Below are 71596 nucleotides of genomic sequence, written 5' to 3'. Positions count from 1 at the left end.
AGTTAACATAGTTGATGCCATACCTTCAAGTTTTGTTTCCCTCATGTCAAGACTTCTGTTTTTGGTATATATTATATATGAGGCAGATGAGTACTCAGTAGCAAAGTACACTAAAATATTTAAAAAACTTAGAATTCTTGGGAGCTTGAGGGTTTTGTTTTATAATAAATGATTGATAGCACTCTAAATCTATCGTATCTATAAGAATTATTGGTGGTTTTTGTGATGTCTAAGTTAGGATCAGAAATGTCCAGGTTTATTAAATAACTTTCTCATTGTGCAGATGTAAACTGAATAAACATTCAAACTGAGATCAAAACAATCCTAAATATTATTTATGTATTCACTGTATATTATTGATAAATTGCTTTGCCTTGTTTCCTATACACTGAGTGGCCAGATTATTATGATCTCTGAATGCATAATAATCTGGCCACTCAGAGTGTGTGTGTGTGTGTGTGTGTGTGTGTGTGTGTGTGTGTGTGTGTATTTTAGAGGCCCGGTGCATGAATTCATGCATGGGTGGGGTCCGGCCAGCCTGGCCAGGGGGAGGGGACATGAGCGGTTGGCCGGCCTGCCTGCTGGTCGAACTCCTGTTTGAGGGGACAGTGTGCATATTAGCCTTTTATTACATAGGATCTACATAGGATCTACACTGAATGGCCAGATTATTAGGCATTCAGAGATCATAATAATCTGGCCACTCAGTGTATAATTCAAGTCTGTGCATGAAAGCTGTGACTCTACAGCTAACTAAAAAAAAAAAAAAAGACCTAGTTTATTTAAACAAGCTATTTTCCATAAATATTATTGAGTCTCTGCTGTGAAATGACTATAATGACAGGGGGCTGGGGAGGATAGGGAGAAAATCTGAACATACCAGAAATTTTATATTTATATCAAAGCTTTAGAAAATGACTATGGAAGGCTAGGCACTTATTCTAATGATAACTTAGAGAATCTGACTTGTCAAGTCATTCTGTGTGGAGTTCATGACTACTCCGCCTTACGATTTGGGAGAAAGTTTAAGGGCGTATTTCTCTAGGGTTCATTTCCTTTCACAACTAGGACTTTATACATTAAAGTAGATATCTTATCATGCACAAGCACCACATATTGTACACGGTGTTAAGCAACTAAAATGCTACCTATCAGCCGTGAATGAGTTATTTTTAAAGAAAGCTATTAAGCTGTTCTCTAAGCTATCCATTTTGGTGAACTTTAATTATCTGAACACAAAACTACAGTATTTCGTTTCACAGATAAAAATTAACTTGTCTTCAGAGGTAAGTAAGTTAGACTGATCTAAATTAATGTTCCAAAAATAAGTATGTAGATAATAATATATTTCTTACTTTAAGCTTGATTCTCTCATAATTTACTAACCAAGAAAGCCAGTGCAAAGTTTTCTTTAAGAGGGTGCAAATGATTAAAGTGAGCAAATCAAAGCTAGTCAAGTCATTTTAGCTATAAAATCATAATTTTACATTATTTTAAGAATCAATGCTCCAACATAGTATAGATATCACAGCTAAAAACTGATGTCATTAACATGTATGCAACCTGACTAAAAAAGATGCACAGCCCAGAGCTTGAACAAATTTGTCTACAAATGCATTTTATAATCTCGTCAAGTAATAAAACAGGGCCAAATAGTCAGATACTAGTAAACTGCAATTCTGGCCCTTATCCCTTACTAGCCGAGACATATCTTAGCAACCATTTGCTTGGCTCAAAAATTAGGAAAGCTAAAAAAAAAAAAAAAAAGAGGATAAGCTCAAGGACTGTGAAGAGTGTAGAATAGCAGATGCAAAGACTGAAAGATATTAGGCCTTCTCCCCCAAAGTGGTACAGTCATTTTCATTACTTTACTATTACTATTAATTTTATTTATCACATGAGACCCTAAAAAGAAAGAAACATAAGACCTCAAATCAGGAGGTCTGAGTTTTAGACCCAACTTGGCTCTACCCTATATGTCTGCTCTGACAGCACTGGTCAAGTTACAAAAAGGAGAAGGTTCCATTACTCTGTCAGACTTCTTCCAGACACTGGAAGTATAAAATAAAACAAATGATCAAAGCATAATATTTATACAAGAGAATGGAGAAAATACCCTCATACCCAGTTATGTGGTTAAATGTATATACATATGCATGCATAGATATAAACATAGAAAGATGAAGACTTGTAGTAACTCAGTTAAGGTCCCACAAATTTCAGGTGGACTGAAGTACACAAATTATTTTTTTTAAGTGTAAAAAACTTCACCTCTCCACACAAACAGGAAAAATTAGTCTATGTTAATAGATCTAAGATTGCTTATCAGGATTTAGCATTGTGACTATCAACATCCTAAAAACCCACAACCAAGAAATTTTGTTTTATTTGAAGCATGCTAGGGTAGCACAAAGTAAGTTATCATTCTTTGCAACATAAAAACTCTCATCAAAGCAGTGCTACTTAGAAGTGACCTTTGTAATTTGTGCTCTGAACTTGTCATGAGAGAGACCCTGATGAAGGAAATGGGTTACTCACTTTTTGATCATTCCCCTACATTTCTTTGCTCTTCAGTTATTCCCTCCCACGCTCACTGGGCAAGAATTTTGGAATGGTCCAGGTCAGGCTGGCTAGCAGTGAGCTATGATAACAGCTAGAAATAATCAACAAAGACTAAGAGCATCAAGTCTCCCCCAATGCCAAGCATTCAAGGGTAGCAGCACAAGCAGCTCCATGTGCCTCTGGACCTGAAGTAGATAAAAGAGTAAGAAATGAGAAGGGACTTCATTAATCATAATGACCATATTTTATTGAGCACTTAGCAGTGTTAAGAGCTTTAGAAAAATCCTCATATAGTGTCTTCTCCAGAACGCTTTGAAGCATAAAACTTCTATTTTATAGATGAACAAACTGAGGTAAAGGGGAGGAATCAATTAACCTGTCTGTGGTTGCATAACTAGTAGCTAACAGAACTAGGATTCAAGACTAAGTGTGCTGATCTCTAAAACCCTTGTTCTCAGCCACTACACCATACAAGGGCCCTGGCCATCCTCTCTTGGTGGTGATGAGCCAAGATTAGGCTCATAATTGAGCCAGATTCTGACAGGTCAACTAAAATGATGTTGAAGAAGGCAGAGAGTGATGACAAAAATAAAAATAATCATGATGATCAGGCTACAGAATATGTTCTGCTTCCCAAAGTAGCCTATACATTTCAAAGGCTTTGGCTATTTAGATCTTCTTTCTCAGGATGAGCCAAAAGCTGTCACCTCTGAAACAAGAGGCAAATATGTGCTATAAGTGAGTTGTCCAAGAGCAGATTTGAAGGCAGAATATGTAAAGGCAAACCAGACATAAGGGGCATGAGAAAGGGGCCTGAATGAGAACAAGTAAAAAGATCATGTTGAGCTTGGCCAGCATGGCTCAGCGGTTGAGCATCGACCTAAGAACCAAGAGGTCACAGTTCGATTCCCAGTCAGGGCACATGCCCGGGGTTGTGGGCTCGATCCCCAGTGTGGGGTGTGTGGGAATTCTCTCTCATCATTGATGTTTCTATCTCTCTCTCACCCTCCCTTCCTCTCTGAAATCAATTTTATATATATATATATATATATATATATATATATATATATATATATATATATATATAAAAGATCATGTTGAACACCAGTGGAAATCAATATCGAGATTTTTTTAGTGATGTCAATCATTTTTTTCCCCCTCCAGCATATATAATCAGGCTGTAAGCAAGATCAGACAAAATAAGATTGGTTTCTTGTAGAATGGGGGGAAAGAGATCAAGAGAGAGTGAGATTCTGGTCAGCCAGCAGACAGAATCCATGCCAGACAAGACCAGTAGACTAGGAAAACCATTAAGGTGAAGGTCTCAAGTCAGGGGGAACAGGGGAGAGAGGGCATGAGGGTAGGGAGTTACAGTCTGAAAAGAGAATGATCTACTTCATATAAGGCTGGACCCTTGCACACCTTTGTAAGCTGTACCCAAAGAGGTCAAGGGGAAGAAGCTCAGATGACTGTCCACATTACTAAAATGTAAAGGAGTCAAGAAATTCAAGTCTCTTATGAACTGCCTCATTGTCAGAAATATTAAACACCTGCCTCCAACATGTGGAAAATGACTCTCTAAAATGAGGAAAATGGTTAAACTTGCCTCCACAATTAAGCAGGCAGTGAGATATTATATAACAGACGATAAACTAGGTGAAGTAGAAAAATGTGACAATTATAATTCTAAATGCCAGAAAGAAAATCTCTAGGCAGCTCTGAAAAACTATTTTTTACTTCTTCTTTCCATTAAAAAAGTCTCTGCAGTTAAAAAAAAAAATTATTTTATTTTTTTTTTTGCAAACCATCATGATAGAAGAGGACGTAAACAAGGTAAGAAAGACCCTGAACAAAATCTTATAATCATTCACACGTATGTGAAGTTACAAAATATATGCAAGTAACTCTCATATATTGCTGGTGGGAATGCAAATTATACAATCCTTCTCGAGGATAATTTGGCAATACCTAACAAAATTATATATCTGTGCATCTATCTTTTGATCCAGCAATCCCAACTCTAGGAATTTACTTCAAAGAAAAACTCCAATAACATGAAAATACATATGCACAAGGCATTATCTATAATTGCAAAACACTGAAAACAACCTTAATGGCCATACATTAGAGGGAGGTTGAATAAGCTATGGTACACATCCATATGATGGAGTACTTACTATGCAGCTGTAAAAATGAATGAGAAAAATCTTGAAGAACTGCTATGGAGTGGTTTCCAAGATATACGTTAAGTGAGGGGAAAAAGGGAAAGGTATAAAAGATTTATGTTATTCTTTTTTAAAAAATTCTATATTTATTGATTTCAGAAAAGGGAGAGGGATAAAGGGACTGAAACATCAATGATGACAGAGAATCACTGATTGGCTGCCTCCTGCACACCTGCTACCAGGGATCGAGGCCGCAACCCGGGCAATGTGCCCTTGACTGAAATCAAACCCAGGACCCTTCGGTCTACAGGCCAATGCTCTATCCACTAAGCCAAACCAGCTATGACTATGTTATTCTTCATATCCTATCTAATAAAAGAGTAACATGCAAATTAACCATCACTCCGCTACACCCATAAGGCACGCCCACTAGCCAATCAGGAGTGAGTATGCAAATCAACCCCAACCAAGATGGCTGCGGCCACGGAGAGAGCAGGATGGTGGCTTGGGTTTCCCAGGCAATGGAGGAAGCCAGCTTTCAGCACACCCTGGCTGGCCCAGGCCTCCGCTTAAGGCTACAAAGTTTCAATTATAGAAGATAAATAAATACCAGATACCAGAGCCTCTGCTTGGGTTGCCAGAGGGCATGGCCGGCCTGCAAACCACCACAGGCCCCTCGCCCAGGCCGTCCCACGCCCCTAGAGAACCCCCACCCTGATCCAGGACACCCTTCAGGGCAAACCAGCTGGCCCCCACCCGTGCACCAGGCCTCTATCCTACCTAATAAAAGAGTAATATGCAGATTGACCATCACTCCAGCACACAAGATGGTTGCCCCCATGTGGTCAAAGATCCTGCCCCCATGTGGACACAAGATGGCCGCCACAAGATGGCAAGCAGGGGAGGGCAGTTGGGAGGGACCAGGCCTGCAAGGGAGGGCAGTTGAGAGGGACCAGGCCTGCAAGGGAGGGCAGTTGGGGGTGATCAAGCCTGCAGGGGAGGGCAGTTAGGGGTGACCAGGCTGGCAGAGAAGGGAAGTTGGGGGCAAACAGGCTGGCAGGGGAGCAGTTAGACATCCATCAGACTGGCAGGGGAGTGGTTAGGGGGTGATCAGGCTGGCAGGCAGAAGTGGTTAGGGGCAATCAGGAAGGCAGGCAGGCGAGCAGTTGGGAGCCAGCAGTCCTGGATTGTGAGAGGGCAGTCGGACATCCCTCGAGGGGTCCCAGATTGGAGAGGGTGCAGGCTGGGCTGAGGGACACCCCCCTTCCCGTGCACGAATTTCATGCACCGGGCCTCTAGTTCTATATAATAAAAGGCTAATATGCAAATAGACCAAATGGCGGAACAGCCGGAATAACCGAACAATTGGTTGCTATGATGTGTGCTGACCACCAGGGGGCGTGCGCAGAACATGGCGGGTGTTGGCTGCGGCGGGATGGTGGAGTAGGTGGGGTGCGGGGGGCACCCAACCAAGGTGGGGTGCCAGTCGCTGTCATCAGGGCAAGCTTCTGGTGGTTACTGAAAATTCTTTGCTCCTGCACGCCGCGGTCCCCACTTGCACCTGCTGCCAGTGCCGGAGCCGCTGCTCGCACCCACTGCCGGCGCTCGGCACTGGTCCCAATTGCCTCTCAGGGCTTCTCCACCTCCCCTTACTTCTGAGGGGCGATCAGGGCAGCAGCTGTCGGTCACACCCATTGATGGCGCCGGCCCTGCTCGCACCCACTGCTGGCGCCGGCCCCAATTACTCTGCGCCATCAGTGGGTGTGAGCAGGGCTGGCGCCTGCAGCACATGAGAGTGGCAGCAGCGGAAGTGGGGCTGCCGGCAGAGAGGGGACTGGGGGCCGCAACAGGAGGAGCCAGGCATGGGCGTGGAGGATGGGTCAAGACCCAACCCTGTGCCCACCGCAGCCTCACGGCCCACAGTTCCTTTCAAGGTACACGAATTCGTGCACTAGGCCCGTAGTAAGAAAATATACATGTATATGCTTACATGTACAACAGAAATATAGAAAGGATAAGCTGGAAATAAAGAGACTGGCTACCTACAAGGGAGTGGGTAGTGAAGGGTAGAATGGGAACAGCTGGCAGGGATGAACAGGGAGTGATATTTCTGAGTATAGCTTGTGTAGCTCTTACCCTTAGAATCATAGTAATGTATCACCATACTCAAAAAATTAAATGAAGAATTAAAACCAACCTAATGTGGAAAGAATACAAAATGCAACACAAACAGTAACAAATGAACCTAACTACAAGAATAACAGAATCACACACTGGAGGGCATGAGGAAGAAACCAGCCTAAGTAACTTTAGAAAACAGTATTTTAACTGGATACTATATGAAGCTAATATCACAAAGAACTATAGATAAATCCTGTAATGCGGATAGTAAATTTGTTTCTCACAAGGATATTGGTTAGCAATTTTGAAACCACTTTATGTATAGAATGGGATTGAACAAATATGTAAACAAATGGAAGATGAGAGCCAGGTTAGTGAAAGAATTACAAACAATAAGGAAGGGTAAAATAAACCACATGCTGCCGAAACCGGTTTGGCTCAGTGGATAGAGCGTCGGCCTACGGACTGAAGGGTCCCGGGTTCAATTCCGGTCAAGGGCATGTACCTTGGTTGCGGGCACATCCCCAGTAGGAGGTGTGCAGGAGGCAGCTGATCGATGTTTCTCTCTCATCGATGTTTCTAACTCTCTATCCCTCTCCCTTCCTCTCTGTAAAATATCAATAAAATATATTAAAATAAATAAATAAAAATAAACCACATGCTGTTGGAATAGAATGAGAGATTATCAGTATGAACTCATAGTTTTTAACATATATAGTACACAGATAGATACAGAAATAAATATAGATGTGTGGCCGTAACCAGTTTGGCTCAGTGGATAAAGCCTCAGCCTGCGGACTGAAGGGTCCCAGGTTCGATTCCGGTCATTGGCATGTACCTTGGTTGTGGGCACATCCCCCAGTAGGGGGGTGTGCAGGAGGCAGCTGATCCATGTTTCTCTCTCATCCATGTTTCTAACTCTCTATCCCTCTCCCTTCCTCTCTGTAAAAATCAATAAAATATATTTTTTAAAAATAAATAAAATAAATATACATGTGTGAATAAGCGTGGGTCGATACACAAACATCTATTTTCCTAGAGTTATTTGGTGAGAAGACCTAGAAGCAACAATCTCCCAGTAGCGATTAGCAAACTTTGCACCTCAGAAAATACTAAAAAAAAAAAAAGGGTGAGATCTGTTGAAAGGACCTAAGAGTCCATCTGAAGGAGCAAAGGTCAAAGCTGCAACACTTTGAACAAGATAAACAATGGCAACATTGGATTGTAAACTACAGAATAAAACAAATAGCCATGAGTTCATACTGATATAAATGAGTAAATAAATGGAGAAGAAACAGCTCTTTCTTTTTTTAATCCTCACCCGAGGATATGCTTTTATTGATTTTAGAGAGAAAAGGAAGAGGTGTTGGAGAGAGACAGAGAAACATCAATCGATTGTCTTCTGTACACACCCTGACCAGAAATCAAACTCGCAACCTTTTGGGGATGACGCTCCAACCTAGTTACCCAGCCAGGTGGGACAGCTCTTTCTTACAGAAGCACTCCAATTAATAATTATGGAAGGAATGAGGGAAATAAAAAAATCATCATTCAGCAAATACCACAATAATTTTTTCAGACAAGATCCATAGATGGCTGCTTATATTAGTAAGTGAAAATCTAAGAAGAAACAGGATATCTTAGTCTTAAAGTACATTCCCAAAGATAGTTATTAATTACCAGTATGAAGCAATAGGCAGACACCATCTTAACCAAGTGACTGAAGTTAACATCTCCAGAAATAAGACCTACTGACATCATGAACTCTGATATAAAACATTGAGAAGGGTACAATATCACTTTTTAAAATATATACTTTTGCCCTAGCCGGTTTGGCTCAGTAGATAGAGCGTCGGCCTTCGGACTGAAAGGTCCCAGGTTCGATTCCAGTAAAGGGCATGTACCTTGGTTGTGGGCACATCCTCAGTGGGAGGTGTGCAGGAGGCAGCTGATTGATGTTTCTCTCTCATCAATGTTTCTAACTCTCTATCCCTCTCCCTTCCTCTCTGTAAAAAATCAATAAAATATATTTAAAATATATACTTTTTTACTGATTTCAGAGAGCAAGGGAGAGGGAGAGATAGAAACATCAATGATGAGAGAGAATCATTGCTCGGCTGCCTCCTGCATGCCCCCAGCTAGGGGATGTGCCCACAACCAAACCAGCTAGGGCCAATATCACTTTAAAAAATATATTTTTTTATTGATTTAAGAGAGAAAGGGAGAGGGATAGATAGATAGAAACACTCAATGATGAGCCTTAGCCAGTTTGGCTCAGTGGATAGAGCGTCGGCCTGCGGACTGAAGGGTACCAGGTTCGATTCCGGTCAAGGGCATGTACCTTGGTTGTGGGCACATCCCCAGTGTGGGGTGTGCAGGAGGCAGCTGATTGATGTTTCTCTCTCATCAATGTTTCTAACTCTTCCTTCCTCTCTGTAAAAAAAATCAATAAAATATATTAAAAATAATAATAATAATGGTTTTGCTTTCTAATTGTTAGGCTGAAGATTTCTTTAAATGTTTAAATAAAATTTTTTGAAAGAGAGATATCTTGCTCCCATTCCCATCCTTGTCTTCCTCCATCCCTACCCCTTAAGCATTTTATTAGATTCTTATTTATCCTTCTATTAATTCCTTATGTGAATACATATTGATTTATGTGCATTGGAGTAAAGTGATTTCCAAATCTGAGCAGGTATCATTATCATTGTGGGAGCTTTTTAAAAGTGTTGGCACCCAGTCGAAGCTGGTTTGGCTCAGAGAATAGAGGGTTGGCCTGCGGACTGAAGGGTCCTGGGTTCAATTTCAGTCAAGGGCACATGCCTGGGTTGCAGGCTCAGTCCCCAGTGGGGGGCGTGCGGGGGCAGCCAATCAATGATTCTCTCTCATCATTGATGTTTCTATCTCCTCTCCCCCTCTCCCTTCCTTTCTGAAATTAATAAAAATATATTAAAGTGGGCACCCAGTTTCTATTCCATACCTATTGACTGAATAAAACCTCTGGGGAACAAAGCCTGGAACTCTTTTTACAAAGTTCCCCAGGTGACTTTCTGTGACAGACACTTCACCCTTACTCACAGAGATTTGCTCCATCACCTTGTCTGTGTTCCTTGAGAGTAATGCTTCTGACCATGGCTCATGAGTTATCACCCAGCACAGGGAGTATCCATACAAAGGCTGAGGTGGGCCAACTAGCTTCTCTTCTCAGAGAACACAGAGAATCTAAGACACCTGCGGGGCCAACCTGGTACAGGAATGTTTGGAGGACTGAGAATGCTGGAATGGGCCACATATCCAGTTAATTCTGCACAGGAATATGAAACAGAGAATGACAGAGGCACTACCTTCATTCTTGATGACTTCCCAACTCCTCCATACCTCAGGTTATAGCCTGAGTTCCTGTGTTTCAATAATCCAACAGTGTATACAAAGAGTACCCAAAGGACTTCAGAGACCTACAAGAATTCTGTAGAATACTGGTCAGCAGAATTATGATTTTTTTGTGAAGTTACTCAAAATTTTCTTGGCTTAAGTTACTGTGGGAATTTTAGCTCTGAAATCAATTCCTTTTCTTTTCCCCCTCACTTCCATCCTTGAGCAATAAATACATCTATTTCCAAATACAATCAAACACCTAGACTGAGAAGTACTGCCAGAAATGGTGGCTGCCCCAGATAACCCACAACACTGACTAGTGAATGGCACATTCAGAATAACTGATGATTCCCAGGGCAACTGCTGAAACTCATGCCTTTTACTCCAGAAAACATACTGAAGTGATAGAGTGTCATATACTGAAGAAATAACCTTAAAATGACTCAACCTTTATTTTGGGTCATGCTACAAAGTCCTAATCTTGGAAGTCCTGAAATCTGAATTCAAGTTTTTGCACTGTCACAACTCTGTGCTTATATAACCTTGGGCAATTCTCTTAACCTTGCTAAACCTCAATATCTTTCCCTGTAAAATGGAAAGATTATTTATCTCTCACATATAGGGTTATTTGGAAGAATAAGTATGTGCAAACTCTTATCATATATACAATACAAATGCAAACAATATTATTGCCACCTAAAAGAAAACAATTTTACCAGGGTCTCAACCCCAACAATGTCATTTTTTATTTTATCACTTAAAAGGAATCATAAAATCATTTAAAATAGTAATTATATAAATTTTCTATTGATCATTGTAAATGCTGCATTATTTTAATGTTCCTTATATTTTCATTACATATATAAATTATGCTAATTTTTAAGAACACCATAACTATCTAAAACTTTAAAAGAGTTAAAGTCCTGCCATAGAGTCTAAGTGCCTTGGCTAGCCAAAGCGGCCCAATGAGAGGGCTAGGATCAACTCTTCTGAAATCTGTGTTCTTTCCATTATACAAGAATGTGATCAGAAAGTCTTACACAAAGTAATTCTGGGAAGCTATAAGTGATAAATGACAAAGAATGCTTCTTCCTTCAAAACCAAACAAAATAAAGAAACATGTTATGAACAAAGAACAAAGATAAACTCAACTGAAGGAACACAGCAAGCAAATTTTAAAGGGCAACCCAGGAGCTGGGAGTGGTTAACTAGAGCCTACGAGGGGGGAAAAAAAAGGCAGGCTTGGCAAAAAGAGTCAAGTCTATTAACAATGGAGAAAAGAGAATGGAGCTCATTAACAACATTTACAGTGTTATATATAAAAAGAATGCTAAATAAGAACAGACCAGAATATATACTGCAGAACCATGACGTATTACAAAATAATTTAAAACAAAAAAGATGTCTGTGAACAGCAGAAACAGGATTTTTTTTAAAAAATGAGCCAAACAAAATGTAAATTGTAAGATGATAATTTATAATAAATTCAGGCAGTTAAATAGAAGACAATGCAGGTGAAACCATCAAAGCTGTAAAACAGATTTAAAAAGAAAGAATTAATCTACAATAATAGAGGCCCGCAGAAAGAGTTAAGATTAACTATTTAGAAATTCCTAAGAATCAAATAATATTTTGTGAATTTGAAATAAAACAGAAAACAAAGGGCATCATTGGCAAGAATGAAAAAACAAAGTATGCCTACCAATCAGTTAAACCTAGTAGACTCAAAAAAGGTAAGAATAACAACGCTAAATAGTGGGGAGGATAAAAAAGATCTGAGAATACAGAAATAGAACTAGAAGATGACACACACTTGGGCCCAACTGAGAAAATTAAAAATAAGTAAAGATGATTATTCTCTAAATTGATTTTATAAGTCAATGCCAAATAAAAAAAACAATGTCTCTGAGGAGTAAATCCTTGACAGTTTAAAATAGTAAAATGCATGTGGAAAAATAAAGAAAGAATGCAAAAGGATACAAAGCACATTCAGACAAAGAGCTCCACATTGGCAGGGGTTAAGGAGACAGGGGCTGGTTACTAGGGGAGAAAATGGGAGTGACTGGTAATGGGTGCAGAGTTTCTTTTTGGGGTAAAGATGTCCTGGAATTAGATATCTTAAAAAAAAAAAAAAAGAAAAGAAAGGCAAGCATGGTCTCATTTTTAAAAAAAAGTCTTTCTTTTTACAGATCACTGTATCTGAAGAGCTAATAGAACCAATACAAGGCACAGGAAACAAGAGCCTGGAACAAGAAGACAAACTGGCTCTGAGTTTTTGGGATAGGAAAGAGGGAGAAAAGGCATCTTGATATTTTTTTATCTTAGCCAACCCACTTCACCAGAGTATGGGATTTAACAAGGACTCGAGGTAGATGCCCTGCTGAGAAATTAAAAAGTAAATTTTTGGGGAAAAGTAAAAAGCTTATAATGCCAGGTATAGTTAAAAATAATAGCTAAATCAATGAACAACTAGATTCCAGAAAGACCTAAGTAAATATCTGTATGTTTAATATGAAAACTCATGTGAAATCAGACAAAGTGGAAAGTAATTTATAAATACTGATAAAACCTAAACTATTGATAGGGAATAAGATAAATAAAATTAAGCATTTAAATGTAGCACTCTCTGCCCTAGCTGGTTTGGCTCAGTGGATAGAGTGTTTGCCTGAGGACTGAAGGGTCCCAGGTTCAATTACACTCAAGGGCACATGCCGGAGTTGTGGGCTCCACCCCCAGTAGGGGGAGTGCAGCAGGCAGCCAATCAATGATTCTCTCTTATCATTGATGTTTGTATCTCTCTCTCCCTCTCCCTTCTTCTTTGAAATCAATAAATATATATTAAATGTAGTACTCTTCTTCCACAATAATTTTCACACAGGTTAAAAGGCTAAATTTAAAGGTTAAAAGTCTTAATGTATTTTACCAATTCTGATGCAATAAAATAACATAGCCAAGAATTAGTTAATGAATTTGATCACATATTTTTAAAGCTTTCAAAAAGTACACATTAATACCCAGCTTCTAGTACACAAATGGTCCAATAATTTAAATACAGTTCAAACATCAGATAAATAGGTAAAACTTAGAAAAAAGTTTAGCCTTACATATAAACCAAAAACAAGGCACCTATAAAGTTCTACCTTACTTCTATTCAATTATAAATAAAAGAATAAGGCCATATTGCCACAGCAAAAGGGAACAGGTGGAACAAAGAGGGGCTTTTAAAGATTAATAGTAAGAAAAGAAAAAAAAAAGATTAACAGTAGCAGCAGAAATTCAAATGCTGTTTCTGAAGAACAATCTGGCCACATACTACTTTTGTCCTAGTCATTTCACATTTGAGAAATAGGTTCCAAGAAAATTACTCACAGGGGTGGGGAGCCTGTTTGTACTAAAAATGTTTATAGCTATATCACTTTAAAAGTTAAAAACTGAAGCAATTCAAATGCCCAACAAGTGGGGAACTGCTATATAAACTACCTGTTTTTAATAAAACTTATTATTATGTTGACATTCCATGATGGAGTCACAGATACATGGAAAAGGGGGAAATAAGACACAATAGTATATACTATAAGTATTTAGTAGATTTAAGGAAAAAAATACAAAGAGCTTGCTGAGAACAAGTCCAGCAGAGCAGATGAAGCTGAAGGGCAGAACAGTGGGTAAGAACTGGAGGAGACAACTATGTCAGCACCTGGGAAGGTACTAGGGGTTGGCCTTTTTGTTTGTTTTAGGAGAGAAGTTTTCAGGAGGTAGGAATTTGGATGAGGTCATCCAGAGAAATTGCATTGAACATGAGAGACTAAGAACAAAGGGTCAAAGACTTGGAAAACCAGGTGTGTTTCAGCGAAGTCGATGAAACGTTTAAAAAAGAAAATGGTTTATAACATCAAATCTCCAGAACGATCAAAATCATTTTTTTTTTTTTGACGGGGGGTGGAGGGATAGGGGAGGCTGTGAAGGTCCTCTTCAGAAAAAGCCACCAAAATTGATTGAGAAAGACACAAAAAATGATCAGAGCATCAGTTGTGAGTGAAGTGCTGGGTCTGCAATCTGGCTGCAGTGAGCACAGAAGGCAAGCTCAGGAGCAAAGGGAGCAGTACAAATCATTCCTGAGAGAATCTGGCTGTAGGGAGAGGAATGAAAGGTTCTCTTTCTCCCTCTTTCAGATTCTGGAGCAAAGCACAGAAAAGTTCAAGACTAAATTAAACAATGAAAAAACATTGGCTAGAATTACAAAAACTGGTATTTTCAACAAGAGTTTTACAGCAAAAGGCTTGTTTGGTTGATTTAAAAAAATTTTCACTATCGACCTACCTGAATGGCTCAGTTAGTTGGAACATTGAAACATCAATGATGAAAGAGAATCACTGATCGACTAACTCCTGTACACCCCCCACTGGAGATTGAGCCCATAACCCAGGCATGTGCCCTGACTGGGAATCGAACTGTTACCTCCTAGTTCATAGGTTGATGCTCAACCACTGGGCCACACTGGGCAGGCTGACCTTATTTTTGAAGAGCACAGCCTAGTTCTTTTGTAGAATAGCCCTAAACTCAGGTTTGTCTGGTGCTGTCTCATGATTAGATTCGAATTATGCTTCAAATTCTTGGCTATCCTTATTCTAAAGAAAAACCTGGAGAATGCTAAACTACATATATCAAAATTGAGTCAGTTTTAAATGCACAGAGGATATGAATAGACACATCACCAAACAAGATATACAATTGGTTAATAAGCACATAAAGAGATGCTCATCATCAATAGTCATGAAGGAAATGCAAAGTGGAACTCATTAATTATATCAAATGAGATATAATTTAAAAAAATTGACTAAACCAAGTGTTGGTAAGAATGTGACGTACTGGAATGCCTTATACATTGATGATGGAAATGTAAAATTGTACATCTACTTTTGAAAATAGTTTGCTGGTTTCTTAAACAGTTAAAACAGACCAATTTTGAAGTGTCAAGGCATTAATGCAAAAGAAAATCTGAGGACCTGCTCCAGCATGAAGAAGACCAAAGAGAAAGGACAACTAAATGTGCCATGTGATTATTGAACAGGGTCTAAAGAGTAGGAATTAGGAAGGTGTCAGTGTTAACTTCCTGATGGTAACGACTGCAATATTATGTAGGAGGGAGTCCTTGTCTGGTCAAATAACATTAAAGTGTTCTGTTGAGGTGGGTCATTTTTATCAGCAATTTATTCTCAAAAGATTTGTGGTAAAAATTTGCACTTGTCCTTGTAATACTTCCATATGTTTAAAAGATGTTAAATGTGCAGCATTAAAAATTATATAAAATTACAGGGAAAAGCCCTCCCCTTTCCACTCTCTACCCTTACCCCATTTTAATTTTCTTCATAGCACTTATTGGCAAGCAAAATATTAAGTTCCTGTGGTAGTTTATTTTCACTGAAAATTCAGCTTCTCTAGGGCTGATACTATATTCACCTCTCTATTCTTAGTGCCTAAAACAGTGGCCAGTACACAGGGTATTTATATTAGTTCAATAAATTAATCTAGTTTTACTACAGTTTAAAATAAAATCACTTTACCATCTCCTCCCCTGCCAAACACACATAAATCATTTATGACACAGCAACTCCAACTCCTAAGTAACTAAAAGAAATGAAAACATATGTCCACACAACAACTTACAAATGAATGTTCCTAGCACCATTATTTATAACAGACAAAAACTGGAAACATCTCAAATGTCCATGATACGATATCACCATCCAAATGAATCACTATTTGATGACAAAAAGATACAAGCTACTGATCCTGGCAACAACATGGATGAACCTCAAAACACTGTAAGTGAAGAAAACACCAGATACAAAAAACTATTATCTTGCATGATTCCATTTACATGAAAGTTCTAGAGCAGGCAAATCAGAGAACAGATCAGGGTTGCCTGGAGGTGGGAGTGGGGGGTGGGAACTGACTATAAATGACAAGAGAAAACTTTTTGGAATGATGGAAATGTCCTAAAACTGGAATTGTGGTGATGGTTGCACAATGTTGTAAATTTACTAAAAAAATCATTGAACTGAACACTTAAAAATTTTATAAATTTTGCCCTGGCCAGTTTGGCTCAGTGAATAGAGCCTGTGGACTAAAAGGTCCTGGCTTCGATTCCAGTCAAAGGCACGTATCTCAGTTGCCGGCTCGATCCCCAGCCCCGGTCGAGGCACGTGTGGAAGGCAACTGATTGATTTATCACATCGATATTTCACTCTATCTTTCCTCCTCCCTGCCACTCTCTCTAAAAATCAATATAAAATATCCTCAGGTGAAGATTAACAAAACAAACAAACAATAATTTTGAAAGTTTTTTTTTTTTTAAATATATTTTATTGATTTTCACAGAGAGGAAGGGAGAGGGATAGAGAGCCAGAAACATCGATGAGAGAGAAACATCGATCAGCTGCCTCCTGCACACCTCCTACTGGGGATGTGCCCGCAACCAAGGTACATGCCCTTGACCGGAATCGAACCTGGGACCTTTCAGTCCGCAGGCCGACGCTCTATCCACTGAGCCAAACCGGTTTCGGCAAACAAACAATAATTTTATGGTATGCCCATATAGCTATTTTAAAATAACAGGTAGAAAGCTACAGACAGCCTCCTTTTACTTGCCACTTGGTTAATTTTTTGAAAAGTTACTATAGTATAAAGGGATGAATGAGGCTTCAACACCATAAGGAGAATGAGCATTTTAAAATAGCTTGTTGTCCTGGTCTGTGTGCTCAGTGGTTAAGAGCACTGGCCCGAGCACCAAAGGGTCGAGGGTTCAATTCCCAGTCAATGACATATACCTGGACTAGAGGCCCGGTGCACGAAATTCGTGCACGGGGGAGGGGGATGTCCCTCAGCCCAGCCTGCACCCTCTCCAATCTGGGACCCCTCGAGGGATGTCCAACTGCCCGTTTAGGCCCGATCCCACCAGGCAGTTGGGGGCGATGAAGCCTGCAGGGCAGGGCAGTTAGGGGTGACCAAGGCGGCAGAGGAGGGAAGTTGGGGGCGACCAGGCCTGGGAGCCAGCAGTCCTGGATTGTGAGGGATGTCCGATGGGCAGTCGGACATCCCTCTCACAATCCAGGACTGCTGGCTCCCAACTGCTCGCCTGCCTGCCTTCCTGATTGCCCCTAACCGCTTCTGCCTGCCAGCCTGATCACCCCCTAACCACTTCCCTGCCAGCCTGATTGATGCCTAACTGCTCCCCTGCCAGCCTGTTTGCCCCTAACTGCCCTCCCCTGCAGGTCTGGTCCCCCCCCAACTGCTCTCCCCTGCAGGACTGGGTCCCTCCCAACTGCCTTTCCCTGCAAGCCTGGTCGCCCCCAACTTCCCTCCTCTACCGGCTTGGTCACCCCTAACTGCCGTCCCCCGCAGGCCTGGTTCCTCCCCAACTGCCCTCTCCTGCTGGCCATCTTGTGTCCACATGGGGGCAGGATCTTTGACCACATGGGGGCAGCCATCCTGTGTGTTGGAGTGATGGTCAATCTGCATATTACTCTTTTATTAGATAGAATAGAGGCCTGATGCCCTGAAGGGTGTCCCGGATCAGGGTGGGGGTTCCCTAGGGGTGTGGGGCGGCCTGGGCGAGGGGCCTGTGGTGGTTTGCAGGCCGGCCACGCCCCCTGGCGACCCAAGCGGAGGCCCTGGTATCTGGGGTTTATTTATCTTCTACAATTGAAACTTTGTAGCCTGGATCGGAGCCAAGCCTTCTGCTTGCTCTGTGGCGGCAGCCATTTCTATTGGCTTGCTCTGTGGCGGCAGCCATTTCTATTGGGATTTATGTATCTTTTATAATTGAAACTTTGTAGCCTTGAGTGGAGGCCTAGGCCGGCAAGGGCAGGCAGAAAGCTTGGCTTCCTCCATTGCTGGGGAAACCCAAGCCTCCCTCCTTCTCTCTGTGGCCGTAGCCATCTTGGTTGGGTTTATTTGCATATTTGCTCCTGATTGGCTGGTGGGCGTGGCTTGTGGCTTATAGCGGAGTGGTGGTTAATTTGCATATTACTATTTTATTATATAGGAGGATTATGGGTTTTATCCCTGGCCCAGTCAGAGCGTATATGGGAGGCAACCAATCGATTTCTCTCTCATATCGATGAGAGATGTTTCTCTCTCTCTTTTCCCCTCCTTCCATCCCTCCCTTTCACTCTCTAAAAATCAATGGGGAAAAACCTTCTGGTGAGAATTAACAACACAAAAAGCTTGTTAACCCAAATTAAGATTCAATCTGCAAAATGTGGGACCCTAATAATTGGTAGGAGTTGCCGTCTTCATATTCTCTCCATTTGGCCTTAAAGGGAATTCTCAGAATCTGCATTAGACTCATACATCAGCTATGCCTCTAGCACCTGGGCAAAAGGCTCTGCGGGTACCTGAGCTGGGAAACACAAACCCATCAATGCTAGTTATTAAAACAGCATTGCAAATTAGAGCAACAATGTTTGAATTTGTGTGGATCCTGACTGGCTGAGAAAAAACCTACTAATTTCCTTGGTTAGGCTGTCAGACAAACGCATTAGTCAACAGAGCCAAATATCAACAGTACAACGATTGAAATTTCTTTTGAGAGCCAAATTTTTTAAACTTAAACTTCTTCTAATGCCACTTCTTCAAAATAGACTCGCCCAGGCCGTGGTATTTTGTGGAAGAGCCACACTCAAGGGGCCAAAGAGCCGCATGTGGCTCGCGAGCCGCTGTTTGCCAACCACGGGGCTGTCCCACTAACTTTTTAATAAAACATAGTTTTATTTCTTACAATAAAATATGAATCTTGAGTTGGGGCAATTATGACATGGCTTGAAATTCTCAACATTTTAGGGGACATATGTATAAAAAAGGAAAACAAATATTATCTGCTTACTATAGAAACTGCTCAGAAGTGCTTTATGTTCATTTAGTAAAAATAGAAATAACCCACTTAAAAAGACTTTTGTATGCCCTTGGCCTGTGTGGCTCAGTTGGTAGGAGCTTCTTCCTGTACACCAAAAGGTCTTGGGATCCATTCCTGGTCAGGGCACAAACCTACTTGTAGATTGCGGGTTTGATTCAGGGCCCTAGTCACACATTGATATTTCTCTTTCCCCCTCCTCCTCTCTCTAAAAATCAATGAAAATGTCCTCGAGTTAGGATTTAAAGAGAGAGAAAAAAAAGTTTTGTGCATAAGCCACCTTTTTCAGTTTTCCAAATGCAGAAAACTGAAAAAGGTGGGAGGGACATTTAAAATTAAGTGACATATCAATAAACTTTGAAAAAAGTATTTAAGACCCATGTTTGTGATAAGTGCTATAAAGAGAAATAAAAGGAAACTCATTAGAAGGAACTTAAAGCCAGGGCCCTGATCAAGCCTTTCTAATCCTCTCTTTAAGCCTTTCCCATTGGACAAGCTCTCTGAGAGAGTTTATTCACTGATGTATCTGCACAACTATAATGTGTCTAGTACATACACAATTTGTTTAATTAATTTATAACTAGAAAGCCCAGGTGGAGTTAGCTGCTCTGTCCAGAATGATCTCATAAATGTTTTTACCATGTTACACAGTAATTTATTTCCTTATCAGTCTGTCCCCAACACTATACTACAAATTCTTGAGGGAGGGAAGGAACATGGCCCAGGGCCTAGCACAGAAGATGCTCTAACTGTTAAATCAAAGGACGAGAGTGACATCACAAGATCACATAACTGGAACTCAACACACAACCTGTGTGACACCAAGTCTAATATTTTTATTTCTTGCACTTTTCCCTTTATACTCAAAGACAGTATTCTGAGAAACTGAGGTAAGAGGATCGGATCTTGCCAAACCCATTTACTTAGAGGGAATAACAACAATTAGAGCATTAACCAGAGATTGTGTGCCCAGCACTTCCCCTACATATCTCACTTAATCCTCACAACCCTGAGGTGTGTATCACTGTCCCCTTACTACATTAACAAGCCTCAAGTCCCATATATATAGTCAAAGCTCACAGTCAAGTACCACATACATAGTCAAAGCTCATGCTCATACCCACTCCAGAAAGAGGATAAAACTCTGGGGTGTGGACTGTGGCCAGGTTTCAGAATGATGGATTCAGTCAATCTGATTAAGAAGTCACACAGTGGGTGATGAGGTATTAGGTGTTTATTGTTAGGTTGTATAACTCACATGTATGTCACATGTTTTATATATAATACTAGAGGCCCGGTGCATGAATTTGTGCATGGGTGGGGTCCAGCCGCCCTGCCCCAATTGGGCTGCTGGGGGGGGCGGCGGCTTCAAGCGGTTGGCTTGCTGACCCCGCCCCCTAGCTGAACTCCCAGTTGAAGGAACAATTTGCATATCAGCCTTTTATTATATAGGATATGTATATATTATATATAAAAGATGCCGCCCAGTTTAGCTGCCACCCCCACACAACCAGAGACAGGAAGACAGAAGAGCAGTCCAAAGCCCTTCTCCTGTCTCAATTACTCCCTCTCCTCTCCTCCCCTTCCTTACAGGCTCCAACAGCAGGGACCAATTCCAGCCTAGAGAAGAGCAAGGGAAACAGCACCAGAACTTTAACCTGCCAAGCCAGTAATCAATGGGAAACATCTTTTGACTACCCCCAACCCCACCACTCCTACCTTAGAGATGTCGAGCCTTATCAAATGACTCCACCTTGAGCCTCAGCTGACTGGACCAGAGGTGGACACTATTTCAAGCTGGAGAAGATTCTCTCCCCCAAGAAATCAGAGAATTAAAAACACATAACTTGGGAAAGCGTGGACAGCTCCCTTGTGCTAAATGCATCGGGAAGTAGTAAAAAAAGAAAAGAAAAACAAAAACAGCTGTGCAGAGATGCAGGGTGCAAGATTTTGTAAATGTAAAGGAGAAGGGAGGTAGATGCCTTCATCTATTTTCTAGTTCCTAGTTGCAACACTACCTGAAGCTTTAACTGTACTTTCTTTCCCTTTAGTAGCATGAGAAAGACGCTGGATCTTTTATATATATATATATATATATATATATATATATATATATATTTTATTGATCTTTTTTTTTTACAGAGGAAGGGAGAGGAAAAGAGAGTTAGAAACATCGATGAGAGAGAAACATCCATCAGCTGCCTTCTGCACACACCCTACTGGGGATGTGCCCACAATCAAGGTACATGCCCTTGACTGGAATTGAACCCGGGACCCTTCAGACCAAAGGCCGACGCTCTATCCACTGAGCCAAACCGGTTAGGGCAGACCCTGGATCTTAATCATAAACTCAGTATCTACAAGGTAGTGCCTGAAACACTCTAGCACTCTACCTTTCATTTAGCTAAGCTCCTAGTCATTCTCCAGGTCCCAGCTTAACACCACTTCCTCCAGGAAATCCTCCCAGACTTCTCATCAAACTTAGTCCACCTTTTATACCCTCCAGTAGCATTTTGCACCTCATCATACTCAGTAAATGTTATTACTTTGCTGTTGGACTGTAAATACCAGTGTAAAAAACACTTTTGTTCACTACTTTGATTCTACCACCGTAACCAGATAATGCTTAATAATATTAGTAAATGAATAAAAATCAAGAAACTAGTAGAGATGAGTAGGAGGAGTGAGAAGAAATCAACACTACCTTCCTGAGAAAAACTAAGTTGCTTTGACCCTATCGCCCTCATTCCTTCCAGGTATCCAGTTTCTCCCTCTTCACCCGCCTCAACAGGCTCAAGTCAACTATGACAACCATCATTTTATACTTTGGTGCCAATAAAGGAACACAGGCTATATACATGAAACATGTTTCCAGGTAGCTTGGAATAACAGAGGAAAACCTACAGTAGTTAAAAAACACACACAAATCAGTGGGAGTGGCCGGGGAGAGGTCAATGGGGAATAAAGGAGACATATGTAATACTTTAAACAATAAAGATTTAAATTAAAAAAAAAAAATCACAGGTTTGGAGATCTAGACAAATCTCAGTTCTGCTATGTATTTATTGGCTGTGAACCTTGGACAAGTTTTCTAAGACCTGGTTTCCTTACCTGTAAAGTGAAAAAAAAAAAAATACCAGAAAGATGAGGATGAAAATGAATTTCACACCATATTACCTAAAGCCGTGGTCGGCAAACTGCGGCTCTTTGGCCCCTTGAGTGTGGCTCTTCCACAAAATACCACGGCCTGGGCAAGTCTATTTTGAAGAAGTGGTGTTAGTTTAAAAAATTTGGCTCTCAAAAGAAATTTCAATCGTTGTACTGTTGATATTTGGCTCTGTTGACTGATGAGTTTGCCGACCACTGACCTAAAAGCAAGGCAGGCTTGCAGCAAATGTTGGTCAGTTGGTCATGGCATATCTCATGCGAATCCCAACCTCCACATACCACTTCCCAGCTCCTATACAGGCCATAGGTTTAGAATCCAGAGCCTGCCCTAAGACTGAGAATCTGAGAGGGACCTTGGAAGACATCCTGTTGGTTTTCTAATGTGTAGGAGCCCCAAGAAGTAACCGAGAAAAGAGAAGCAAAAAGGGTAAACAGCACCTCAGGTTTAGGCACATAGGTGGGTGAAGTAGACTTGATGTAAGGTAGAGTAGCTCTGGATATTTATTGGCAAATCAGTTGTTGTTTTTTAACTTAGTAGGTGCATTATGTAAGTAAGGTGAGGAATAAGTTTTATGTATGGTTCCCGGAAAAACCCAACTTGGATACTTTTCATAAAAATATTTTTATAAATACTGGAGAATTGAGAACATTTAAAAATTAAATTAATGGGAATGGTGTATCAGTTATAGCTAACCACTAGGAGCACATTATTAGGGATGTTATAAATATCAAATTTAATTTTGTTCTGAGTTTTATTTGCACTCAAAACTCTGCTAGAAACACTGGATTTTTTGTTGCTCATGTAATTTGGTCTCCTCACATCTTTGAGCTCCAAAAAGCATACAAGAGACTACTTTATTTATATTTAAATTTAACAGTTAACAAGCAAAACCAAGAATTTGAATCCAGATCTGTTTCCAAGTCTTGAGCTTTTATAGATAACTAGAGGCCCGGTGCATGAATTCATGCACCAGTGGGGTCCCTCAAGCCTGGCCTGCAGTATTAGGCCAAAACCAGCTCTCTGACATCCCCCCAGGGATCTCATATTGCAAGAGGGCGCAGGCCAGGCTGAGGGACCCCACTGGTGCACAATCGGGGCCAGGGAGGGATACGGGAGGTTGGTCAGCTAGGAAGAGACTATGGGAGGGCTCCAGGGCATGTTCGGCCTGTCTTGCTCAGTCCTGATTGGCTGGACCCCAGCAGCAAGCTAACCTACCGGTCGGAACGTCTACCCCCTGGCGGTCAGTACACATCATAGCGACTGGTTGACTGGTCAACTTGTCTGCCTCCTGGTGGTCAGTGCATGTCATAGAGAGCGGTTGAGCAGCCTTAGCATATCATTAGCATATTACTCTTTGGTTGAATGGACGACCGGACACTTAGCATATTAGGCTTTTATTATATAGGATACTACTACCGTTGGCCCTGCCTTTCAAACAGGTGGTATAAATACCCAGTTCCAGGGAGGGAGGAAGGGAGTGGTATAGCAGGGAGTAATAAAGGCAAGTTTACAGAGCAGATGAGCCTTAAAGAAAGGAAGGAAGGCAGGATTTGAATAGGGCCCAGTGCCTCTTGAAGGTGAGTTGGAGGGGTATACTAAATAGTATCTTGACAGGACGATTCTCTAGCGGAGGGACTGGCCCATGCATTGCAAGTTGTTTAGTATGCCTACCTCCACCACCAAAGGCCAATAACAACCTCCCAATCAATGTAACAACAACAATAAAAGTCCACAATGCTCACATATGTTTCAAAATACCCCTGGACAGGGGGGTAAAGACACACCCAGAATACTCTTAGATAAGCAGAAAGAAAAGAGTAGCACAATGGGCAGAGATACAAAGGGGAACATAAGTCACAAAATTTGATGAGAAAAAGAGCCATGCTTTAATGACTCTCACCTATAAAATCAAGTCCAAACTCCTCAGTACACAATGTCCTTCAGGATTTGGCCCTGCCCATCCCAGCTGTCTCAACTCCAGCTTTCTGCTTAAGGCACCCTATACTCCTGCCCTCCCAACTTGTGGTTTTCTTGACCTGATGTGCTGTTTTCAAATTTCTGTGCCTTTGCACATACATTTTCCTCTACCTAGAATGCACTTCTCAAAGCAAACTCCTAGTCATACATTAACATCCAGCTCAGAAGTATGTGAAGCCATACAAAGACAGCCCCATGCCACGCAGGCCTTTTTTTTCTCTCACAGCACTTCACACATTCCTGTATAGCACTGGTATATTCTCTACATTATTGCCCCACTATTTGGACTAAGAGCTACTAAAGGACAGGAATCATGTGAATCCTGGCACATAAAAAGGTGCTCAATAAGTATTTTCTGAGTGAATGGCCTTGCATTAAAGGTTTTTAGAAAGACTAAAAAGTGATACAAGCAAAAGCCAACAACAGCTATTTTCTATTACTGAAAGCATGTATTTTTCAACTCTGATCTTTGGTTGAGTGTCACTTAGGAACCAGACAGACAGGGATGCTCTCTTTCTTCCTAATTGTGTCCTTGGGCAAGTTAACTAATCTTTGTTTCATTTCTTCACTTACAAAGTAATCACCTTTGCAGTGTGGATATGAGGATTAATTAATATATGTTAAAAAAAAAAGTGGTTACTACATGGTAGGTGTACTAGTGTGTCATAATCACAAAAAGCTTAATAGATCAGGATATTGTACTATTGGGAATGTGATCACAATGAAATTTTGGTTGGAACCATCTGTTTTGGGGGGAGAGTTAAAAGTCAACAAGTACTATAGGTATTCTGATCCAATACTAATCCCTTAATGACCACTATCTCCCTTGGCTCCTCTGATAATGTGCACTCAGGGTTCTCTGGTCTCTCTGACCACACTTTCTCTGTCCTCTTCTGTAACTTGCCCTCTACTGACACCTAAGTCAGGCATTCCTTTGGCTAAGTTTTTACATTTTTCCTCATCTTGTTCACTCCCAAGGCTTCAATTAGTATCTCTCTGGAGATAACCCTATAATCTTTCAGTCATATTCAGAAAGTGTTTCGAATTTAACTTACTCAAAATAGATTTATCTTAATTAGATCAAATATACAGCTTAAATTTCTCCTCTCATACCCTTTCTGTTTTTCATGACTCTTATGCATCTCACCAGTCGTCAGGTTCCTCTTCCTTTGCCTACCTCTTAAAGTATTTGTTTGCCAGAATTACCTCTTTAATCTTTCTATTCTACCTCAGTGGCTCTTTATCTTTCTGGGATAATGGACCCCTTTGAAAATCTATTGAATGCTATGGATTACTTACTAAACAGATGAACATACCCAGCATCTGTTTGCAATTTCACCTACCCAATGACCTCAAATAAGAATCTGTGCCCATCCACGCAAAACTAAAACTTACACAAGTTTTCATCTCCAGGTTCTACCTTCCCTGTTCTTCTTCCCATACTTGCCATGATTAAGTCTTTCTACCACTCTTCTGACAAGAGCCCGTTACTAATTCTATCTTTATAAGGTCTTATTAAAGTCTCTCACTTCCATCTGCTACCTTCCACTGCCACTAGAGTTAGAACAGCCTAATGGATTCCCCGACCTCAGTCTTTTTTTTTTTTATTTCCACCTGTGTTGACCTACCTTTCCCTAAAATTTTAAATTGACCATGTGACAGCTTCTTTACAAAAATACTGATGCTTCTCCACTGCACAAATATACAAACTCAGTTTTGCCTTTACAGTCCTCTACAATTTGCCATCTAATCCAGGATCAGATTCCACTGTTTACACTGTCACTTGTGCCTACTATCTATCAAAATCACACCCACTCTTCAAGGCCCAATTCAAGCTCCACTCTTCATCTTTATATCCTCCACATAATGATTAGGAAAGAGCTCTGCACAGAAAAGGCAAATTCCTAATGAACTGATTCAGGAAATGAAAAAAACAACAAAACAAACAAACACTAAAAGCTTGAAAATCCTTAAAACCTTCTGGAAGCATGATGTTTTTAAAAATATTATTATTCAAATATTAACATTTCAATTAAGAAGCCCTCCATACACCCAGCATTGCTCATCAACATTTATTAAATGGTAATAATATGCAACATAATTAAAGTCTTGCTAGGGTCTATCATCAACCTGAAGATAAAAAGCCACAATATGGTTCCAGAGTTTTAATTGCAATTATATTTGTATTTTACCTAAAAAAGAAAAATTAAAGAGGATGTGGCATTTCATCTGATACTTAGGTCAAATAAGTTTACAGCAGTGATAGAAATAGTTACCAGATCTAAATTATTTTCAGACTAGTAAAAATCCTATCAAACAGGAAAAAGAAAAAAACTTTCAATTAAAATATCCTAAACCTAGCCCTGGCGCATGCAGGTCAGTGGTTAGTGTGTCAGCCCACGCACCGGTGGGTCACCGGTTCAATTCCCAGTCAAGGGCACATACATTGGTTGCAGGTTTGATCCCTGGCCCAGTAGGGCGTGTTTGGGAGGCAATCAATGGTTGTCTCTCTCACATTGATGTTTCTCAATGTTTCTCTCTCCCCCTCCCTTCCACTCTCTCTAAAAATCAATGGGAAAAATATCCTCAGGTGAGGATAAACAACAATAACAAAAACTGTCCTAAACCTAAAGATTATTTCATTTCAATACCTATTTTAGATGCTAATTTCTTTTAAAAAGGGACGAAGGACTTGATGGGCAATTCTGAGCCTCTCATAATGAAGCACTTACTGGCATATTTACCAGCAGGTGCAACAGCCATCAGATATATGACAGAGAAGTGGTGCTGCAGGCAGTACTTTCTCTTCATTACTTTCTAGTGCCTTATTTCTTTTAGGCCTGACCTAATTTACTTTCTCTTTTGGCTCCTAAGCCTCTGAGTTCATGTTAATTCCCACAGTTGTATACTGTGAACCATTTTGCTCCCGAAGAGAATGAGAATACTAAATACTGAATTAAGGTGGGGTTTTTTAAAAAATAAAATTTAAACTTGTCTTTCTGTCTAGCTGACATACTTGGTAAAATATGCCCTCTATGACATTTCTAAAATTATGATCACTCAAATTTGAATGTTCCTGAAATACATTTGCTTACAACAGTAAAATATGCTAATTGTAAAATTATTAGTAACACTATTTAAGGATGATAGCAGGGTGTAATGGAAAGAACTGCAGCATTTGAAACAGGATCTTAGTCTGCAATCTCATGTCTGACTCCTTAGTTGTGACCTTAGGAATTGGCTTCACATTGAAATACTTTCTCACCTGAAAGAGATGGTATCACCACCTATCCCTCCCTGAAGGTGGATGTTCAAATAAAATGAGGTAATAATGTACCTAGCACAGTACTTGCCACGAAGTATTCCATATATATTAGTTTGTTCCTTCATTCAACACAAGACACAGTCACAAGATTTAGATGTAAAGGAGCCTACACTTCCACAAGTCTTCATCAGCATACTACACTACAGGTAATTAGTGCTAATAAAAGCAATACTGTTACCAAACCTTTCTGAGGAATCTGGATTAAGATGAGGGAGCCTGCATGCGACTGCAAGAACTCCATTAAGGCTACATATATATTGGCCATTAAAACATTAACAGTAAAAGTCCACAGTAATTGTGCTATGACGTCTGGATGCCTTTTTGCTGGTAAGAGAGTTCACTCGGGGGAAAGAAAAAAAGAAGAGTCAAATTAGGCCCAACTCCAAACGACTTTTTAATAAATTAAGAGAGCGACGCTGACTTATCCTTCCTGAAACGTCAACAATACGATATTAAAATCCATTTAAAAACTTCAAGGTTGAAATATCCCACAACTAACATTGGTGTCACTAATGCTTTTTAGAAAGCCTGCGCAGGAGAGCACTATTAGCACCACTGAAGATATTTAATGAAAGCGGTTCGCGGAAAACACAGGCGAGGTAAGAAAAAGAGATTATCATTTCTGCACACAAACCGAGGCGAACCGCTTTCAGGACCAAGGCCCTCGCCACCACCACCAAGCATCTGGAGGAATTCCTGGCTTTATAATCGGACGTCAAAAAGACCACCATACTAGCAAATTGGGGGGTGGGGTTCCGTTCCCTTCCTGGGGATCCTGGGTCGCCCGGGTCCTGGCCTCCGCCCTCCGCGCCCCTCTACAAGGCAAGGGCCCGCCCGCGAAGTGCCGCGATCAACACCCAAACCTCGATGGGCCCAGGGCATGCCCCGGTGCGCGGACCGCGGAGAAGCCCGGGGTCGGGGGCGCGGGGGCGCGGTGGCGCGGGAGGCCCGAGGCGCGGACGAGGCCGCGGCAGCGTCCGCTGCGGCCCCGAGAGGTGGAGTGGGCGGGCGCAGCTAGGCCTGCGGGCGGACGTGGACACTCACCACACCATGCCGTAGGCGCCCTCGCCAATGTACGAGAGGTTGGTGTAGCGCGGCCCCACGTCGAACACCTGCCCGCGGACCATCTCCGGGCCCGCGCCCGCCGCCGCCGCCGCCGCCATGTTGGTTGCCGGGCCGCCGCCGCCTCCGCCGCGCTGGGCTTGACGCTCTGTGGCCGTCTCTCGGCCCACGCCGCACCTCCCGTAGGGACCGCGCCGCCGCCGGTGCAGCCGCCGCCGGTGCAGCCACCGCCGTTAAGCGGGAAGGAGCAAGGAGGGCGTCGCTCAGGAAAGCTTGAGAGCCCAAAGCAACTAGGACCGACTGCCTGTCTGACTGACTGACGGGCGGGCCGGCGGGCGGGCGGAGGGCGGGGCGTACGCTGAGGAGGGCGCTGGGGCGGGGCCAAGCAGCGTGCGCGTGGATTGGTTCTCCGAGGCCTGGGGGCGGGGTTATGCAGTCCGGCGGAAGTAGCGAACTCTGGGCGGAACACGGCGGCGGCACCGCCCTACGCGGTCACGTGCGTTAGCCCGGAGGTGGCTCTTGAGACGTAGGAGGTCTCCGAGGCGTCAGGAAAGAACCCGTAGGACTGATCCTGACAGACGGTTAGGGACAGGGAAAGCCCTGAAGTGTGGTCCTGACTCAGCCATAGAGTGACCCGGTACTGCGTCCGACGGACAACGACGCGCCGCACGAGCTTCGGGCCTGGGCCAGGCCTATGAGAGTCCGTGGTCCCCACACCAACCTAGAAACATTGAGACCAGGGCAGAAACCGAAAGGCATGACCGAGACCGAGAAAGGTATTTGCATACAGAGAAAGTGTGAAACACAAAAAGTGGGAGGATCCTCTAATCAAACCAGAGGTTCCTTCAACAAGTGTTTGTTGAGCACCTACCAAGTTCCTGGACATTTTCTGTGACAGAAACCGGAGATGGACAAATCAATATATACTAGAGGCCTGGTGCACGAAATTCGTGTGGGGATGGGGAGGTCCCTGCACCCTCCCCAATCTGGACATCTCTCTCGCACCTCTGGAAACCCCGACGTTGCCTCCTAATCACTCGCCTGCCCAATCGCTCCCTGCCCTTGCCTCGCCCCCCCCCCCCCCCACTGTGGCTTTGTCTGGAAGGACACCCGGTCTAATTAGCATATTACCCTTTTATTAGTATAGACAATGCTCAAGTTGTGGTAAGTACTGTGAGCTATAAAGGATTAGAGAGTACAGTAAATAAGTCTTCACTTAACAATGTGGAAAGATTCTGAGACCTCAAGTGAAAGAAGGTATAAGGAAATCAATTTTACCACAGGCTAAGTTGATATAAACAAGAATTATGTTCCTACAGCATCTCTTCAATCCCTATAACCAAAACCACCATATTTGAAGACCTGCTGAAGTAGGTTCAGACATTAGAGAAATACATTAAGATTCAGAGACTGACGCCTGTGGACCAAAGCGTCCCGGGTTTGATTCTGGTCAAGGGCATGTACCTTGGCTTCCCCCTGCCCAGGCCCTGGTCAAGGGGCATGCAGGAGGCAACCAATCGATGTGTTTCTCTCACATCAATGTTTCTCTCTGTCTTTCCCTCTCTCTTCTACTCTCCCTACAAATCAATGGGAAAATATCCTCGGGTAAGGATTAACAAAAAATAAAAGAAAAATTCAGACTGAGACCTAGATTGATATAGAGGGATAGAAACTTAGAGGACATACTGATATGTAACACCAAAATGAAAATGCTAAACAAAAGCATCAAGATCTTGCCCTAACTGGTTTGGCTCAGTGGATAGAGCCATCGGCCTGTGAACTGAAAGGTCCCAGGTTTGATTCCAGTCAAGGGCATGTACCTTGGTTGCGGGCACATCCCCAGCAGGAGGCAGCTGATCGATGTTTCTCTCTCATTGATGTTTCTCTCTCATCGATGTTTCTAGCTCTCTATCTCTTTCCCTTCCTCTGTAAAAAATCAATAAAATATATTTTTTTAAAAAAGATCTAGAGAATATGAAACATATACACTGAGGCTAAAAATAGTCATAAATAACAAAGGTTGAAAAAGAAAAACTGGAATCCTGAAACAGGCGAATGCCAAGAATAGCTAAGACAAGACAAAAAAGATTCAGCCACTGCTTCTGAACCATTTCACAGGCCATCTTTAAAGGGGAGTAAGAGTGGAAAACCCTGCATCCTGATTGTCCAGCGCTGTGATCTTGAAAGCAGTCAACTCTGGACTTGCAGACAACCAAAAAGATCAACTAGTTAATCTCAACTAGTTAATCTATTTAAGAGCCCTGTGGGAAAAACATGTGGCACATGAGGAAAGAAGTGCAGCTAAAAATTACTCCTTTGAAATATATTTAGTCCATGAAGCAGAATCCAGTTTTAGAAAACACCTAATTCTTATTCTTGGCTATAAGAGGACATTGCACCTTTTAAAAACAGGCCAACATAAATGGAGAGTACTATGAAATTAACACCACAATAATCAAAGTAAAATTCATTGGTCAAAGCACTAAAAAACATTTCACAATGTGGAAGAGCAAATCAGCAATATGGAAGATAAAACAATTAAGTGATGGAATTCTTTAAGAGAGAAGAAAATGGGTAGAACATCATGGAGATTTAAACTATAGGCATCTCCCAAAAGGAGACAACAAATCAATTAGAGGCGATAATTAACATTATAATAAAAGAACACTATAATAATAGGTCTAAAAAATCTGAGGTGGAGCCCTAGCCGGTTTGGCTCAGTGGATAAAGCGTCGGCCTGCGGACTGAAGGGTCCCAGGTTCGATTCCGGTCAAGGGCATGTACCTGGGTTGCGGGCACATCCTCAGTAGGGGGCGTGCAGGAGGCAGCTGATCGATGTCTCTCTCTCATCGATGTTTCTAACTATCCCTCTCTCTTCCTCTGTGTAAAAAAATCAATAAAATATATTTTTAAAAAAATCTGAGGTGGAGGTGGAAAATGGAATGAGTTCATTGGGATCCAGAAACAATAAGCACAAACCAACTTCAAGACATAAGCTGGAAAAATTCTTAAAGTTCAGGGATAAAGAACTAACAGTATCCAATCAGAAAAAAATTATTTACAAAAAAAGCTAAAGCCAAGACCGGTTTGGCTCAGTGGTTAGAGCGTCGGCCTGAGGACTGAAGGGTCCCGGGTTCGATTCCGGTCAGGGGCATGTACCTTGGTTGCGGGTACATCCCCAGTGGGAGGTGTGCAGGAGGCAGCTGATCGATGTTTCTCTCTCATCGATGTTTCTAGCTCTATCCCTCTCCCTTCCTCTCTGTAAAAAATCAATAAAATATATTTAAAAAAAAAAAAGAAAAAAAAAAAAGCTAAAAACTTTTTTCCAGATTCCTCCTCTATAATAATTAAATGCCCAAAGGAATATGGAACAAGATAGACAGAACTCAGGAGTCAAGCTGTAATCCACAGATGGCTTCATTCCCTCTAGTGCCTTAATTTCTCCCTCATCTGAGGACATGCTTACAGAGATGGAGAGAGAGAGAGAGAGAGAGAGAGAGAGAGAGAGAGAGAGAGAGAGAAACATCGATGTGAGAGAGAAACATTAATCCATTGCCTTCTGTATGTGCCCAGCTTGACATATCCAGATTGCACGTATTCTGCAGTCACACTGCCAGAGGGTTTGAATCTTGACTGCTCCATTTACTGCCTGTATGACCTTGTTCCTCAGTTTCCTCCTCTTCATATTATAAATTTGTTGTACAGAAAAAATAAGAGAACATATGTAAAGAGCCTGGCACATAGTAAGTACCCAATACATGTTATCTGTTATTATTATCTACCCCACCCAAACCTGTTCTTCATCTTGTATCTGTGGATAGCATCACCTTCTCTCAGATACTCAAAATGGAAGTTTGGATATGATGCTTAACATCTTATTTTACCTCCCTACCAACACCTTCCCTACCCAACCAATCACAAACTCTTGTAAATTCTATTTCTTTACTTTCTGAAATCATTGCTACTGAAAACATGGTCTCCAGACCACCAGCAGCAGCATTATATGGGAGTTTGTTAGGAATGCTGGCAGTCCTCAGGTTACATCGGACTCGAGGTACGTCGTTTCATGGTTACGTCGCCATCTCCCATTTATTTATATAAAAAAATAAGTTCTGTCATTTCGACGTATGTACATATGTGCTTTATGTTTTTATTTATTTGCCACAAGTAAAGGTCAGGAATTGTTATCTTTCTTTTAATTTTTTTTTACTGTTTCACTTCATTACTGCTGTGTATGTGCTCCATGTGAGTGACATAGGTGCTTATGTAGTTGGGTTCCGACTTACGGCCAAAATCAAGTTACGTCGCGCCATAGGAACAGGTCTCCGACGTAACCCAAGGACTGCCTTTACAGCATCTCAGGACCCACCTCAGACCTACTGAATCAAGATCTGCATTTTAACAAGATCTAAATGGTTCTTATTAAACTTTGGAAAGCACTATTTTAAGTGTATTCACTTTATTTCCACTGCCATTCTGTTGCTTAAAGTCTGCTGCATCAACTCTTTTACCTGGACTGTCATAGTAGCCTTAACTGTTCTATCTTCATGTTGCCCATCTCCAGTGGCTTCTCTTTATTTATACCCAATCTTTCCATAATAACATTTACCATGTCATTCCCCTTCTTAAAGCAAGTCAGTGGCTCCCAATGCTCTCAGAGTGAGGCCATGACTGACCATCCCTCCACTCCAATTCCTTTTACTCTGCCCTTCTATGGTCCAGCCAGACGAAACTACTCTCAGTTTCCTCTTGTCTTTCAGTCTTAGCACATACCAATCCCTCTCCACTCTCCCAGCATTTGTGGACATTTTAGAGCTACCACACTATCGTGGCATGATGCACCTGACAGCAGGCATGATGCACCTGACAGCAGGCATGATGCACCTGACAGCAGGCATGATGCACCTGACAGCTGATTTTCTCCAGAGAACTTCTCTTTCCTGGTTCCATGGGCAGTAAGCAACCTTATACTTAGAGATTGGCTTCACTTGTGGTTTTCTGACAGAGAAAGTACACTTACCAGAAGACACCCTTCAGGTCCTGTGGCAATTATTGTTCATTCAAAGATGGGTTTTAGTTATACATCAGTCTCTACTGAGTCAGGTTAGCATGAGCCAGTCCAGAGGGAAATATTATCTAGGCACAGTGACAACAACACATTTCTGGAAACACAAAGGTGAGAACTAGGCTCTGGACCACTGACACCAAGCTAAGCACCATCAAAGCATAAGACCCTGCTTGGATGACTAGCTGGCCACCTGAATATCTTCCTTATTGTCTTCCTAGGGTGGTGACAATTCACTGATCTGTAGAAACTTAGAAAACAATGGACATCTGTTACTTTTACCTGCACGGCATCGACTCTTCCTCTCTCTGGCAGCACAACCCAATTTTCCATTGGTGAACGGTTTCTTCTGCACTCTCAAGAGTAAGCATGTGATCAGGGCTCCCCAATCAGAGGCACAGACATGAGTTCAAAGGATGGGCATGTGACCTGATCCAGGACAATGACACTCAGCCCAGACTTTGAAAGAAACAATTGGGGAAGGGAATGTTCTCTTTCTGCTGGGGAGCTAAGGCAGTGAGTATGAGTCTGGGGCCAAACATACCATGTTGAGAGAAATGCTCTCTTAGAATGACGGTGACACAGGAAAGCAGAGTCCATTTTCTGATGACATAGTTTGATACTATATTCAGCTGAGTCTGGACTTTACAGGTTCAGCTGAATATATTCTCCCTTTTTACGGAAGTCACCTTGACTTAGGTTTCTGACTAGTACTTTATCCAGTTAATTCCCTTTTCTGCAAAAAACTGTTCAGAATTGTACAATAAATCACCAAGACATGAATCAGAACCTCATGAATGATGAAATGAGAGAAAAGAACTGGCTATGAGCCTTGAAATGAGCTAAAGATAGAGAGATAATTGAATAAAAACACCACTCGGTATACACTGTTTGAGGCTGATAGGTTGAAATAATTGTTGCTATGGTAACAAACAAAACACAAAAGAAAAAATTGAGAGGGGTTTTTTAAATAGCAGGGTTTTTAACCTCAGATTAATGCAATGAAATAGGGAGAAAGGTGGTAGAAAAAGCAAGGCACACTAGGTCTGGTTTCACATAAAGTAAAGATAAAATTTATTTTAAAAGTATAATTTTATGTGTTTTTTTTCAGTGTAAAAAGCTTTTTTTTGTGGCATAAAAAGTTTTATGTCTACTTTATAAATTATGACAAAATATAAAGGGGAAAATGTAATTCATATAGCAAATCAAGATATGTACTGGTCACTTTCCTCACATTATAAATGGAAAAGAAATGGTGCCCTGGCCAGTTGCTCAGTGTGTCAGACCTCGGACTGAAGGGTTGCAGGTGTGATTCCTGTCAGGGGCAAGTACCTCGGTTGCAGGCTCAATCCCTGGCCCCAATTGGGGCGAGCGCATGCGAGAGGCAACCAATCAATGTGTCTCTCTCTTTCTGTCTCTCCTCCTCCCTTCCACTCTCTCTGAAAATCAGTGGGAAAAAATATCATTGGGTGAGGATTAACAAAGAAAAAAAGGAAAGGAAAAAAGGAAATGACAAAGAATCATAAAAACAGTATCAAAATACCAGAAAATTAGATGGTGGAAAGTTAGACTAGGTGTAACAAGTGTAAATAAGAAAATGTAAGTAACTAAAATTCCTATATAAAAACATGAAAATCTCAGATCAGACCAAAGGGCAAACTCTGAAGATATACTGTTTTTCTAAAAAAAAAAAAAAAGGTGTGCCCAAAACACATATAATAAAAAGGCATTGTGAAATCAAATGCATCAAATGACACAGCAACATAAAACAGCAAACAAAAATCTTTAGAAATACAGTAAAACTAATTAAAACACAGTTATAGTAAAATATATTACCATTATCAGACTATGAAAGTAAGCAAAAATATGAGTTAAGCAACAGGATGAATAAGACATAAAAATAGCCCTAACCGGTTTGGCTCAGTGAATAGAGCGTCGGCCTGTGGACTGAAAGGTCCCAGGTTCGATTTTGGTCAAGGGCATGTACCTTGGTTGCGGGTACATCCCCAGTAGGAGGTGTGCAGAAAGTGGCTGATCTATGTTTCTCTCTCATTGATGTTTCTAACTCTCTATTCCTCTCTGTAAAAAATCAATAAAATATATATTTTTAAAAAGACAAAGCCCTAACCAGTTTGGCTCAGTGGATAGAGCGTCGGCCTGCAGACAGAAGGGTTCCAGGTTTGATTCCTGTCAAGGGCATGTACCTTGGTTGCGGGCACATCCCCCTGGCAGCTGATCGATGTTTCTCTCTCATCGATGTTTCTAACTCTATCCCTCTCCCTTCCTCTCTGTAAAAAATCAATCAAATAGTAAAAAAAAAAAACAAAAAACAAAAAGACATAAAAATACATGCTGAGTTTTACACCTATATAAAAAATACAAAAGTATTCTATACTGAACCACAAAAAGTTTTAACAAATTGAAATAAGCAAATATTATTCAAGTCAAATTCTCTAATCACAGCACAATTTAACAAATAATCATACAAACTTAAATTTTAAAATCCCTAGCCACTGGGAAATTAACAAACGTTCTAACTAATGTTTTAGTCAAGGAGGAAATATGAATGCAGTAACACACTAGAAAATCAAGAAAGCTTAGAAGGCAATTTCTTTTTTTTTTAATATTTTTTTAAAATTAATTTCAGAGAGGAAGGAGAGATAGAAACATCAATGATGAGAATCATTAATCGGCTGCCTCCTGTACATCCCCATCCCCTACTGAGGATCCAGCCCGCAACCTGGGCACGTGCCCTTGTCTGGAATCGAACCTGGGCCCCTTCAGTCCGCAGGCCAACACTCTATCCACTGAGCCAAACCAGCCAGGGCAGAAGGCAATTTCTTTAGTATTAGGTTGAAGGCTGGGCTGGTTGCTGGCACCAGCTGTTTTTCATCTCCTTTTCTAGATTCCTTTTATCTGTCCATTCCTTGAATTTCAGTGTCTTCCACTTGCCAGTTAGAAGTTTTCAAACAGGGCCAGGACTAGGATAAGGCAAGTAAGGGAGGCGCCTAGGGTGCAACATTTAAGGAAACATTCACCCTCAGGGTTATGTAAGCACAGCATTAACATCCAAGAGCAAGCGCCTCCTTAAATATTGCATCCTAGGCTCCTCAATTGCCTCACCCTAATCCTGTCCTTGCCAAACCAAGTCTCGTGCATTAGCTCCAAACTCAAGTGCACAACCCTTCATTACAAATCTCCACTGAACTCCTCACCTGCCCACTGATGATCTTACCCAGAAGCCCCTCCATCTTCCCTGCTCCCCGAGCCAAAAAGTAAACATATTCCTAAACCTCATTGTTTACTAACCCCAACATCTAATTCGTGCCCAAATCCTGCTCACTGAACTGCATATTTTTTATTTATTTAATTTATTTATTTTAAATATATTTTTATTGATTTCAGATAGGAAGGGAGAGGGAGAGAGTGATAGAAACATCAATGATGAGAATCGTTGATCAGCTGCCTCCTGCACACCCACTACAGGGGATCGAGCCCGCAACCCGAGCATGTGTCCTTGACCGGAATCAAACCTGGGGCCCTTCAGTCCGCAGACCGAAGCTCTATTCACTGAGCCAAACTAGCTAGGGCTGCATAAATATTTTTTATTTTTTTTAAAACATATTTTTTTATTGATTTTTTACAGAGAGGAAGGGAGAGGGATAGAGAGTTAGAATCATCGATGAGAGAGAAACATCAATCAGCTGCCTCCTGCACACCTCCTACTGGGGATGTGCCCGCAACCAAGGTACATGCCCTTGACCGGAATCGAACCTGGGACCTTTCAGTCCGCAGGCCGACGCTCTATCCACTGAACCAAACCGGTCAGGGCTGCATAAATATTTTTTAGATTTACAGAAAAATTGCAAAGATAGTACAGAGTCCAAAATACCCCACATTAGGTTTCCCCTATTATTAAGATCTCAAATTAGTATGGTACATTTGAATTGTTAATGAACCAGTACTGATACATTATAATTAATTAAAGTTCATATTTTAGTCAAATTTCCTATTTTTTTAGATTCATATTTATTGAAGAGAGTGAGTGAGAGAGAGATCAATCCATTGCTCCACTTACTTATGCATCCATTGGTTGCTTCTTGTATGTGCCCTGACCAGGAATGGCATATCAGATAAGCCATCTGAGCTACCTGGCCAGGACCAGATTCCCTTAGTTTTCACCTCGGGTCCTTTTTCTGTTCCAGGATTCCACATTACATTTAGTCATCCCTAGGCTCCTCTTGGTTTTGCCAGTTTCTCAGATGTTCTGTTTTTGATGACCTTGACAGTTTTGGGGGATACTGATCAAGTATTTTGTAGACTGTCCCTCATTTGGGATTTGTCTAATGATTTTCTCATAATACATCTGGGTATGTGGATTTGGGGGAGGAAGACCATATAGTTAAAGTACTTTTTTTTAATCACAATATATTAAGGCTACTATTTTTTTAAAATATATTTTTATTGATTTCAGAGAGGAAGGGAGAGAGAGATAGAAACATCAATGATGAGAATCATTGATCAGCTGCCTCCTGCACACCCCCCTACTGGGGATTGAGCCCGCAACCCAGGCATATGCCCTTGACTGGTATTGAACCCGGGCCCTTTCAGACCGCAGGCCAATGCTCTATCCACTGAGCCAAACTGGCTAGGACAAGGCTACTTACTATTAATGTGACATCACTGTTGATGTTGATCTTGATCATCTGGCTGAAGTAGTGTTTGTCAGATTTCTCCCCTGTAGGGTTACTCTTTTTCCCCCCTTTCCATACTGTACTCTTTGGGAGGAAGTCACTATGTAATACTCATTAAGGAGTGGGGAGTTATGCTTCACCTCCTTGAGAGTAGTATTTCTACAGAAATTATTTGGAATTTATTTTTAGGTCTAATATATATATTTTTAAATATGTTTTTATTGGTTTCAGAGAGAGGAAAGGAGAGGGTAGAAACATCAATGATGAGTGAATCATTGATCGGCTGCCTCCTGCACGCCCCCTACTAGAGGCTGAGCCTGCAACCTAGGCATGTGCCCTGACTGGGAATTAAACCACGACCTCCTGGTTCATAGGTCATTGCTCAACCACTGAGCCATGCCGGCTGGGCAAGGGGCCTGTATTTTGATTTGCACTTGGCCTTGTAAATTCCATGGCCAGTCTGTCCCAGCAGTTTCACTCCTTGGTATGCCCAAGAAATTCTTTTTTTTAAAAAATATATTTTATTGATTTTTTACAGAGAGGAAGGGAGAGGGATAGAGAGTTAGAAACATTGATGAGAGAGAAACATCGATGAGAGAGAAACATTGATCAGCTGCCTCCTGCACACCCCCTACTGGGGACGTGCCCGCAACCAAGGTACATGCCCTTGACCGGAATCGAACCTGGGACCTTTCAGTCCGCAGGCTGACGCTCTATCCACTGAGCCAAACCGGTTTTGGCCCAAGAAATTCTTGTATATGGGTGTTGGGAGACCTGTTGAAAAGGTTCACAGCAGCTCTGTTTCTGCAAAAAGCTAGAAACCCACACAGCACAGATGAATCCAGAACACTGAGTGATGAAAAACATAATATAGCACACATACAGCAAAAAAATTTTTAAAGTCTTTTCATGTTTTTCATTTTCATTATTTTTCTATTTCATAGAAAGACAAGCAAATTGAGCATTATTTACAATAGCCAAGGTACTGAAGCAACCCAGTGCCTATCAATAGACAAGTGGATAAAAAGTGGTGGTACATATATACAATGGAATATTACTTGGCCATAAAAAAGAATGAAATCTTACCTTTTGTAACAGCATGATGGACCTAGAGGGTATTATGCTAAGTCAGTGGTCAGCAAACTGCGGCTCGCAAGCCACATGCAGCTCGCGAGCCGCGGTTTGCCGCTCTGTTGACTAATGAGTTTGCCGACCACTGTGCTAAGTGAATTAAGTCAGTCAGAGAAAGAAAAAATACCGTATTATTTCATTTATATGTGGAATGCAAACAACAAAACAAACGAACAAAATTGCAATAGACTCATAGAGAGCAAACTGGTGGTTGTCAGAGGGGAGGAGGGTTTGCAGAACTGGGTGAAAGAGGTGAAGGGATTAAGCAGTACAAATTGGTAGTTAGAGAATAGTCATGGGGATTAGGTAAAGCACAGGGAATATAGTCAACAATATTGCAATAACTATGTATGGCATCAGTTGGGATACTGGAAATCCCAAGGTATATGATTGTCTAACCACTATGCATACACCTGGAACCAATACAAAATAAAATTTTAAAGAAGACAAGCAAAATAAGATGTGTAAGGAGATATACGTATGTGGTAAATCTATAAAGAAGTCATCTCTAAAGATGATGTAGATGGCGAACACTATTGGCAAGACAATGTTTTGAGTTGGTTGGTGCGTCTGTAATTACTAAGCTTCATATCTGATCTCTGACATTGATGCTCAATGTATTTATGTCAAATACTTCATATTTTAAAAATGGAAGACCCAGCCCAGACGTGCTGTACTGCGGGGATCAGAAATGGAGAAATGGATGGCATGAGGCAGGAGTGGGCAGCCTGAGCCTGTCACCTTGGCTGAGCCTGAAGGCCAGGAGAGGCCGCTGGGAAAGGGGAACGTCCTCTGAGAACCAGCTTCGTGAAGTGAGGCTTCAATTCTCAAACATGATGCTACAGACATTAAAGGTACCAAATTGCAGCCAATGACATACATCCATACAGTTCTGACTCTAAAATACATAGCTCTTACCAATATATTTAATCTGTCTCATCTCTACCGACTACACATTGTTTTAGTCAATCTGGGCAAAAGGTGCCTTTCATTTCAAGAAGTTTTATTTTTAAATTATATTGCTAGACACTTACCTTGCTTATTTTGTTATTTTTTTCCATACCCAAAACCAAATCTTGACTTTCTCTCTTTTCCAAGTTTTGTCATGTTGTCGTATTGCTTTTATAACTTAAGAAAGGAGGTAGGGGGGCAGGGAAGAGGAGAAGAGGAAGGAGGTAAAAGAGGAGGAGGAGGAGGTCTCCCCTGCCATAGCCAGAATGACTAAGACAGTGGTCTAAGGAGGGGCCTGCCTGTGGTGGGCAGTGGCACCCCTATGGGTCCCTGTGCTGTGCCTGGCAGACCCTAGTCCAGACTTGACCTCTGGTGCAGATTTGTCTCCTTGCTGGCAAAGAACCCGGCTGATGTTCTGGCCCTCCAGGGGTCACTCAGTCCCTGCTTGCAGTGTGCCCAGTCCTTCAGGCTTCCCCCTGCCCCCAGCCAGTGGCCTCAGAGAGAATGCTCTCCTGGGCTCCAAGCTCCGTGGCGGTGGAGGGGGGAGTGCGGAACCACCATCTGGCTCTAGTGATGAGGTTCAGACACACGAGGCGACTCATTAGGGAACAATCAAGACAGCATATACTTAAGACCAAGGATCTGCTTGGCAGATTCTGCGGGAGCTTTGAAGGAGGCGGAGGGGGCGAGGGAGGCAGAAGGCAGATGGGTGAGTTAGGTGGGGCTGGGGGAGGGGCAGGGCCTGGTTGGAAGCCCCAGCCCCCACCACCCCAAATGATAGGATGGAGAGATCATGCTGCCTCCCTTGCAGTGTGGTCTGGAGGGTGGGAGACTGGTGCCCAGGCTGCCTGGAGCAGGAGGGGGTGCTAAAAGCCCTCAGCAGTGATCTGGGAAGGACTATGAGAAATGAGGCTAACTAGACCTGAAAGTGGGCAAGAGGGAGGGTCCCACAGGCAAGGAGAGGGCAAAGGCTCTGTGTCTGGGGCTGACAGGGAGGGAGCGACACAGCAACCCACGGCTAGCTGGCCCCAACCACCCTGAAAGCACAAGCTACCCCACCCTATGTTTTGGGGAGAAGTTCAGGCAGCATTCGGGGCCCTGGCTCGGCAGCTTCTGTATGGAGTATTTTGGATGCTGTCCATATTCCCTAGGGGTCTGAATTCAGCCAGGAGCTCAAGGAAGAACTGCCCATTGGGCCATGGACCTGCTCTCTCCCGGGTGAGTGTTGTGCAGGCAGGGTCTCCATCCTCAGTGGCCCAAGGACACGAAGGACTCCTGCGGGCTCCCCCGAGGCCTTGCCTCTCTCCTGCCACCCCTGCACATGCCCACAGTGAATGTGACTTCCTGCTGCTGGCGAGGGTGGGCTGGGAGCCCAGGGATGTGAACCAGGCTGGGCAGGATAGCTGGAGAGGTAGGGCTCCCTCCAGAATTCAACTGCTCCCCTTCCAAGGAGATTTGTAGATGGTCCCCATTCACCCCAGGAGCTTCCGGACACCCCGGACACCCAGGGGAACCAGGAATTCAGAGGTGCGAGAAGGCAGAATTCAGGACTCGACACAGGTTTCAGACTCATGGTTTATTGACACTTGAGCACAACAGCCCTGGGAGGAGACTGCCTTTCTGGCCTCCCACCTGGGACTTGTCCCTACAGTCAGGTCAGGGCAAATAGACATTCTGTCTTGGAACCTCACCCCACCCCCCCCGCCCTCGCACCCGGCCACAGAACCTCACTGAAATGTGCACAGATAAATCCTTGGCAAGGCTGGCACAGCACGTGAATGGCAAAGCTCAGCAAATTTGGCGAAGTTGTGGAGCCTTGGAAAAGGCCCCCAGGCAGCTGCCCCTTTGGGCTACAGGCAGAATCAAACCAAATGGCTCATTTTGCACAAACCCACCTAATTTCCATTTAGCTGGCACGGGAGCCAGGCCTAGGAGCTGTCAGAACTGTGCCCCTGGCCCCGGGAATACTGCTGAGGTAGCTGGGGAAGGGGCAAGACCAGGGACTACGTGTGGGCCAGGGAGGACAGGAGACAGGGCTATGGCCAAAGGCAGGGGGCGGCCAAAAGCTGACCCAGTTCCTCAGTGAGCACCCTGCTGCTCTCTCCCTAGAACACACCCATCTCCAGGCCCTGGATGCTGAGCGCAGGCTGGGCCAGGGAGGCTATGCAATCACCTCGGGATTTCAGCAGCTTGGGAGTGTGACCAGCCGCCCTGGGGAGCCCAACTGTCCTGGCCCTCTCCCAGCCCTCCCACTCAGCTGCCTGCCTTTCCCACCCCTGCTGGCTCCGGATCAGCTCTACCTGTAAAAGCAAGGCTGGAATTATCCAGCTTTTGTATTCCTTATAAGGCGCTGGCATCAGTAGCTCAATTCTTTTCCAACCCACTTAATTTTAAGAATAGACACTAGTAAAACTTATTCACCCCCTCCCTGCTGGCAGTGGGGGAAGGGCCCTCAGCACTGGCAGCATCTCCCCAGGATGTGCTGGGTTCACCCAAGTACCCCCTGCACCTCCAGAATTCCTAGAGCTGCTGTAGACTCAGTGCAACCCTGTGCCCTACAAAGGGGAAACTGAGTCCCAGGGAAATGCAACGACTTACTCAGCTTGCATAATAAGCTAGTGGCAAAGCTGGGACTTGAGAAGGGGACCACAGTTTTCAGACCAGTGTCTCAGCCAGGAGCCCTCTTGGGACTGTGTCCTGAAGAGGAGGTGGACCGGGATGCTCGGTGGGTGAAGACGCCCAGCGGCTCCCAGTGCAGCCCAGTCAAGATGGAAAAGACCTGCTCTGCGCCTAGGTGCTTGCACAGGCCAGCCCCCGAGCAGCAGGATAACGAGGACTCCCTGGGCTAACAGCCACACCGGACAGCACTGTCTTGCTCAGGGCCTCTGCTGGGGGTGAGGGGGTGGACTCCAGCATCCTGGCTCGGGTTGGACAGGTGTCAGGACAAGTCAGGAGAAATGTCCTGCTGGAGCCTCAGATCAGGCCACCAAGTGGTGGAATCCAGACTCCACGCACTGAAGCTCCTCTCTTGGCAGCAATCAACGGAGTAAGATGAGCAAAGAAGAGAAAAACAAGCCCATTGTTCCCTCCCTCCATTAAGGTCATGCCCTCAGGATGCCAGGCTGGTAGTGAAGGGTGGGGCCACATCCAGCCTGCTGCCAGCCTTGTGCTGGGAGGGGCTGACGAGGAGGCTTCTGGCCCCCAGAAGGCAGCGGGCCTTCACGTTAAATGGGGTAACACATGGTCATGTTGGCTGCCAAACATTGTCTGAATTGCAGTGACCATGTTTAAGATGCTTTTTATCATGAGGCCCTGAGCAAGGCACTGACTACATGGCCTCAGCGTCTTCATCCTGCTGCAGCGGTGGGATAAACTCAGACCTGCAGGGGAGGCCCCCATGGCTCCTTCCCTACCTGTTGGATGGATCCACGGCCTCTCCCTAAAACATCCTCTCATCATCCCTGCCACTTCCCCGGGGCTCCCCTCAATGCCACTGGGGTCAGAGGGCTCCCCAGGCTGATCTTCCTGGGGCTCTGCAGCTGTGGGTGGACTCAGAAGGCCTCTACAGGACTCCTGGCCTTGGGGTCCTGGCACCAAGCTTCCTCCCATGGCCCAGCCCCCTGGCAACCTTCTGTTGAAGCCTCTGTTAAGCAACTCACTGCCCTTCCCAGACTTGCCAGCCTCTGCCTGCAGCAGCCCTGCTCACCCCTGCATGCCCAGGTCCTCCCACTGGACACCCGTCTCCCCCAGGCCTGACCTCTGCCTGGAGCCCTCACTCAGCCCTGCCACCTTCAATCCACACAGCAGTTGTAGTGCTCACGTGATGTGAGCAAACGAAGTCACCTGAGCCTCACCTTCCCAGGGCACCTGGGGAACCGGACGAGCGCTCTCATAGGCAGTCAGGGCAGCAGAGGCTGCCAGCTATTGGCAGGAAGAGGGGCATCCGTCGGGCGGGTGGGACAGACTCCCAGCCACATCCCCGCTGCCTCCAAACAGACCCACAGGCTACATCAGACTTGCCAGAGCCTCCGAGAATGTGTTTCCGAATGAAACCAATCCAACTACCAACACACAAGACATTCTGGAACATTCCAAACAGCAGCAAGGGCGTGCCTGCTCACAGAGCTTGGGCCCTCAGCTTAGGGTCCAGCCAGATACCAAGTGGCAGAACCAAGGAAGGTGGGGATCAGGCTCCCGGGGCCCTGAGTCCGGCCCGGGCCCCGTGGAACAGCCCATGCTCTTAGGAACCACCTTGCTGACTGTCAGTGGCACATCTCAGAGAAGCAGAAAGAACTCTTCAGGGAGAATTCTAGCCTAAACCACCCTCTGTAACAAAATAAATCCTTCTTGTGGAAACTTAAACATGCCTATTGGAACTCATCATAAGCCCGGCAGATCTAGCCTTCCCTAAAACTGTTTAAGGCACTTGAATGGCTTATTAACACTACCTGGAATGGTTTTTATTTCAATCTTAAGAAAAAAATTCAGTAATACTGCAAAAGAAGTTTCCCCTAAAAAACCAACAACAACCAATACGTAAGTTTCTAAGGATTAAAATAAATGCTAAGCTCTGCTTAAGTTATTTGACACAACAGGTCACTTTGGCACTGACAAAACAGAGAGAAAACCGGAAATACTGCTTCTGAATTAGACTTTTCCCTGGAAAACAACAACAACACAAAAGACAAGTGCAGCATCTCTGAGCTTCCCCGTCCCCTTCGGGGGACGAGAGGGACCAGTGAGGCCAGGGCCACACAAGTCCCGGCTGCCTTGATGCAGGCGGGCGACCACTGCAGGTGCGATCCTAGATCCTCTCTTGTTTGGGATGCGCGCTCGGCCAGCTGAGCGCAGCCAGGTGCGTCTGCCGACATGAACCCTCCCAGCTGTGGCCTATGAGGAATGGAGGGAAAAAACCTGCGCTGGACGCCCAGGACGTGTTTGCAAATACCCACGGCTCTGGGTCCCCCACAGCGCGCCACTGCCCCCACACATGCCGGTGTCTTTGGTCTGGCTGCAGCCGGTGCTGTGGCCTCTGGTCCCACCCCCACCTCGTGGGCATCAAGAGCCAGTCCAGTTCCCAGATCATCTTCTCTTTGGCAAGGCTTCCTCTGTCCCACTACCTGTCACGAGCAAGGTGTGACACCCACGCCCCATGCAGTGCCACAGCCATCAGGAGGGACGACGCAAGCAGCACAGGGGCTCAGGGATCCCAGGGAAAAACACTGCTTGGGTGGTGCCGCCTGCCCACCCCTGCCTATTGGGTCCTTAGGCATCTGAGGGGAAGGGTCACAGGGTGGGGACCACCGGGGCCCTGGACCTCCTAGCTTCTCCATGGAGTGTTGTTCTCTGGCTCCGAGAGGGCAGAGGGCAAGTCCTGGCTTCTCCTGTCAGCCTGGGATTCCCCAGCCCCCTGGGCCCACCCCTCCAGCAGGTCTCGGGGGTCCCTGAGGAAGACCACCATGACCGTGATGTTGTCATGGGAACCCCGCACCCTGGCTGCAGCCACCAGCTCCTCGGCGACATGCAGCCCGCTGCCCTGCTGCCTGGCCAGGTGGCTTTGCACAAGGCCGGCCACCTCCTGGTGGGAGACTACATCAAAGAAGCCATCACAAGCCAGCAGCAGGTAGTCCTCAGAGCCGGTCAGCTCCCGGGAGGCCACGTCCGCCTCTCCAGACACATAGGGCTTCTGGAAGACATCCCCTGGGCATGGGAGAGAAGTGCCTGGAGTCAGAGGATTGGCTGTCCATCTTGCCAGGCCTGGCCGCTATGGCCTCCCCTCCTCCAATTCCTGCTCACAGGCAAGGACATGGGGTGAAAAGATAACTTCCCATGGAGGGGATGTAACAGATTTATTCTGGTGTTCCTGAGGGAAGATCAGAACCCAGCAGGGCCAGAGTTCAGCTCCAACACACAGCTTTCTCACTCCGGGGAGCGGGGCCCAGAGGGAATGGCCCAGGACATCGCCTGGGCTATGGCCCTGGCCCTCCTGAGCTCCCAACAGCTCCCCTCAGACACCGGACAGGCACTCAACTGAGCTTGCTCTTCCTCCCCCACACCTGCTCTTCCAGTCTCCTCAGCTTGGAAAACAGCGCCAGAATCTGAGGGTTCCCTCTGATTCTCACACCCCACATCCAATCTGTTAGCAGGTCCTACTGGCTTTACCTTCAAAATGCAGCTCCAACTCCCCCCGTCCCCTCCTGGTTTGGACAGCTCACACCTCCCCCAGCCCCCTCAGAGCTTCCTGCCGGCCCCTCTTCTGCTCTCGGCCTGACAGTCACTTGCCCAAGGAGCGTGAACTAGACCCCGTCATCCCTTATGCCGAGCTTCCCAGAGCTCCCCTCTCCTTGGGAGGGAGCCTGGACCCTCAGCTTCCACAGCGGCCTGCCCCGCCTCCCTGCCCTGGTGTGTCCAGAGAACCAAGGGCAGAGGCCACGAGGAGAAGGGCTATAAAGGCAACACGTTTGGCAAGAGGGGGACGTTTCAGGAGGCTGGAGGGACAGATGTCCCATCTCAGGGGTTAGCAGGAAGGAGGTGGCTCCTAAGTATCTGAAGAGGAGACATGGCTGTCGAGCCCCCGAGTGAGGCCTGGCAGCGACAGGCTGCTGAGAAAATAGAATGAGGTGGGTGGGGGAAGCTTATACTTCAGATTTTAAGACAGAAAAAAGAATCATCAGCATGAATGGGGGGAGGGGGTTAAATCTCACTTATGGAATATTTAACACTTATCTCCCAGCTAACCAAGGGGAGCAGGGCCTAGATTTTTCTGAGGAAGTGTTTTAACAAAGAGATAATGACATGGAACTTGAACCGCAGTTCTCTGTGCAAGGTGTCTGACAGCCACTTTCCAATGAGCCTTACTAACGGCAGGCACCTTTTCGGCCAGGACACTGCTGTCCCAAACGGCTGGGCCCAGAGGCCTAGCCCTGGGCAGCCTTTCTCTCGCCCCTCGCCTCCTTACCGATGGCTCTGGAGACGGCCAGGGTCCCGTTGACTCTCCAGCAGTCCATGTAAGACACGAAGCCACCCAGCGCTTCGATGCGCTCCTTCTCGTCCTGCAGAAGACAGCCACAGTGGGGGCCTCGGCGCTCCCACAGGCAGGGCATCCGGCACTGCCAGCCGTGAGGAGCTGAGCCGGTTTCTAAGACAGCGCTGGGAGCCACCGCTCTTGAAAGATGCCCAAATGAGGCATCAGTAACACAGTGAGGAATTATAAATAACCTCATCATCCTCCAGTTGCAGGAATGGCTTAACTAGGTTGTGGTGCAAATACAGACGGGCCACTCACAGCCGCCGACCAACAGCCTGTCCCTGAGCAGCCTCTCAGGGCCAGGGAGATGCCCACGAGGCAACAGAAAGAGCGCGAGCCCCAGGGTCAGATGGCAGGCCCCTCAGCTGTCTCACTTTTCAGGCAGGACACTGTCCCTTCTCCATAAGCTGCTGGGAGGACACCAAGCGTGTGTGACATGCGGCCATTTGGCAGGGCTGGATGAAACCTGAACCTGGCCCTGGAAAGCTCTGTGGCCTGGGTCCTCATCCCTCTCCTCCACCCACAGACCCTATCCGGCTCCCCAAAGGACTGCGGTGCTCCAGGCCAGAGAGGACAGGACAGAGGCCCAGTCCAGCCATGAGTCCTAAAATGTCTTTGGTTCTATAAATTCCCCTGGAAGGAGGTTTCCAGACCTGAGCCTATGGCCTGAAGGTGGTAACAACAGTGTCTGCTGTTTGATGATGAGCCTGAGGCTTGGAAGGGGTGGAGCCAGGCCCAAGCATGGACATCTGTCCTTGCTCTTTGCACGGTCCACTCTGCTGAGCTCAGGCAGTGTTGGGAAATGCTGCCTGCAAAAAAGTGCCCAGCGGGCTCAGAGGAGGTGCTAAACACTGAGCTTACGTGGGTGCAGCCGGTGGGTGCAGAACCGGAACCTCAAGCACAGGTTTGTATCTAGACTTAACTTGGGCCTCATGTCACCTGGCTGCTTGTCTTGGGGGAGGAGGGTCCACCGGAGAGCAGGCACTGGAGGTCCCAGAGTGACAGAGAATACCTACCCTTTCCTGGCTGTGTGCTTTGGGCAAGTTACTTAACCTCTCTGGGCTTCAGTTCCCTCTATACAATGGGGAGAGCATATGTAGGATGCTGAGCACAGGCTGTGAGGCTAAGGAACGCTGTCATTCCTGGCTGTTATGCAGTGCTTTCTAAAAGCCACAAAAGAAAAGACAGTTCCACACAGTTACATAAAAGCAACACTTCCATATGGAAAAGCTCATAAAGACAAAATAATTTGCAAATCGCTGCACAGATAGGGAGCCAACCTCCCTAAAGTATATAAGATGCCTATAGATCAATAAGAAAAATAGCAACAGTTCAGGACAAAAAGAGGCAAAAGACAGGAACGGCGTGTTCTCAGGAAAGGTGACGGAAATGATCTTGAGCCTGGAAAAGACACTTAAGCTGGTTCCGTAACAGAAATGCACACTAAACGAAGCCTCTCACCTCTCAGACTGCCTGAGGGGGCAGTTTGCAAATCTGTGCACTCTGACCCCGCTACTGCACTTCTGGGGACGTGCCCTTTAGATGTACCTGACCCTGAACAAGGAAATGCTGTACTAAGCTGCCTGTTTCTAGTACGAAAAGACTGAAAAAAACCCATGTCCATCGAGGAGGGATGGAAATGAATAGGACTCCACCAGCCCTGGGAGAGGGTGGGAGCACCTCATGTGTAGGTACTGACATGGAACACCCACCCACCAGGCGCATGAGTAGGTGAAAAAGCCAGTGCAGAGCAGCATGTGGGGCCTAGAGGCACCCCCCCCAGATGTGCAAACTCTCGCTCTCCCGCCTCAGGAGACAGAACGGACACGTCTGTGAGATACGGTCTTAGTAGGAATAGTCATCCTTGCTTCCAGGTGAAAACCCTGAAGCTCAGGTGGGTGAGTGACCTCAGGGTCGCAGTGTAGCTTCTGCCTAAGGAAGCCCCAAGCCTGGCTCCTTCCAGCCCAGCATCACTTCCTCCTGCCCTCATCCCCAGAGCCCAGGTGAGCCGCTCCTAGTCTGCATGCATGACAAGACTCTGCACATTGACCCCACTTCCTGGCTGCCTGCTGGGCACACAGCTCAGCTCTCCCCTGCAGCTCTGGGCTCCGTGTTGCTGTGACACTGGCTGTTCATATCCCAAGCTTTAGGGGACCCCCGGCCACTGGAGTCAGACAGGGGAGCTCTCCCTGTGGAGGAGTGCCAAGGGTTTCCTGGGAAGATGGCCCAAGGTCCCTTTTTAAAAAAAAAAGTGTTTTATTGATTTTTTACAGAGAGGAAGGGAGAGGGATAGAGAGCTAGAAACATCGATGAGAGAGAACCATCGATCAGCTGCCTCCTGCACACCTCCTTCTGGGGATGTGCCCACAACCAGGGTACATGCCCTTGACCGGAATCGAACCTGGGACCTTTCAGTCCGCAGGCCGACGCTCTATCCACTGAGCCAAACCGGTTAGGGCCCAAGGTCCCTTTTACTTCCTAATCTGTCCCAGCAATGCCTGGCCAGGGCTCCCTGACCATCTGCTTCCCTGATGGGCCCAGCACAATGGGGCCAGGGATGTCCCAGGGAGTGGGTGGAGGGAGCCCCTCACCTGTCGCTCGGGTTTATGTGGCTCCATCATCTTCACCACCTGTCCCTGCTGCACCAGGATGACCTGAGAGTCCCCCAGCCAGGCGATGTGCAGGGTCTTTCCCGTGATGAGTGCACACACACCTGTGGTTCCACTTTGCAGTCGCTGTGGGAAGAGAAGGCCGAGCGGGTGAGGTGGGCCAGGCACCTGCCCCGCAGGCACACGCAGTCCAGACGGAAGAACTGTCGGAGGAGTGCTCAGAGAGAGGAAAGGGCTGCCGATGCGTGACGGCACCGTGATGATTTCCATTCTATGCTTAGAGCGTCTGATGATGGTGCAGCCCCCACCCCAAATCTCCTCACCAGCTGTGTCAACTGGGGCAGGTCCACCGGGCCTCAGTTTCCCGAGGTCTAAAATGGACATATCTTTGTACCGACCCCACAGGCTGTGGGAGAACCCACTGAAGAGAACACAGGTAAGGTTCAGCGTTGGGTTGAGGGGAGGACGGTTCTTTCTTCTTTCAGAAACAGATGCCTCATCCCTGTGTGGCTCTAACTCCCGAGGAAAGAGCACTCCCAGCGGGACACCAGCTCCTGCTGAGACCCTGCCCAGGAGAGCAAGGGGAAGTGTGGCTGCATATTAATCATGAATTTTGTTTTCTGTATTTTATTTTTCTTAAATATATTTTTATTGATTTCAGAGAGGAAGGGAGAGGGAGAGATAGAAGCATCAATGATGAGAATCATTGATTGGCTGCCTGCATGCCCCACACTGGGGATCAAGCCCACAACCCAAGCATGTGCCCTGACCGGGAATCAAACCCTGACCTCCTGGTTCATAAGTCAACGCTCAACCACTGAGCCACGCTGGCCACATTGTTTTCTATATTTTATGATGATTTATACTTTATGATGATTTTGTTTTCTGTATTTTATGATCATTTGTATTGGCCTTGCTAATCCTGGAGAGAATGCCCCACTCCCCACCCCCTGGGCCAGCTAATTCCTAAAGATACCAAACGTCTCCCCCAAGAGACCCTTTCATGCACAAGCCAGTGGGTCAGGAGCCCATGTCTTCAACCACTTGCTCTGCCTCTCATGCTGGGCCAATGTTTCGCTGGCTCTGATAGCTGGGAACTGCCCCTGCAGCCCAGAGCCTGTAGAGGTGATTCCAACTCTCCGGTCCTAAGCTTGCTGTGACTTGCTGGCCCTGCCTCACCCATGCTTCCTGCAGAGGCCACAGCCAGGCTTTCCTCTCTCCCTCTGCTTCCTGACCCACATGGTGCTTCCCCTGTGGCACTGTGTGGCATGGTGCATCCTCGTGGGAACTGTAAGTAACGAACTCCTCTAAGTAATAAACTCTTCTTTCAGGACAAATGTCTCTGTCATTTCACCATGCTTGATTAAAACCAAATCCTGGGCCCTCGCCGGTTTGGTTCAGTGATTAGAGCTTTGGCCCACGGACTGAAGGGTCGCAGGTTAGATTCCGATCAAGGGCACAGTCAAGGGCAAGTACCTCAGTTGAAGGTTCAGTCCCTGGTCCCGGTTGCTTGGGGCGTGTGTGGGAGGCAACCAATCAAAGTGTCTCTCTCACGTTGATGTTTCTCTCTCTCTACCTCTCCCTCTTCCTTTCACTCTCTCTAAAAAATTCTTTGGAAAAATATCCTCAGGTGAAGATTATAAAAATAAATAAATAATAAATAAAAGAAAACAAAATCCTGAGCCTGCACACCCTCTGCAGTGGGGCAGGTCCACACGGCAGCAGGGCCAGGCTGCACCAGCGGCAAGCGGCAAGCTTTATGTTGCTTCTATTCAAATTAAAAACAAGCCGCGTTGGCTGTAAGAACAAAATGACGCGACTGCCAGCAGTATTTAGTGAGAACCTTCCAGCACCACTAAATTCCTATCCTCTCCGATGCTAATGGCTGCTAGCCCCCCACTGCACAGGACTGGCCCACCTGTCCTCACCTCTCGCTTGGCTTTCCAGAGGAACATCTCATCGGTGCGCCGGAAAGCTTCTCTGAGGGCTCTCTCGGGGTGTGTGGGCAACTCCGGCTGGCGAGCAGCATTGGCGTGTATGTGCACAGCGGCGTACCTCGCGGCATCCACTCCTCCGTGACCATCAAACACTGCAAAGTAGGCGCGATCCACGGGGTCCTGGTTGGGAATGCAGTGGGAGTTACTGCCCTGCTGACCTCATGCCTGGCTGAGGCTGTGACCCAGCCAAAGGCTCTCATCAGGCGCTGGCTAGAAGGGTCAGGCACTGACTGGAGGGGTCAGGAGCTGACTGGAGGGGTCAGGCGCTGACTGGAGGGGTTAGGCGCGGACTGGAGGGGTCAGGAGCTGACTGGAGGGGTCAGGCGCTGACTGGAAGGGTCAGGCGCTGACTGGAGGGGTCAGGCGCTGACTGGAGGGGTCAGGCGCTGACTGGAGGGGTCAGGTGCTGACTGGAGGGGTCAGGCACTGGCTGGAAGGGTCAGGCGCTGATTGGAGGGGTCAGGCGCTGGCTAGAAGGGTCAGGCGCTGACTGGAGGGATCAGGCGCTGACTGGAAGAGCTTTGGGAGATGTAGAGCACCTCGGCCTGCAGATGGAAGCTGTAGGCATCACTCCTGCCTTGGCTCTGGTGGGAAGGTCTGCTAGGCACCCGGAGTTGTTTCCCACCCTCTGCCCCTGTGCAAGCCCTCCTAGGCTGTCCTGATTCGGGACCCTGGCCTCATGAGCCGCCCTGGGGCCCGGGAGGTGGAGCACTCACGGACAGGCCGAAGAGCTGGTTGAAGGCAGGAAGGCACACGTGCCGGTCCTCCATCCTGCGGCGAGTGTTCCGTATGGCATGGATGGAGACCAGCCACTGCCGCTGCGGAGCCCGGGCAGTCAGGGGCACCTGCTTCTGCCACTGGCTGCATACTTCCCAGAGCCGGTTGAAGCAGCTCAGCGCCAGGCCCTTGGCATCCAGCACTGATGGGTAAGATGGAGGGTGGTTAGGAAGCACCAACGCAGGCCAGCCAACGCTCTGCTCGCTCTCCCTGCCCCCTTCCTGTGGTCTCTGCCGCTCTCCAGACAGCCCCATCACAGGCCTGCACAGGCCCGTCCAGCCCATCACCCCGGGGCACTCAGCCCAATAAACAATGTGTGATAACCTGTGTCATCAGCAGTGAGAAGTGTCTGGGTTGGCCCCGTGGTGGAACACGTCCACTCATGGAGCGCCCCCACCCAAAGAAATAGCCAGAAATGCAGGTGATTTAAGGACAAAGTACAGAATCACTTATAATTTTGCACTAATTAGAAACAATATATATTCATGACGGAGTAAATTATGGTCTGTTCTCTTGGTGAATTAAGCTGCTATTAAAAATGATTTTTGCAAATTAACATGTAATTGCCATTGACCCAGCAACTGCACCCCTGGGCATTTATCCCAGAGAAATTAAGACAGTGTTCACACACAACTTGTGCCTGACTGCTCACTGCTCGTACAGCTTTACATGTGATAGGTGAAAAACAATTCGGCACAGGTGTCCTTCCGTGCGTGAACAGCTAAACAAACTTGGGTACCTCATGCCATGGAAGACCACTCGGCAGGAGGAAGGGAGGAGCTACTGACACACACAGAAACCTGGATGAATCTCCAGGGAATTATGCTGAATGAGAAGAGCCAATCCTGAAAAGTTACATACTGTGTAATTCCACTTATATGCATTCTTGAAATGACAAAATTATAGCAATAGAGACAATTAGTGGTTGCCAGGGGTTGTGTGTGGGGGGGGGGGGTGCGGGGGGGGGTGTTAGGGTGGCATACATGGGAACTTGAGGGAGTCTTGAGGGATGAAACTGTTCAGGATCTTGACTATGTCAGGATCCTGGCCATGATATTTCAGGAGTTTTGTAAAGACGTTACCATTGGGAGGAACTGGGTAAAGGATGCCTGGGATCCCGATGTGTTATCCTATCTAATAAAGAGGGAGTATGCTAATTGACCATCACTCCATCACAAAGATGGCTGCACCCACAGCTGAGGCCAAGTTCCCATAAGGAGCCTTAATGAGCAATCAGCAGGGACCTGAGGCTACGCCCTCCCCCACCCCCATGGGGCTTGACAGGGGACCTCAAGGTGTGCTTCCCATCTGGTGCTGGGCTAGGGGACCTCAGGCTGCTCCCCCCGCCCCAGCACCAGACTGGGGGACCTCAGGCCATGTCCCCCCACCTGGTGGGGCTTGACAGGGGACTTCAGGCCACACCCCCCCACCCAGCAGGGCTTGACAGGGGACCTCAAGGTGCGCTTCCCGTCCTGGTGCTGGGCTAGGGGACCTCAGGCTGCTCCCCCCGCCCCAGCGCCAGGCCGGGGGACCTCAGGCCTTGCCCCCCACCAGGTGGGGCTTGACAGGGGACTTCAGGCCGCGCCCCCCACCCCAGCGCCCGGCCAGAGGACCTGAGATTGCGCCCCCCTGCCTGGTGTGGCTTGACAGGGGACCTCAGGCCGTGCTCCCCACCCAGAGGGGCTTGACAGGGGACCTCAAGGTGCACCCGCAGTGCTGGGTGGGGGGAACTCAGGCCACGCCCCCCACCCAGCGGGGCTTGACGGGGGACCTAAGGCTGCACCCTCCTGCCAGTGGGGCTTGATGGGGGATCTGAGGCTGTGCCCCTCTCCTGGTGCCGGGCCGGGGGACCTGAGGCTGCACCCCCCACCCCCGCCTGGCAGGGCTTGACGGGGGACCTCAGGCTATGCCCCCCACCCAGCGGGGCTTGACAGGGGATCTCAGACCATGTTCCCCACCTGGTGGGGCTTGACGGGGGACCTCAAGGCACACCCCCCACCCTGGTCTGGGCTGGGGGACCTCAGGCCATGCTCCCTGTCCTGGCGCTGGGCCAGGGGACATGAGGCTACATCCCCTGCCTGGTGGGGCTTGACAAGGGTGGGACTGGCCGGGTCTGGATCTAGCCCAATGTGGGGGGGATGGCTGGGTCTGGGTCTCATGCGATTTTGAGGCGCATGTGGGTGGGTGGGGACTTGACTCTGGGTCCCGTGGTGCGCCCCAAACTCTGACAGGAGGAAGGTTTTCACATACATTTTACTAATTTTCTTTCATCTCTGACACTTCTATTATTGAGAAAGGGCAAACAGCAATATTAAATTATTTCCTCTAATTAATCCCCTTTTAACGTGCTGAATTTCGTGCATCGGGCCACTAGTTTCTTATAACTGCATGTGAGCTATGGTTCTCTCAAATAAAGTTTAACTTTAAAAAACAAACTAAAGGGAAAAACAAAAATGGACTTTTACAGAGTTTGTAAGCATGTAAAATGCTTACGTCATGATACTCAGGAAAAAACACTGATATTAAGGAAAATGTTGTGAAAAAAAGAGGATAGAAAATTCCATATCGTGAGTATGTGAAAAAGTCTTCTACCACCTGAGGCCAGAAATAAAAGGCAGGGAAGGCACACAGCCACAATGCCAGCAGAGGCTGACTATGAGGGGTGGTTTATGTGTGACGTTTTTTCTTAAGTACACCTTTTTAGTGCTTTCCCAATTTATCATTACAGGTGATAGTTTAAAATACATCTATAAATGCTTCGATACTACTCCCTTCAGGAGTGGGGGGAGCTCAGTTCCCTCCTCTTGAGTGTGTAACTGAGTGACCTGCTTCCGATGAATATGTTAAAACCAAAGTGACCGTGAGTGGCTTCAGATCCTAGGTCCTAAGAGGCACTGCAGCTTCCACCTTGTGTGCCCTGTCTTTCTCACTGTCTCTCTCTCTTCCTCTCTGTCTCCCTTGTGAATCACTGGCTCGGAGGGAAGCCAGCTGCCATGTCAGGAGGATGCTCAAGCAGCTCTGTGGCGAGTCCACATGGCACGAAATGAGACTTCCTGCCAACAGCTGTGCAATTGAACCATCTTGGAAGCAGAGCCTCTGCCCGCACTGACCTTTGTCCGACCTCATGAGAGACCCTGGCTAAGAACCACCTGCTCAGTTGTTCCCAAATTCCAGATCCACAGAAACTATCCTATATAATAAAGAGGTAATATGCAAATTGACCCTCACACTGTTGCACAAGATGGCCACCCCTATGTGGTCAAAGACGGCCACTAGCAGATGGCCAGCAGGGGAGGGTAGTTGTGGGCGATCAGGCAGGCAGGGGAGGGCAGTTGGGGGTGACCAGGCCTGCAAGGGAGGGCAGTTAGGGGCAACCTGGATGGCAGGAGAGGGCAGTTAGGGGCGACCAGGCTGGCAGGGGAGAGCAAGGGTGACCAGGCTGGCAGGGGAGGGCAATTGGGGGCGACCAGGCTGGCAGGGGAGGGCAGTTGGGGGTTACCAGGCTAGCAGGGTAGGGCAGTTGGGGGCGATCGGGCCAGCAGGGGAGCAGTTAGGCGTCGATCAGGCTGACAGGGGAATGGTTAGGGGGTGATCAGGCTGGCTGGCAGGCAGGCGAGCGGTTGGAAGCCAGCAGTCCTGGACTGTGAGAGGGATCGGGCCTAAACTGGCAGTCAGACATCCCCCGAGGAGTCCCAGATTGGAGAGGGTACAGGCTGGGCTGAGGGACATCTCCCCACACACAGTGCATGCATTTCGTGCACCGGGCCTCTAGTGGGATAATAAATGTCTATTGTTTGAAGTCACCAATTTTGGAGCAATGTTATGCAGCAACAGGTAACAGCACCTACAATATAGATTTTAAAACAAAAATCCAAACCCTAAACCTGGCTCTAAAGAAAAAACGAACAAGGAGCAGGACCAGAGGAAACCTCAGGTGCTTTACCTCAGAGACCCAGGTCATTCTGCTACACAAATCCCTCCTGAGACCCCAGCTGGCCCAGGGGCTGGGGGCAGGCACACCTAAGAGGGTGGCCCCAGGGCAAGTCACTGGAAACAGGGCAGACTCAGAAGTGTCACAGGCCACACTCGAAGGATTTGGGGAGCTGGAGAAGAAACAGCTCGTGCCTAAAGGCAGTGGCTACAGAAGAAAAGCAGAAGGGCTGAGGCCAGGGGAAGCTATGTCTGAGGAAATCCACACATTGGGGGTGCCTAGAATTGGCCACTGCCACCACACCCAGAACTTGGTGGCCATTCAGCATTTGTCAATAACTGGGCTGTATCAGGTCTGAGACACCCAGGGAGACACAGCACCGTTTACTCTCCTGCCTTAGGTCACGCTAGTGTTTTCGTCAACGTGTTTAAACTTGAATCTTGGTTCCGGCAAAGGGCAATTACCAATAAGAATGATAAGCTGTGGGGAGGCTCACCTGGCCCACACACTCTGACAGGACTGCCTGCTTTCCTGGTCTCTCATGAGGTCGGACAAACAGGCTGCTCACAGGGCTGCCTGCTTTCCTGGCACCCACAGGGACTGCTCACTGGGGAGGGGCAGCTGGTGCTCCACCTGGCCCTGTCACACAGGGGTCTCAGTCACATCTCTGCCCTTGGGTGATGATTCTCCTAAAACCCACAGATAGACTTTAAGTCCCACTCCCATGACAGCGACGGCGGATTCAGGCAGGGACACCAGGCCTGCATGGGAGCAGGAGCCCCCAAGTGGAGGTCTCGGCCACTGTCAGACACTGTACTGCTCCTTCCCCGCCAACAGGTGGCGCTGACTTCCTGTTGGAACTCGGGCAAGGCGGGGCCTGCAGGCTCTGCCAGGACAATGGCTGCCTGTCTCCTGCCTCTGGTGGGGACCAGAGGAGGTTGTGCTGGGATGGCTGGGGGCAGGGAACCTGGAAAAGAGCAGGGGACCAAGACAGAAGGGCCCGGCACCTACTGCAGGGACAGGCTGGCTGTTTTCCTCTCTTTTCCTGGCCTGTTCCTGGCTTTGCCCTCAGTGCTCCCACTCACGCTGACACAGTCGGATGATACAGGCATACCTAGTTTTATTATGCTTCGCTTTATTGTGTGCTTGACAAATGCTGCATTTTTTTATAAACCGAAGGCAAGATCGCTCCCAACCCCAGAAAAAGATTATGACTTGCTTTATAGGGGTGGCCTGGAAACAAATCCTCAGTATCTCGGAGGTATGCCTGTAATTAAGTGATGTGAGGGAGGTGCTAGTGAAAGCACTACATAAATGAACCAAATCAACACACTATACGCCTTAAACTTACATAGTGTGATATGTCAGTTATATCTCAATTAAAAACTAATAAAATAACACAATCAGATAGGAAATGGCGAAGGAAGAAGAATCTGCTGAGGCTCCCACTACGCTGACAGCCAGGCCGGGCCCCAGAACCTACTGTCTTCTGCATCCCGACGGGCCTTCAGCTCTGCCTGCGGCCAGAGCTGCACCTTTCACCGGTAAGCGTGGAGCCACCGAGAGCTGGCCCCCAGCCTGGCCCACCGCACAGCCCGCCACAGGCCATGGCCGAGCAACCCTTGCTTTTGCTGTAGTTCTGGTCTGACCTGAACGGGTACTTTGGTGAAATGTGATAGAAAGGAATGACTAGGAAAATGGAAGGAAGACATGCAAAATAAGAGCCCCGCCTCTTTAGAAGGCTCACTCTGTTTCTGGGTCCCTCTTACTGCATGGCTTGGGCCGCCCCGCTGACCACTGTCCAGGAGTAGGCTGCCTCCCCAAGCTCTCATGGGAACCCACTGCATCTCCATCTTTCGGGGCCGAGTCGGCCCAGGCCAGGGGCCAAGCTCTGCATTTCCTCTCCGCTGGACGTTAAGGCTGCCTCTGGGAGCCACTCTCACGCCACCGCAGGGTGACTGACGTTGGTGAGGCAGAACAGAAGCGTGACCGAGAAGCGGGACCCTGGTGTCTTCCCCTGTCACATGGGCCACACATCGCTCACCCCTGGCTGTTCTGAAGCCCAGCGATGGCTGCTGTGCTCCCCGTGCTGCCGTCAGGCTGGCAGTGCTCTCTCTGCATCCTGATGCCCCTGCCCCGTCCTAAGCGCACACACAGCCACGTGCTGCCACACCGCCTTCCCACCAGCAAACGGCAAAGGGCTGCAGGCCAGGTGAGCCTGCCTTCTCCCACTCTGGTGCTCGCCGGCAGCCTGTCCCTTGTCTGGCTGGCAAGCCAGTTGCCTGCTAAGCCTGGGGTCCCAATAAAGAAGAGAACTCACGGGTCACAGGGGCTTTTTCCTCGTCCACTTCCTCGCTGTCCTCCTCCTCCTGCCTGGGCAGCTTCCTGAATTCGGAAAGGTCTGTCTGCAGCAGCTGGGAAACGGCTTCATGGGCCAGAGATGCAGCAAGAGGTGGCGGAGCGTTCCTGGGACGGGAAAGAAGTGAACTGGGCTGGCTCCTCGGCAGAAGCCAACATCAGAGGGAGCCCTCGGGCCCCTTCCACCCAGAGAAGCCCCTCAGGAGGCAGCAATGACTACTTGCACCCCAACCTGGGGCCACACGAGCAGGTCAATCTCTTCTCCTTAGGGAGCCGACGTTCACGTGACGCCATTTTCTGGGGCCTGTGCTGCTCCAGACGTGGGCTGGGGCTGGTGGGCTGGGGGTGTCACAGACTTGTGGGCGGTGTCCACTGGCCTCCATGGCCAGGCCAGACGAACTGTCCAACGTTCAGCCTGCTGACAGGTGCCTGGTCACCAATACCAGCTGGGGACCTCTGGAGTTGGGGAGCTTATGGGTTGAATTGTGCCCTTCAAAATACATATATTGAGTTCTAATCCCCAGTGCCTCAGAATGTGATCTTGTTTGGAAATAAGCTGGTTGCAGATATAATTAGTTAAGATGAGGTCACCCTGGAGTAGGATGGGCCCCTAATCCAATAACATTGGTGTCCTTATCAAAAGGGGAAATTCGGACATAGACACACACACACACACAGAAACCTGTGAGGATGAAGGCAGGGACTGGAGTGATGAACCTATAAGCCAAGGGCGGCCAACAACCACCAGAAGGAACCAGCCTTGCTGGCACCTTGATCTTGGACTTCCAGCCTCCAGAACTGAGACAATCCATTACTGTTGGTTAAGGCGCCAAGCCTGTGGTCCTTCATCACGGCCAGCCCAGAAAACAAAAAAAGGGAACGTGGGACTCTTGGGCTGTGCTTAGAAGGCTGGACTGTGCATGGCCCAAGGGGTCCCTGGTCCATCAGAGCAGCTGGTACAAAGGGAGGTTGGGGGTAGGGAGGCAGGTGTCAGAAAATGGGGAGCCATGACCTTGGTGGGCTTTGAAGAGGGACGTGACATGATGGGATAGGCTTCTCTCTGGCCTCCCCCTTCAGGGTGGACTTAAGGGTAAACGCTGCAAGGAGGCCAAGGCCCTAGCTGAATAGCACCTGGCGGTGGACAGGAGGGGACAGAGCCGGCACTGAACAGGGGACTGGACAGGTTCCTTGTCCACAGTGAGTCTCAGGTTTGGCTGAGGTCAACAGGACTAGGGACGATGAGCATGAGGTCTGAACTGGAGATGGGGCCTCTAAATGAATGGGGGTGAGGGCTCGAGCCTGAAGGAGCTCGCCTGGGCAGACAGTAGCTGGAGGGCTGGGATAGCTGGAGAGGTGGCTGCCCAGGGCCATGGAGGAACAATTCTGGAAAGCAAGACTTGTTGAGTGCTTCGAAGATCCCGGCCAGGCCACCCAGAACACAACTGTGGGGTTGGCGTGGGCAGGAGTGGGAAAGCCAATGGAGGGAGGAGATGGGACTTCGAGCTCAGGAAGAGGGATGAGTAAGTGGCAGCTCCTAGGAAATCGTGGGGATGAAGAGACTGAGGCCAGTCGGGAAGGACTAAAGAATTCTGCCACAAGACACTTCCCCATGCCTGCTTGCCTGCTGCCCGGCCTCCAGCCTGGGGGCCAGGTCCCACACCATGTTCCTGGGAAGCCCTTCCTGGCTCCCCCAGGCACAGGGGTCGCTCACCCTGGTACCCCACAGCCTTAAGTATATATCTTGCCCTAGCCGGTGCTCAGTGGTTAGAGCATCGGCCCACGGACTGAAGGGTCATAGGTTCGATTCCAGTCAAGGGCACGTACCTTGGTTGCAGGTTCGATCCCCTGGCCCCATTTGGGACACATGAGGGAGGCAGCCAATAGATGTTTCTCTCCCATATCAGTGTCTCTCTTCCTCTCTCTCTCTCTCCCACCCTTCCACTCTCTCTAAAAATCAATGGGAAAAAAAACCCTCTAGGGTGAGGATTAACAAAACAAAGTAAAGAATATGTCCTGACCCCAGAATCTGCCTCCTCACCAGTGGGAGCCCCTTGCAGGCTGGAGGATGTGTGTTCACCCCCCTGTGCCTTTCCCTGAGGACTGGGGACTCCGGTCCAGGGTGGGCGGCCTGTGATTCTCTGCTGGGCTGACAACACTGGGCTTCACCCGGAGGGCAAGGACCTCCCACAGCCTGGTGGACGGGTCATGTCCCTTTGGGGCTAGGCACCTGTGGTGTCTACAGATGACCTTAGGAATCTACTGGGATGAATGAGAGGGTGGCTCAGGGGGAGAAGCCTCTGGCACTGCCTTTGAAAAACAACCAGTCAAGACATGAGAAATGAGTTCCTCTGCTATTTGGGGATTTCCTGCCCACCACTGGGTTTTCCTTTTTCACAGCAGGGAGAAGGGGCGGCTGTTCTCCTGGTAGGTCGAGCTGTGTCTTCCTGCAGGCCCTCTGAAGTCCCACTGCTGAGGCCACTGAGCTTCCGGCCCTGGGGACCCAGACAATGCCTGGCTTCGGGCCACAGGCTTGCTTCCTGGAGGCCCCTCCCGCCTCATCCAGGGGTTCCCGCCCACCACACTCTCAAGGCACTCAGGCCACACGTCAGTCAGGGCTGCTAAAGTGGCCACAAGATGCAGTGAAGGGACAGGTGTGTGTGCAAGGCCCAGGGACCCGACCAACGCTCTAGTCCCGCCCACCTCGGATTTTCAAGGAGTTTCTAGTTTAGAGCAGAGATGAAAAGCACATAAACAATACAGGGTAAGGTACACACTGCTTGGGGACCTGAGATGTAACATGGAATTGCTAACAACAGGGGAAAGACAGGATAGAAATTGTCACACCCTTGAACTCAGTGAACTGACTTCTAGTCAGTGTCGTAAAAGAGACCATTTACAATCTGAACAAACTCCATGGACCAATATGCTCAGGGCCCCTTTCACCCAAGAGCCCGCATGCTCGAGCTCCAGGAACGGGAGCCCCGGCGGGATGCTCCTGACAGTCACACGCAGTGTAGACAACATGTAAACATCTGCATCTACATAGGAAAGAACAACTAGAAAAAGACAAATAGAACTAAAAATAAACCCACTAAGATGGCTGGAAAATATAAGACTTTAAAATATTACACTTTGCTCTGGCTGGTTTGGCTCACAGCCTGCAGACTGAAGGGTCCCGGTCAAGGGCACATGCCCGGGTTGTGGGCTCCATCCCCAAGAGGGGGGCGTGCAGGAGGCAGCCAATCAATGATTCTCTTCATCACTGATGTTTCTATCTCTCTCTCCCTCTCCTTTCCTCTCTGAAATCAATAAAAATATATTTAAAAAAAAAGTTTGATACATTTAAAGAAAAAAATAAATAAATAATAAATAAATAAAATATTACACTTTAAGGTGCTCTGCGGTGGATTCTCAGAGGCCGGCACCACCCCTGCAGCCTCACAGCCCCCTGGCCTCTCTGTCACAAACAGTCTCAGGCCTGCTCTGTCATCCTGCTAATTAACGGGGTGCCCATTTAATGCCTGAGCCCAGAGCCTGTTGCCAGGGCCTCCAGGAGCCCCACTCCACCTCACATAAGTCCTGTTGTTCCCTACCCTTACCCTGAGGACACGAAAACTCGCTCCCCCCAAGGTCCTGTGCCCCACGGAGCCTGTGGACCAACTCCTGACTTCTCCAGCTCAGATCCCTTCCTGGGCAGGAGGGTGGTCACCTGCTCCTGCTCGGCCACCACCCTCTTCCTCACCTTCCCCCCACCACCGCCATCTCCACTGCTGTGGAGCAAAACCAGCCCCACCCATCCTGGGTGCTTCCCCTCCTTGCACATCCCTTCTCAGAGCCCTCTCCTTCCTTGACCTGGGACCTGACCTTCAGGTTGGTACCCATTCCAAATCCCAGAGGCCCAGCTTGCTCCTCTCTGTCCCCATGGACACATCGTCCTTGGCACGCAGTGTCCTCTTGCTCTCCTCAAGCCCGGTCGGCAGAGGTGCCTTTCTTCCCACAACCCCAGCCCCCCTGCACCCTTGCATTTCCCTTCTCCCCTGTGAGTGCGCTGCTGCGCCTGGCCGGCTCCCTCTCCTCCTGCCTTCGTGCTCCTGGCCCTGAGGGAGGCAGACCTCTGGGAGCCCTCCCATCTCCCACACCCCTAGCACCCATCCAGCACCCTCAGGTCCCAGGCCTGCTCTGCCCTACCTGCCTCTAAAATATTTCCTCAAAGCCAAACAAGCTGGCAAGCCCCTCTACACACGCCATCCCGAGGGACACTGTCGCTAGGCCTTTTCTCCTAAGCTCTGTGGGACCGTGGGGGATGCTGGGATGGATGTGGCCCGGAAGCCGGCCCACAACAGAGGCCTTTGTGCTCAGCGACTCAGGCTCCCACACAGCAGAGCGGGTAGTTCACTGGGGGGCCGGGAGGGCGCGTGGGAATGGAGCTGACCTGTCACAAAGGAAGCACACGGAGGCCAGGGCCAGGTCCTGATTTTAGGAGTGATGCAGGGACTAGGGACTCTGGTGTGGTCCCTCAAGGAAGGATGAGGGTCACAGGCCATGAGCCTCCCCCATCCTCCCCGAGATCTGCTAACCTGGTTGTGCTCCCTTTCTGTGGCTCAGCTTCCTCGTCTGTGAAACGGGGGAAGCACCACCACACTGCTCGGTGGGGCAGCGTGGCCTACATGCTGGACACATGGCCAGGCCCTGCCTCAACATGGAGGCCCTGGCCAGTCTCCTAGCCCATGTGGCCTCTGTCTCCCCATCTGTAAAACAGGACAGAAATAGGGCCTACTGCTTAGCACCTGTCATGAATTGAATCGTGCCCTCCAGAATGATATGCTGAAGTCCCAACCTGCAGTGGTTCACAACGTGACCTTATTTGGAATTAGGGTCTTTGCAGGTCAGACTGGAGCAGGGTGGGCCCCACGTCCAGTAGGACTTGTACCCTTACAAGAAGAGGATGCACAGAAAGACAGGGAGAGACGCCACGTGAAGACAGACACACGGGAAGGTGCTATATGTGACAACAAAAACCAGATTGGAGTGGTGTGTCTCCAGGCCAAGGCACACGAAGGACTGGATGACACCAGGAGCCAAGAGAAGGGTCTGGAGCAGATCCCGCCAGACAGCCTTTGTCTGAGAACATTCCCTGCTGACACACTGATCTCTCACTTGCAGCCTCCAGAGCTGAGTCAATACATCTGTGTTGCTCTAAGCCACATAGCCTGTGGCGCTCTGACATGGCTGCCCTTGGAAACAACACAGCGCTGTCACGGGGATTCACACAGGGAACACAATTTGCACGGGGAAGGATGTGTGGGGGTAAATGCCAGGTTCAAGGCTGGCCTGTGGCACATGCCATGCCCCATCCTCCTGTCCTGTGCTGTCCCCTCCCGGTGGGTGCACGGCCTACCTGCTGCTCAGGAAGCCCACTGCCAACTCGGCCAGCTCGCCCTCCACCTCCTCCTGGCTCAGCACCGTCCCTGGGATCTTCCATGGCAAAGGGCTCTCTGCGCTCAGTGGGGCTGGGAAGTCACGGAGAAACTCGTCCAGGAAGCTGGGGGTCTCCTCTGCCATCTGGCTGCTCTGCTCTGGGGCTCCAGAGGCCATGCCCAGATCATCCCGGGGGGCCTGCCGCCAGGGTTCCAGGCAGGCTTCACTCTAGGGAGAGACATGAGGGTCAGCAAAAACAGGAAGCATTTGGTGCCCTGCTGTGGGGTCTTCGGGCCTGCAGTGCTGACTGCCAGGTCTCCGGCACCTCCAAGCATCATGCCACACCAAGCCCGGAGCTCATGGCAGAAGGGCAGGGCTACCCAGTTTCACACCCAGCTCAGGGGCTCAAGTAAGTGGGAGGCACAACCCTGGCTGGTCTGATCTTAGAGGGATGCGGGAAGCGGCTTCAGGAAACAGAGCCAGGAGCAGCAACTGCATGGATGTCCTGAAGGAAGCTGCGTTACTGGCAGAGATGGCCAGCATGGCCAGTGGTGGGCAGGAGAGGGAACTAGGGCCAGGCCACTGAGGCAGGTGAATGTGGCAGGTGAGGGGGTTCAACTTGACCCAGGACCTGGGCATCCAGGAGGTGAGGAAGTGATGGCAGCAGGTCTGTGAGCCTAAAAGTGGTACCCAGAGGGGTGGGTGAAGGGTCACCTGTTGGGGAAGGAAGAAAAGGGTCTGGACAGGATGGTGGCAGAGCCCATATGCAGGAGAGAGCTGGCCCTGAGCTGTTTCAGAAGGCACCAGGCTGTGGGGTGCCCAAGGTTGTGGCAGGAGGGAAGCAGAGGGTTAACCCAGGACAATCAGGGGAGTTTGGGATGTGGTCACCCTAATAAGTACTCTCCATCAGGAGGAGTCCAGGCCTCCTGGGCATAGCTCCAGCCTCAAGGGCTCTTCCTCCCAGCAACCTTTGGAAGGCAGAGGGCTTACTAGCTGCCAGCCCCAGTGCATTACCTGACACACTCCGGGGAGCCAGGATGAGCCCCCATTTCACAGATGGGAACCCTGAAGCTTGGGGAGGGGCAGTCCTTTGCCCGAGAATAGATGATGGGGTCATGGGGGGATTCTGGAGCCCAAGCTCATCATCCCTCCCTTCCCTCACCCCACTTCTCTCACATCTGGAAGGTGTCACTCACCCCCATCTTTCACCCCAATGGGGTCTCCAGCTCTTCTCCCCCAGCTGAGAGCCACCCTCTCCACCTCAAACCCGGCCCCTTCCTCCCCAGCCTGTCTGGCTCAGTTTGTATGCCAGCGAAGGCCCCGTCAGGCAACCCATGGCCCCAAGGGTCCACTGGACTCCTGCCTCCTACTCACAGCCCTCCAGAACCAAACAATCCCATAGGTCTTCCATTCACTGCCCCTCAGGGTTAGCCTCTGCCCCTCCCTTCATAACACACACACCTGGGTAGTCACCTCCCATCGCCACCTGCTCCTGACAGGCTCCTCACTCTTGCCCCTTGCTCTCTTCCTCTCCATAGCATCCAGGCTGGGAAACTTTCTTTGGGAATGAATTCCACAAATTTATCCCCCAGAAAAATAGTATTTCTTTTTTTTAATGTATTAATTTTGAGAGAGAGAAGGAGAGACATTGATGTGAGAGAGAAACATCGATTGGTTGCTTCCTGCACACGCCCAACCAGGGATAGAACCCACACCTGGTATGTGCCCTGACCGGGAATTGAACCTGCTACCTTTCAGTGCACGGGGCAACACTCACACCAGCCTGGGCAAAAGTTAATTTTTAAAAGCAGACACACAGAAATAATGTAGAGCCCTAACCGGTTTGGCTCAGTGGATAGAGCGTCGGCCTGTGGACTGAAGGGTCCCAGGTTCGATTCCGGTCAAGGGCATGTACCTTGGTTGCGGGCACATCCCCAGTAGGTGTGCAGGAGGCAGCTGATCGATGTTTCTCTCTCATCGATGTTTCTAACTCTCTATCCCTCTCCCTTCATCTCTGTAAAAAATCAATAAAATATATTAAAATAAAAAGAAATAATGTAGAAATGGGGCCACGTGGGACAGGACATGGGGACAGACTTAAGTTCATTGTTATCCTTCCATTTACTCGTAAGTAGAAGCGAATACAATGCAGCCCCAGATTACAAAGGCAAAGGGTTAAAAGTTCAAGAATGTAAAATAAAGAAGGGAGATCACTGCATTATAACCACCAGGGGAAGGCAGGTGGCTTTGGGGGCTGGAGGCTGTGAAACGGGGAGATCAGGAAAGTCTGGGATCATGCAAGTGGGGTGGTGAGGGTCAGCTTGGGAGGAGGACGGCCAGCCAGGCCCCACCAGGGCCACAGATACAAGAATCAAGCCAATGACAACAACAAGATGACAGCAAGAATTTCCCAGCAGGCTTGGACACCCCTGGGCAGAAAGTTCCGGGCTCCTGTTGCTTTGAGAAGAAAAATGTAATGCCAAGCTGCCCCAAGCAACACTGAGTGTCCCAGGTCGGGTTGGGTAAGGGTGAGCCAGAAACAAATGCTCCACAGGCATTGAAACCTCAGGGTCCAAACAAAAAGGCAGCGTCCTCACTGACCTCCCCAGAGGGCACGGGAGGGCCCCCGTTTGAGAACCCTGGCCCACAGTATAAAGGACAGAGTTCAAGGCCCTTCACCTTCGACCTCGCTTGCTGGTGGTGGCACTGCTGGACATGTTGTAATGCGGGAGCCTCCTAGCCTTGGGATGCCAGGAACCCTCTCCCCTCCCAAGAGAGCCAGTTTCCCTTGGGGTTAAGGGGCTCTTCTCTCTGCACTGCAGACCTGGTCTCTGCCACGGCCCTGCTCACCATGGAGGGGGCTGGGGTCGTGTGCCCTGTGCCCAGTGCCCCACTTCCAGGGTCCAGTGTGGGCCTGGACAGCAGCCTGAGTGGGATACATGTGCCTTGGGGGGTCCAGAGAGCGAGGCAGCACAGGTATGACAGGGTTGGCCTACAGCCTGGGGTGGGCTGGCTTACTCTCAAGGCCTGCACCAGCTCCACTCCTTCGCTACGCAGGTGGGTGGCCCAGAGCCACCCTGCCTGCAGTTTCTGCATCACCTAGAGGAGGTGAGATGGAAGGAGAGGAACCAGGATGCGGCTTCCGTTCTCTGGGGCCCAGCTGGTTTATGACATACAAGTAATTTCCTTCCCTGCCCTTCCTTTTTTCAACAAACTCCCCACTCGGTGATGGAGTCACATGGATATGAGCAAAACAATCCCAGCCCTTGGGAGCCTGGGGCCTAGAGATAAAGGATGAAGAGGGGAGGGAGGAGTGAGGGGCTGGGTGTCAAGGAATTCCTAACCCAAAGGGGGACCCAGAGGTGGCCCTGGGAATGCCAGGAGGACAATGCTGTGGCCCTGCGCTCTCGCGGGACCAACTGAGGAGACAGTCTCAGGAACCATGCAGGCCCAGGCCCAGGCCCAGGCCCAGGCCCAGGCAGTGCAGGATGAGGCGGCGCTGAGGCTGGTGCAGGGATGTTCCAACTGGGGATGCTCCGGAGGGACTTGGGCATGGGTTTGTGCAAGTCACCAAAGACCTGGGGTGAGTATGGGAGGATACTGAGCCTCCAGCCCCCTAAGCCACCTGCCTCAAACAGTCTGGATAAACCTGGCTCTTGGAATGACGCCCCTCCGCACGGGCAGCCAGAGTGACCGGAATGACAGTGCTGCCAGCTAACATCTGCCCACAGGTGCCATCACTGCTTTGAGGTCTCTTCCTGGATCACCTCTTTTCACCTCCCAACACCCTGCTGTCCCTGCTTTACACAAGGGCGGTCTGCAGCATAAGGGCCAACTAAGTTGCCCAATGTCCCTCCATGGGGTTCATGACTACTGGCCCCTAAGTTAACGGAAACCCCACCCATCCTGCATCGGTCAGCGGCCCCGATTCAGCCTCTCTCATGGCCCTGTTTCTCATTTCTGTGCCCCTTGCGCTGGCGCCGCCCTCACCTCCGTGCTCCTGGGCCTTGCTGGAGGGTGGCATTTCATTTTGCCTCGAGACCTCTCTAATCCAAGCCCCACAACACCATTGAGGCCCAGCCCTCTGTCTCCTGTGGCTCTAGAACACGTTTGCTGGCACCTGGCTTGTAAAAAGTCCATTCCCCCCCCCATTTAAAATACTGACTTTCCTTTAGTTTACTAGTTTTAACTCATAAGCTCAACTAACGCTTATTTGTACAATTGCATTTTTCTAGGTCTGGACAAAATACTTGTTGAGTCCTGCTTGACTTCAGAAACCTCGTGGAAAAAAAAGATAGCAATCCTCAGAAAGGGGAACCGCATCACTGTTACAAAAATACTGTATTCATTGTTTAAAATTTTTCTACAAAAGGAGAATCTTCTTTCTTTACTTCTGAAAAACTACTGGAAAGAGTTTGTAAATGCATCCAGATCTTTTCATATAGATTATATATATATATATATATATATATACACGCACACACACACACGTATGTATATATACATAAATATATATAATTTGTATATATACATATATAAATTTTGTGGTAAAACATACACAACATACAATTGACCATTCTACCCATTTTTAAGGGCACAGTTTTGTGGCATTGTTGAGCAACCACCACTTTCACAGGCTTGACCTTCTCACTAGATTGTAAGCTCCCTGAGGTGAGGAAGCCCACCCCTGTCCCCTCAGGTGTTAACACTGCCTCTGTGCACGGGGCAGCCGCAGCCGCAGCCCCAGCCCCAGCCCCAGCCCCAGCCCAGCCCCTAGGTGTGATGGCAGAGGGAGGGGCTGGCTTCCTCCACCACCAGTGGGTGGTGAGGGCTGAGAGGTGCAGCCTGAGGTCGGGAACTTTGGAAGAGAAAGCTAAAACACTCTGTGGAACACAGTGGGCAGCAGAGAAAGGCTTTAAAGACAGGGTTGGCATCAGGCGAGATCTCAAAGGAATTCTCCGAAAGATCTTGTGTGGAGGTTGATTGCTTTCAAAGTGGCATCTTTGTTTGTTTACCTCTGACAACTAAGCAGAAAGCACATGCTGTTAGGCCACGTGGCCGGTGAAGAAATAGGCTCAGGGAGGGTGAACAGCCCACCTAAGGTCACTAGGATCAAACAGGATCTTCAGGTGCCGTTATTATTACAGTTCCACCTCGGTTGCAGGAAGAAGAGAGTGAAATCTGACAACAGGCCGGACATAAGCATAAAGGCCAGAAATGAGTTGGCGATGACCTCAGAGTCTCTCTGGCGAAATGGGAGCACAGCTCCACCCAAAGACCGGGCCCCAGGGAATGCCATGAGGACGTGTGTCACTCAGGACATGTGCCTGCCTGAGGGGATGCTGGGGGAGGAGTCCATCACCATCCACTGGGCCCCACCCTGCCAGGCCCTGCATTAAAATCCCTACAGCCAGGTGCGGTTTCTCCCTACTGCACAGAGAGGCTAAGGGGCTCGCCTGAGGTCGCACAGCTGCAGTGGCGGGTCCCCTGTTCTAGCTCACACGTGTCCCGTTAAAGCTGCTGCAGCCCAGGCACCGGCTTTCAGTCAAGCCCCTGAAATACACTTGGGGGAGGGCCGACGGCGGCAGCAGGCCATGGGTGTGGGCACTTGGGCAGAGACACAGACAGTCCTGCAAAGGTGCAGGGGCTGGTGAGGTAGGGGTCTGGGCTGTGGGCCCAGCCCAAACACTCGAGAGGGGAGCGGTGAGGTGGGGAGGGGCCGCACTCCGGACAAACGGGGGCGGTTCACCCCTCAGCACCCCATTCTTCTTTGGCCCTCAGTCCCCACCTGGCCCTGGCTCGGCCACACCCCCGCCAGGCCGTTCTGCACCCTTGGCTCCTCAGCCCCCCCCAATTCCCCGCCTCAGGTTCCTCAGCAGCTCCTCCCGCTCTTCAGCCCCCCACTCGGCCCCCTGACCCTTTGAGTCTCTATCTTGGCCTCCCCGCCTCCACAGCACCCCGTTCCGCCCCTTCTGGTCCTCAGCGCCCCATTTCACCCCTGCACAACTAGAGCCCCCACCTGAGCCTCACCCCAGCGCCGTCAGCCCCGCAGTCCCGCGCCCCAGGTTCCCTCTCCTCCAGGTCCCCGCGGGCCTCACCTGCCACTCAGCCGCTCGGCGTTCCGCGAGCCGCTCCGGCCGGCCCCGCCCACTTCCCGTCCCCCGGCGCCGCGGGCGTCGCGCAGGCGCGGTCAGGCCAGGGAGGGCGGGGGGGGGGGTGCCGGGGGGACAGGCCTCTGCTGCCCCCTGGCGGCCTCCAGACTTGTGACCGCGGCCCTTTCATTTCAGGGGAAGAGCGGCCCCTCCAGGGTTCTGGCTGCTCACTGGCGACTTGCTTCACTTCCCTGGCCTTTGAATGGGGACAAGCAGTCCCTATTTCACAGCGCCCAGAAGTTAAGCAAGTTGTGCAGTCAACAGCCGTTTAGTGGCAGAGCACGGATACGCACCCAGACTGTCCAGGGCCCGCCATCCATCAGGAAAGGAGGCCCAGGTCACCAGCTTTTAGAGACTTATACACTGAGTGGCCAGATTACTATGCGTTCAGAGATCATAATAATCTGGCCACTCAGTGTATAAGTCTCTAAAAGCATGGTGACCTGGGCCTCCTTTCCTGATGGATGGCGGGCCCTGGACAGTCTGGGTGCATGTCTAATATATATATTAGAGGCCTGGTGCATGAATTCATGCATGGGTGGGGTCCGGCCAGCCTGGCCAGGGGGAGGGGACATGGGCAGTTGGTGGCCTGCCTGCTGGTCGAACTCCTGGTCGAGGGGACAATTTGCATATTAGCCTTTTATTATATAGGATATATACTGAGTGGCCAGATTATTAGGCGTTCAGAGATCATAATAATCTGGCCACTCAGTGTATAAGTCTCTGCTGCTACGACAATTACCACAAACTTGCACTAATTTATTAACAGTCTGGAGGTCAGAAGTCCACAAGGTCTCAATGGGCTAAGTTCAAGGT

The 71596-nt window shown here is 47.7% G+C and overlaps 2 protein-coding genes across 3 annotated transcripts in view; both read right to left on the bottom strand.

Moving 5' to 3' along the window:
- MAPK1 (mitogen-activated protein kinase 1) overlaps positions 1-29005 on the bottom strand; it is a 78847-nt gene extending 49842 nt beyond the window's left edge. The window contains exon 1 of the mRNA XM_080650233.1: positions 28653-29005. Within this exon, the coding sequence (XP_080506359.1) occupies positions 28653-28771 (119 nt within the window). The 5' untranslated portion in view covers positions 28772-29005. The remainder of the gene's footprint in view (positions 1-28652) is intronic.
- Positions 29006-42075: 13070 nt separating this feature from the next.
- Positions 42076-70770, bottom strand: PPM1F (protein phosphatase, Mg2+/Mn2+ dependent 1F). Of its 2 annotated transcripts, none has more exons than XM_080649752.1 (8): positions 70727-70770; positions 64609-64856; positions 59173-59318; positions 52861-53063; positions 52076-52264; positions 50130-50273; positions 47470-47563; positions 42076-46211 (listed from the first exon to the last, which is right to left on the bottom strand). In XM_080649752.1, exons 2-8 carry the CDS (start codon positions 64803-64805, stop codon positions 45832-45834), a joined length of 1353 nt encoding a protein of 450 aa, XP_080505878.1. In that variant the 5' UTR covers positions 64806-64856; positions 70727-70770; the 3' UTR covers positions 42076-45831. The 2 variants fall into 2 exon arrangements, with proteins under 2 accessions (XP_080505878.1, XP_080505879.1); XM_080649753.1 differs by lacking the exon at positions 70727-70770 and adding an exon at positions 70659-70712.
- Positions 70771-71596: the final 826 nt, after the last annotated feature.

The sequence above is a fragment of the Plecotus auritus genome, assembly GCF_963455305.1.
Source record: "Plecotus auritus genome assembly, chromosome: 13".
NCBI lineage: Eukaryota > Metazoa > Chordata > Mammalia > Chiroptera > Vespertilionidae > Plecotus > Plecotus auritus.
Note: the sequence above shows the minus strand (reverse complement) of the source record. Positions and strands in the feature narration are given on the sequence as shown.

Excerpts from the sequence above, each read along its gene's own strand:
- PPM1F (XM_080649752.1), bottom strand. The coding sequence starts at position 64,805 with ATGGCCTCTGGAGCCCCAGAGCAGAGCAGCCAGATGGCAGAGGAGACC. Across the intron at positions 50,274-52,075 it reads TCTGGAAAGCCAAGCGAGAG|CGACTGCAAAGTGGAACCAC; the intron begins GTGAGGACAGGT and ends CTCTTCCCACAG. Across the intron at positions 46,212-47,469 it reads GGCCGTCTCCAGAGCCATCG|GGGATGTCTTCCAGAAGCCC; the intron begins GTAAGGAGGCGA and ends TCCCATGCCCAG.